Consider the following 72089-nt stretch of genomic DNA (forward strand, 5'->3'; position numbering starts at 1 on the left):
TACGAACGCCAGAATGCATAAAATTGACCTAAACGTCTCCTTTTCCTATTCTGAGTCGATTCTGCATGCTTTAAGTGTGTTTGGTGGCTCAGAACCATCAAAAAACGTTGAAATATAGTTCAAATTCAATAAAAATCGACAAAAATACAGTTTCTAGCTAAAATTTGATGGTTTCGTTGCACTTTCCGAGCCCGTAGGGTATCTGAGTGGCTTAAAAGTACAAGAAAACACTTCAAAAGTGACGTTTCTGAAGAATTTTAACAGTTTTCTTGTATCTACGAACGCCAGAATGCATAAAATTGACCTAAACGTCTCCTTTTCCTATTCTGAGTCGATTCTGCATGCTTTAAGTGTGTTTGGTGGCTCAGAACCATCAAAAAACGTTGAAATATAGTTCAAATTCAATAAAAATCGACAAAAATACAGTTTCTAGCTAAAATTTGATGGTTTCGTTGCACTTTCCGAGCCCGTAGGGTATCTGAGTGGCTTAAAAGTACAAGAAAACACTTCAAAAGTGACGTTTCTGAAGAATTTTAACAGTTTTCTTGTATCTACGAACGCCAGAATGCATAAAATTGACTTAAACGTCTCCTTTTCCTATTCTGAGTCGATTCTGCATGCTTTAAGTGTGTTTGGTGGCTCAGAACCATCAAAAAACGTTGAAATATAGTTCAAATTCAATAAAAATCGACAAAAATACAGTTTCTAGCTAAAATTTGATGGTTTCGTTGCACTTTCCGAGCCCGTTGGGTATCTGAGTGGCTTAAAAGTACAAGAAAACACTTCAAAAGTGACGTTTCTGAAGAATTTTAACAGTTTTCTTGTATCTACGAACGCCAGAATCCATAAAATTGACCTAAACGTCTCCTTTTCCTATTCTGAGTCGATTCTGCATGCTTTAAGTGTGTTTGGTGGCTCAGAACCATCAAAAAACGTTGAAATATAGTTCAAATTCAATAAAAATCGACAAAAATACAGTTTCTAGCTAAAATTTGATGGTTTCGTTGCACTTTCCGAGCCCGTAGGGTATCTGAGTGGCTTAAAAGTACAAGAAAACACTTCAAAAGTGACTTTTCTGAAGAATTTTAACAGTTTTCTTGTATCTACGAACGCCAGAATGCATAAAATTGACCTAAACGTCTCCTTTTCCTATTCTGAGTCGATTCTGCATGCTTTAAGTGTGTTTGGTGGCTCAGAACCATCAAAAAACGTTGAAATATAGTTCAAATTCAATAAAAATCGACAAAAATACAGTTTCTAGCTAAAATTTGATGGTTTCGTTGCACTTTCCGAGCCCGGAGGGTATCTGAGTGGCTTAAAAGTACAAGAAAACACTTCAAAAGTGACGTTTCTGAAGAATTTTAACAGTTTTCTTGTATCTACGAACGCCAGAATGCATAAAATTGACCTAAACATCTCCTTTTCCTATTCTGAGTCGATTCTGCATGCTTTAAGTGTGTTTGGTGGCTCAGAACCATCAAAAAACGTTGAAATATAGTTCAAATTCAATAAAAATCGACAAAAATACAGTTTCTAGATAAAATTTGATGGTTTCGTTGCACTTTCCGAGCCCGTTGGGTATCTGAGTGGCTTAAAAGTACAAGAAAACACTTCAAAAGTGACGTTTCTGAAGAATTTTAACAGTTTTCTTGTATCTACGAACGCCAGAATGCATAAAATTGACCTAAACGTCTCCTTTTCCTATTCTGAGTCGATTCTGCATGCTTTAAGTGTGTTTGGTGGCTCAGAACCATCAAAAAACGTTGAAATATAGTTCAAATTCAATAAAAATCGACAAAAATACAGTTTCTAGCTAAAATTTGATGGTTTCGTTGCACTTTCCGAGCCCGTAGGGTATCTGAGTGGCTTAAAAGTACAAGAAAACACTTCAAAAGTGACGTTTCTGAAGAATTTTAACAGTTTTCTTGTATTTACGAACGCCAGAATGCTTAAAATTGACTTAAACGTCTCCTTTTCCTATTCTGAGTCGATTCTGCATGCTTTAAGTGTGTTTGGTGGCTCAGAACCATCAAAAAACGTTGAAATATAGTTCAAATTCAATAAATATCGACAAAAATACAGTTTCTAGCTAAAATTTGATGGTTTCGTTGCACTTTCCGAGCCCGTTGGGTATCTGAGTGGCTTAAAAGTACAAGAAAACACTTCAAAAGTGACGTTTCTGAAGAATTTTAACAGTTTTCTTGTATCTACGAACGCCAGAATGCATAAAATTGACCTAAACGTCTCCTTTTCCTATTCTGTGTCGATTCTGCATGCTTTAAGTGTGTTTGCTGGCTCAGAACCATCAAAAAACGTTGAAATATAGTTCAAATTCAATAAAAATCGACAAAAATACAGTTTCTAGCTAAAATTTGATGGTTTCGTTGCACTTTCCGAGCCCGTAGGGTATCTGAGTGGCTTAAAAGTACAAGAAAACACTTCAAAAGTGACTTTTCTGAAGAATTTTAACAGTTTTCTTGTATCTACGAACGCCAGAATGCATAAAATTGACCTAAACGTCTCCTTTTCCTATTCTGAGTCGATTCCGCATGCTTTAAGTGTGTTTGGTGGCTCAGAACCATCAAAAAACGTTGAAATATAGTTCAAATTCAATAAAAATCGACAAAAATACAGTTTCTAGCTAAAATTTGATGGTTTCGTTGCACTTTCCGAGCCCGTAGGGTATCTGAGTGGCTTAAAAGTACAAGAAAACACTTCAAAAGTGACGTTTCTGAAGAATTTTAACAGTTTTCTTGTATCTACGAACGCCAGAATGCATAAAATTGACCTAAACGTCTCCTTTTCCTATTCTGAGTCGATTCTGCATGCTTTAAGTGTGTTTGGTGGCTCAGAACCATCAAAAAACGCTGAAATATAGTTCAAATTCAATAAAAATCGACAAAAATACAGTTTCTAGCTAAAATTTGATGGTTTCGTTGCACTTTCCGAGCCCGTAGGGTATCTGAGTGGCTTAAAAGTACAAGAAAACACTTCAAAAGAGACGTTTCTGAAGAATTTTAACAGTTTTCTTGTATCTACGAACGCCAGAATGCATAAAATTGACCTAAACGTCTCCTTTTCCTATTCTGAGTCGATTCTGCATGCTTTAAGTGTGTTTGGTGGCTCAGAACCATCAAAAAACGTTGAAATTTAGTTCAAATTCAATAAAAATCGACAAAAATACAGTTTCTAGCTAAAATTTGATGGTTTCGTTGCACTTTCCGAGCCCGTAGGGTATCTGAGTGACTTAAAAGTACAAGAAAACACTCCAAAAGTGACGTTTCTGAAGAATTTTAACAGTTTTCTTGTATCTACGAACGCCAGAATGCATAAAATTGACCTAAACGTCTCCTTTTCCTATTCTGAGTCGATTCTGCATGCTTTAAGTGTGTTTGGTGGCTCAGAACCATCAAAAAACGTTGAAATATAGTTCAAATTCAATAAAAATCGACAAAAATACAGTTTCTAGCTAAAATTTGATGGTTTCGCTGCACTTTCCGAGCCCGTAGGGTATCTGAGTGGCTTAAAAGTACAAGAAAACACTTCAAAAGTGACGTTTCTGAAGAATTTTAACAGTTTTCTTGTATCTACGAACGCCAGAATGCATAAAATTGACCTAAACGTCTCCTTTTCCTATTCTGAGTCGATTCTGCATGCTTAAAGTGTGTTTGGTGGCTCAGAACCATCAAAAAACGTTGAAATATAGTTCAAATTCAATAAAAATCGACAAAAATACAGTTTCTAGCTAAAATTTGATGGTTTCGTTGCACTTTCCGAGCCCGTAGGGTATCTGAGTGGCTTAAAAGTACAAGAAAACACTTCAAAAGTGACGTTTCTGAAGAATTTTAACAGTTTTCTTGTATCTACGAACGCCAGAATGCATAAAATTGACCTAAACTTCTCCTTTTCCTATTCTGAGTCGATTCTGCATGCTTTAAGTGTGTTTGGTGGCTCAGAACCATCAAAAAACGTTGAAATATAGTTCAAATTCAATAAAAATCGACAAAAATACAGTTTCTAGCTAAAATTTGATGGTTTCGTTGCACTTTCCGAGCCCGTAGGGTATCTGAGTGGCTTAAAAGTACAAGAAAACACTTCAAAAGTGACGTTTCTGAAGAATTTTAACAGTTTTCTTGTATCTACGAACGCCAGAATGCATAAAATTGACCTAAACGTCTCCTTTTCCTATTCTGAGTCGATTCTGCATGCTTTAAATGTGTTTGGTGGCTCAGAACCATCAAAAAACGTTGAAATATAGTTCAAATTCAATAAAAATCGACAAAAATACAGTTTCTAGCTAAAATTTGATGGTTTCGTTGCACTTTCCGAGCCCGTAGGGTATCTGAGTGGCTTAAAAGTACAAGAAAACACTTCAAAAGTGACGTTTCTGAAGAATTTTAAGAGTTTTCTTGTATCTACGAACGCCAGAATGCATAAAATTGACCTAAACGTCTCCTTTTCCTATTCTGAGTCAATTCTGCATGCTTTAAGTGTGTTTGGTGGCTCAGAACCATCAAAAAACGTTGAAATATAGTTCAAATTCAATAAAAATCGACAAAAATACAGTTTCTAGCTAAAATTTGATGGTTTCGTTGCACTTTCCGAGCCCGTAGGGTATCTGAGTGGCTTAAAAGTACAAGAAAACACTTCAAAAGTGACGTTTCTGAAGAATTTTAACAGTTTTCTTGTATCTACGAACGCCAGAATGCATAAAATTGACCTAAACTTCTCCTTTTCCTATTCTGAGTCGATTCTGCATGCTTAAAGTGTGTTTGGTGGCTCAGAACCATCAAAAAACGTTGAAATATAGTTCAAATTCAATAAAAATCGACAAAAATACAGTTTCTAGCTAAAATTTGATGGTTTCGTTGCACTTTCCGAGCCCGTAGGGTATCTGAGTGGCTTAAAAGTACAAGAAAACACTTCAAAAGTAACGTTTCTGAAGAATTTTAACAGTTTTCTTGTATCTACGAACGCCAGAATGCATAAAATTGACCTAAACGTCTCCTTTTCCTATTCTGACTCGATTCTGCATGCTTTAAGTGTGTTTGGTGGCTCAGAACCATCAAAAAACGTTGAAATCTAGTACAAATTCAGTAGTTATATAGTGGGGGTTCTAGACCAGGTCAAATGAGGTCAAACTGGTCCAGCTCCCCCATTACTTTTCATCGAGCGGTCATTGACCTTTCATTTGTTGTCGACCTTGTCGTTGCACGTGGCTGTCCTTGCCAGCTGGTCCAGCTCCCCCATTACTTTTCATCGGGCGATCATTGACCTAGTCGTTGCACGACCTTGGTCGTTTATTGCCCTCGTTCGTCTCGAGATCTATCCCCTCTTTTCGTTTAGGTCGGGGAGGGATCTCGGACGCAATCTCGCATCCCCACTTCCGTTTTATACTTGTATAAAAGTCGATGGATTCGTCTGTAGGAATTAATTAGTTTTTTGAATTCAATTATTTAACACTTTGTAAAGTTGAAATGTCATCTTTCATTTCTACCTTGAATAAAGAGTCTCACTTGCAAGCTTTTGTGAGTGCGAAAACTTTAGAAGAAAATAAAAAATTTTTAACAAAAAATTTTAGTAAACTGTCTACAAAGTACGGTGACAAGATATTTGTGGAACTTGAAGAGTCTAGAACGATACTTCCACAGAGATTTACCGAAAAATTCACCGACTCAGTGATCAGCGATCTGAACCAGAAGATCGTGAACGGCTTGAAATTGTACTTGGTAAATAGAGGTCCGATCGGTCGAACCATCAATATCGAATTTATCGAAGAATGAAGAAGGCATTGGTTCATGTGGAAAACAAATCAAGTGCAGTTAGACTGCTTCATCGTAGATTAGAATTACACTTAAAACGAATTAGTTATTTAAAAGAAGCAATTAAAATGTATGAAATAAGGACTAAATTGAACAATCTTAAGCTGTAATAGAAATTATAATAAATATTATTTAATTCGTTCGGTGTATTATTTTCCCCAGTCTCATGTAAAAAATATTTGATTGCAAACCGTCATGAATAACAGACGTGTTTGTTTCGACAAAGTTCCGGTTATTTTCTTAATAAATGATAAAGAAAGCCGAATTAATACTTGGTTATACGATGTTAAAAGATTTCAAATGAATGTGGAACGTTTCGAATTGCAAATAAAGCCCTTAATCGAAAAAATGATGGAGAAGAAACGAAAATTTAGAGAAACAATCGAAAAATTGGATTCAGAATTGAAAATTATTCAGCAAAGAAAATCAGTTAAATAACTGTGCACATTGCGGTTAAACCACTGCGTCCTAAATTAGATTTAAATTTAAAACTTATTAGTTGCTTAAAATGTATAAAGTACGAACTTGTTTGTGTAATCTTAAGTTGTAATTGAAATTATAATAAATATTGTTTATTTCGTTTGGTGTATTATTTTCCCCAGTCTCATATAAAATTATTTAATTGCGAATAACCGCAACGAATAAAAGCCGTGTTTGTTCCGATAAAATTCCTGTTATTTTCTTAATAAATAAATGTTCATCAGCAACTTTCCGCCGATTTAAGTTTCTTTGCACTCGAAATCTCGTACGTTACAATCAGTTCAACGTAAAAATAATTATGCAAAACACGTCCGTTATTATTAGAATAAAATATCAAATGTGTGTTGTTTAAAATTAAAAAATGTTTGCTTACGACATTGAAAACAGGCAATTAAATTATCCGTTGTCCCTCGAAAACATTCATATACACGCACACATCACAGAAGCCACTATTTAGTGCAACAAAACCACCTTTTTCCCAAATCTTTCACGGTAAAATTCATAAACCGAAACACGCCGCCCGTCATTATTACAACACAGAATTAAATAACGCGATGCTGTTTCAGCAAATTCTTACGGAACTGGACGCTCTTATCTTCAATAGACAGGGACGTATTCGGAAATATTAAAAAAAAGAATTATCGCTTGAGGGTGCCAAAGGGCAGAAAGTTTGTTAAAAAAATAAAAATGCATCCCTATAAACTAATGACACATTTGTGTAAAAATAAATGTGGGTTAGAGGTTCAATAATTGTTTAAATATAAAAAAAAAATGTTTTACTCGAAGACGGTAAGAGATATGAGGTTCGTGCAAAGGACAAAAAAGTTCCTAAAATACGAAACACATGCACCTGTGTCGACGGTTTTTAGTTTGAGTTTAGCATTTCGGAGAAAAGGGCAAAAGTTTGTGGTGACCAAACGGAATTAGTTAAAAATTTGTTTTTTGTGTCAAAATATTTTCGGATGAATAGTCAATAGGTCCATGTAATTAAATATGTGAAAATTTGAGTTTGGGATCAAAAAATGTTCGTCAAAAAAGGTTGTCAGAATTAGAAAAAAAGATTTCCTTGAGCAGTAGGGAAGCAAATTAGAAGTTTTGATGAAAAAAAAAGTTAAAAAAACCCAAAGGATATAAAGAAAAATTGAAAATAAAAAATCTCCAAAAAAATTTATCGAAATTTTGAAAAGTTTGTTTTTCCATAAAAAAATGCATCCTCATGAACTACTAGCTTACCGTAACCAAAAATAAATATGAGTCATAGGTGTGTTTACCGTTCAAATAGAAAAAAACTTTGTTACTCGAAAACGGTAAGAGATAGAAGGTTCGTGTATAGGACAAAAAAGATCCAAAAATACGTGTCGTATACATCCCCTTCGACGTTTTTCAGCTAACTTGCAACATGGCGGTGAAAAGGGCAAAAGTTTGTAGCGTCGAAACGGCAAAACTTAAAAAAAATATTTTTGCATCAAAATATTTCTGAGTGAACAGTCTATAGGTCCACTTAGCAAAATAAATATTTTTCGCTACCGTTTAGTAGTAATAACGAAAAAACGTCATAGTTCGTAAGCGGTAAGAGGTAGCATGTCGGCACAGGGGAACGGGGAAAAGCTAAAAAAATTAAGGCATATGTTGAAGAAAAAAAATTTTGAAAAAAGTTGAAAACAAGGGAGAAAAGGGCAAAAGTTTCTAGTGTCCAAATGGTAAGAGATAGAATATCGGTTGTATACATCAAAACCTTCTTCTGGAACGAACGCATAAGTTTGCTCAAAAAAATCGATTCTGTCCACATCGACCTAGATACAGGAGCCATTTTTAGTTTTTTCAAGGTCGCTACGTAAAAATTTTTTCAGGTCGAAAAAAAGACCATCGAAAAAGGATTCGAATAAGCCCAACATGCAACACTTAAAAAAAAAAAAAAAAAAAAAAAAGCGAAATAAGATACTCGTGTAATTTATTCAGGTATAACCACTACTACTACAACTACTAACCCTTCTAACACTACAATACTTACAAAAAATATTATATGTATATATGTACATTATTAATTTATTAATTAATGCTTATCCTATAATTACCCCTACGACGATTCCCTACCACTACCACCACTACTACAAAAACTACTACTACAACTACTATTATAAATTTAAATACACTTCATTTTTGAGTACAGGTCCCTAACATTTACACTGTTCTCCCCCAGTTTCTTAATTTCCTTTTCAACGTCACTGCACCCCCTTTGCTCCTCCACTAGCTGTCTTTGTAATCGTGCAATATCCTTCGTTAACTGTTTAATGGTTTTCACATGCTTTTTCCTCCTGGTTATGAGCTCCTTCTGCCGCACCACACTTTGTCTTTCGACCTCCCTTAATTGGGCCCTAAACCCGGCCAAAAGTGCACCAGCACTTTTGACACCCTCAAACTCATCTGCTGAGTCGTCATCGGTCACTGATGACCCAGCAGGGGAGGAGGATGTCGCAGCATGATGGGCAGCAGGGGAGGAGGATGTCACAGCACGAAGGACAGCACCAGAGGCAGCAGGGGAGGAGTATGTCGTAGCACGACGGGCAGCACCAGCAGCAGCAGGGGAGGATGATGTCGCAGCACGAGGGGCAGCACCACCAGCAGCAGCAGGGGAGGAGGGTATCGCAGCCGGAGAGCTGGACCTTTCCTGTTCTGGAGTCCTTTCCTGTTCTGGAGTAGCTTCAGCGGGCGCCTCCGTTACCTGTTGCTCCTCCGACTCCATCTCTTCGCATATACTTCTCAATAAGTCCATGCATTTTCCTGGTCGCTCAATATCGAAAATACCTGGACTAAGATGGAGGGGCAGCGGAGACAGTTGCCGTTCTTCTTGGCTGGAGGTTGAGGCTGATGCTTCAGGCGAACGTAGTTTTCGGAGCTTTTTGAGGTCCTCCTCCGACAGATCATCTATCAACCTCAACGGTGGTGGTGATGGTTGTGGTGCTGGTGGTGGTGCTGGTGCTGCTGCAGCGAGCAAGGGGGGCTACAAAATAAATAAACATTCCTTAATTATTGTTTAAAAAAGAAAAAAACATTGCAATAATATTGAAAATATATATATGAAAAACAGATGAAAATAAAAAGACCTACCTGAATTACGATATCTTGCAAAATGTTAATTTTGGGCTTCTTTAAACTTAGTGAGTATTTCATCTTGATCGCTTTTAGTCACTGCTTTTAGTCACTGAACACACAAGAACTAATAATGACGCTTATGAGTCCCAATAGAAAATATATAGGAAAAATAATGCAGAATAAGGAAAAAATAAATTAGGTAGTAGGGTGAAATGCCAGATCAGCAATTTATTATGTCCATATATGGACATTTAGAAGATTGATATATTTCAAGGTCATGAAAAAACTATTTCCGTGAGAAATGCAATTCGGCACTTTTCGTGAAACATACAAATCAGCAATTTGTTGCATTTTCTTGAAGACGTGCTCTTCTCGGAAATTAAGTCTTCAAGGTTATGAAAAAACCTATTTCCGTGAGAAATGCAATTCAGCAATTCTGTAAACACGTGCTCTCCTCGGAAATTAAGAGTTCAAGGTCATCAAAAAACTATTTCCGTGAGAAATGCAATTCAGCAATTTTATGCGCTTCGAGGTTTGTCTCCATCGATGCTCTCGAAAGAAACACAAATCAGCATTTTTTTTTTTGTTTTTTGTGTCTATAAGAAGGTGCGTTTCTATAAAAGTAGGTCCCAATGTCCTACTATTACAATCATTATCATGAATATGACAAAAATTGAAGCAAACCATACACGATCGTTTCTTAAACAAAAATCAATGACTTCCTTTGAACTGCGACTGCTCTTAGTATTTTCTATTATTAACCAATTGGAAAATTGGTAATTTTCTTCTTCGGTTTTTATCTTGTACGTCAAATGATTCTGCATTGTTATATTTTTCGCATAGAAAAGATGATGATAACTGGCTTCGATTAGATTGATCGGTGTCATTTTTTCCCAACATTCTTTTTCGTACGTCTGAATATACAGCAGACTTATATTTGAAGTGTTGTAGAGATACAAATTGTTTTCAACAAGCACACTTAATAGTATTATCACACTTTGCTAGGTAGAAACATCTTAGACTTATCTTCTTGTACACGTTGATACTCGTAGGGAAGAAGTTTTTAGAGGTGGTAAATGATGGTGGTAGGGTAATAGCGATAGAAATAACAAATTATTGTTTTCTTATTTATTTGTTAAATGTCGCATGGTAGGCGTTTAAGGCTGTTCTGTCTAAAAACAGGGACCTATCTAACTTTGGGACATAGGTCCCTGAGAATTCGTTGTCCCAGTTTTCCACTTGCGGTGGTGTTGTCGGTGGTTCGTTGAACCACTTTGATGGTGGTAGGGGTGGTGTAGATGGTCTGGGAAGTGCAGTCTCCCAGAGTTTTCGCTCCCTTTCCCAGGCATCTCGGTGGCATTTGAAAATATGCTTCCTCAACCTATTCTCTAAAAGCCTGTGGCTGGCATCATAAGGGCAGATAACAAATTTCTCTATGCAGAAAAACAAATTTTTTTAGAACTTTAAATACTACAAAAAAAAAATATATATAAGCTTACCCATTTCTGTCGTTAATTAATTATTATGTTATGTACTTGCAGGATACTTATTAATCTCTTCTTGTGTGTGATCTTTAATTTATACACTATATTAATCCCCACCCCTACATTTTCCCCCCATTTTTATTACAGTATAGATTTTCTTGAGAACTCTAAAGTTGATGATTCAGTTGCTTTCCTCATGTTTCATTTTTCGCTGACTTGAATTTATTTTTTACGATCACGTTTTCAACTAAAAGTTGCAAGTTTTAACTTGCAAATTAATTCACATATAAACAAGAAACTAGTCAACGAGAAATAGTAGTGTTTTTGTTTTCTGCTGTGGTGAGCAAGTTTCACGACAAAAAAATGAAATCACAAGAATCAGTGACGGCTATATGTAAAAACTCTCTTAAGCTAATTCATGAATACATAAGTAAAATCAAAACAATCGAAGAAACTAAACATTTTTTAGTTTATATCAATACCAGTATTAGAATAATTAGAAAAGCACTCAAATGTAAAATCCATCGAGAAAATATATTGGAAAACGCGAATTCCTTAGAAACAAGTTTGGCATATTTGAAATTTTATCGCCTAAAGCTTTTAAATAAGAAAAAACAATTATCTATAAAAACTGGTGAAGGCTATATTAAACAGGTGGCTAATGTAACATGGCAGGATGTCGAATCCTGTTTTCAACAACGAATTCGTACAGGATTTATAAGTAACCACCACATTAAAGATCCTGTTCAGTTTTTTCGACAATCTTTTAAATGCTTTATGTTTAGAATTAAAAAAGAACGGAAAAACTCAATGCTTAAGGTAAATGTAATTTTTTCGGCAAATTTTATTCAACCGCACTCTGGTGAAACAGACATTAAAACATTTTCAACAAAAAATCAACACATTGATCAATACACAAATTTAAAGGAATGGTACGAAGAAAACGTCATTGATAAAATCATGAAAAAATTGGAGGAATTTGCAGAAAAGGATTCCGGTTGGGCGTTGTATGAAATTTTGGGATTGAAAATTAACATAAATAAATACGACCCAATTAAATTCGGCTATTCAACTTTTGTATCCACGCCAGATTTTATAAAAAAAAAACATGCAATAATTAATGTACAAAATAATGATGAATATTGTTTTCTTTGGGCCATAGTTTCGGCTTTATTCCCTACCGATAAACATTCAGACCGAAAATCATCGTATCCTCATTTCAAAAATGTGTTGAAATATGATAATTTAGACTTCCCAATCACAATTAAAGACATTCAAAAATTTGAGGAACTCAACAATCTTGCCATTAATTTATACTGCATCGAGAAGAAAAAAATTTTACCTTGTCGTTTAAGCACTAGATTTTCAAATTCTTATAAAACAATTAATTTGCTTATGCTACCCGCTGAAAGACAAATACAAAATACTAATAACAGTAATGATAACTTTGAAGATCAACAATTGCTCTATCATTTCGTATGGATAAAAAATTTGTCAGCTCTTTTAGCTACGCAACTTTCCCTCCATAAATGTAAATTTCATATATGCGAAAGATGCTTAAACTATTTCACCACCGAGGAATTGCTCCAAAAACATAAAACTTCATGCCAGAGTATTAATAAATATTCCATAAGACTGCCAACAGAAAACGAAAATTACTTGTATTTTCAAAATTATAGACATCAAGAAAAAGTACCTTTTACTATTTATGCAGATCTCGAGAGTATTCTTCTTGATTGTACCAAACCGCATATGTCCACCACGAATAAGACCGAAACTTATCAAAAACATATTGCGCACAGCATTGCTTACTATTTTCACTGCTCATATGATAATTCATTTTCTAAATTTCGTTTGTATCGAGGTAAAAATTGCATTCAATGGTTCGTTCAGGAGTTACATCGAATGGCTCATTTTTGCAACGATAAATTTCAGAACGTTATTTCCATGGAAACATTAACTACGGAAGAACGTGAGCAGTTTGAATCCTCCCAAATATGTCATATATGTAAAAAAGGATTTTCGGAAAATAACATAAAAGTACGCGATCATAGTCATTTAACTGGAATGTATAGAGGCGCTGCCCATCAAAGTTGTAATTTAAATTATAAAGATATTTGTGTTATACCTGTGGTCTTTCATAATATGAGTGGATATGATGCCCATTTTTTTATTAAAGAACTTTCAAATTCAATAAAAGGTGATATTAAGTTACTTCCCATTAACAAAGAAAGATATATCTCGTTTACTAAATTTGTCGAAGACACGAAAGTTAGTTTACGGTTTATTGATTCTTTCAGATTTATGCCACATAGTTTAGACAAACTTTCCTCCAATTTAGATAATTCTCAGAAAATTATTACGTTGGCAAATTGTAATAATATGAAAGAATTTGATTTGTTAAACAGAAAGGGAGTGTTTCCTTACGATTATATAAACTCCTGGGAGAAACTACTTGAAACAAAATTGCCCGATAAGGAGGATTTCTATAGTCGCTTATACGATGAAAATATTAAATATGAAGATTATTCCCATGCTACCAATGTATGGAATACTTTTAATATTCATACATTAGGAGAATATTCTGATTTATATTTAAAAACTGATGTGCTTCTTCTAGCCGATGTATTTGAAGCTTTTCGAACTACTTGTTTAAATACTTATCAACTTGATCCGTTGCATTATTATACTGCTCCGGGCCTAACATTTGATGCTATGTTAAAAACAACAGAAATTAAACTAGAACTTTTAACGGATATAGATAAAGTTCTTTTTGTAGAAAGAGGTATTAGAGGTGGAGTTTCGCAGTGTTCCAATAGATACGGTAAAGCCAATAACAAATACATGTCAAAAGAAGAATATGATCCTTCGAAAGATAGTACCTATTTAATGTATTTTGATGTTAACAACCTTTACGGAGCGGCAATGTCTCAATATTTACCGTATGGAGAATTTGAGTTTGTAGAAAATTTCAATATAGCTGATATCTTAGATACCCCAGAAAATTCAGCAATCGGTTATATTATTGAATGCGATTTAGATTATCCAATAGATTTACATGAAATACATAGTGATTTACCATTAGCTCCAGAGCATATGATACCGCCCATTTCAAGATCTAAACTTAAGAAGTTATTGTTGACTTTATATCCCAAGAAAAATTATATTATTCATTATCGGAATTTAAAAATGTATACAAAATTTGGTATGAAAATAAAATGTGTACATCGTGTTATGAAATTCAAACAATCTGCGTGGTTAAAGGAATATATAGATTTAAATACAAAACTTAGGCAGCAAGCAAAGAACGATTTTGAAAAAGATTTTTTTAAATTAATGATTAATGCTATTTATGGTAAATGCATGGAAAATGTAAGAAAACATCGCGATATTCGATTGGTTAGTAAATGGGAGGGAAGATGGGGAGTTCGTTCTCTTATATCTAAACCAAATTTTCACAGTTCTGTTGTATTTGATGATGATTCAGCAATAATCGAAATGAGTAAACTAGAAATATTTTTGAATAAACCAATTTATGTTGGTTTTTGCATTTTAGATATTTCTAAAACTTTTCTCTATGAATTTCATTATGACTATATTAAGGAAACATTTAAAAATAATGCTAAGTTACTTTACACCGACACTGACAGCCTAATTTATGAATTTCACGTAGACGATATATACAAATATATTAAGAAAGATTCACATCGATTTGATACTTCTGACTATGATTTATATAATATTTATGGTATAGAACTCAAAAATAAGAAAGTGCCAGGTTTAATGAAAGATGAAAATAACGGTAAGATTATGCTAGAATTTGTGGGTCTCAGATCTAAAATGTACGCATATAGAATTGCAAGTGACGATTTCAATAAAAAATTAGTTAAAAAATCCAAAGGTAGTACAAAAGCATCACTTAAAACAATAACGTTTGAAAATTACAAAGAATGTTTATTTAATAATCGAAGTTACGAAAAATCACAAAGACTCATCAAGTCCAAACATCATACTGTTTACACAGTAAAACAAGAAAAAGTAGTTCTCAGCCCCAATGATGATAAAAGGATTGTCACAAGATTTGCAACGGATACGAAACCTTGGGGATATCATATTTCGCACGTAAGTTAAAAAAAGTGGGGATTGTCATATATAAGCAATTAAATTTCACAGATGATTTATTCGATGTTGGCTATTTCATTATTACAACAATGTCTGACTTGAGACAATTTGTTGATTTACAAGCATTTTGTGCATCCGAAAGTGTGTACAAAACATATCTTAAAGCCGCTGCGAGTGATCGAACGAAATTAAATTTATTCCTTCATCTCATCGATAAAAAAGATTTTATTGTACCGGACGAAGTGTTTAAATGGATTGCCGAAAGTGAAAGTGATTTTTATACACTTGACATTTGTATTCTGCTACAAAGAAAGCAATGTGTCGATGGTTACATTGATGCATTCCTACATGTATGCGAAAGAGACCAAATTGAAAATTTAAATTATGCTGCTTTGGAGTTTTTGATGACCACCAACTATTTGGACAATACTCTAACGTATAAATGTTTTATTTATAAATTATTGAGTGATAATCGCTGGCAGAATCTTGGAGATATATTCTATCCTGTTGAGAATATCCGGAAAAATTATCGAAGGATCGACCAGTGCGTGGATGAATTTATGTGTCGGGCTGCGTATTTGGCAAACCATAAAGCGCTCAGTACTTTCTATGAGTCTTTAGCAATAATAAATTACGATTCTTTCGCATTTCAACCTTCTCAAAATCAGGAGCATCGAAGAATTTTCAACTGGATCAAAAAGAACATTGTCAAAGGAGAAGCCAATCCTGAAATATCATTAGGATGGACTGAGGGACCTGATTCAACAAAATGGCCCTCGATTAAGTTAGATGATTATAAGAAAACTTTACATGTAATTTCTGGTAACCATGAATAAAACACACACACACAGAAATGGGTTATATGTAGTTTTATTTACCCTCAAACATAATAATACAATAACAGATGAAATTATTTACAACACTCTGACGACATCTTGTGCAGGGATGTATTTTACCATTCGGTCGTGAAGAATAAGACAGTAGGCTGTAGTATCTGCAGGAATACCAGATATCGTCTCAAACCACATAAAAGTGATTGTAACGGGGCCTCTCTTCAAAAAGCAAGGGTGGGGATTAATATGGTGTATAAATTAACGATCACACACACACACACACACACACACACACACACAAACGAATTGATAAGTATCTTGCAAGTACATAAGATAATACTTAACAGCAGAAATGGGTAAGGTTATATATTTTTGTTGTAGTATGTGAAGTTCTAAAAACTTTTTTTTTCTGTATAGAAAAATTTATCATTTGTCCTTATAATGCCAGCCACAGGCTGTTAGAGAAGAGGCTGAGAAAACATATTTTCAACTGTCATCGGGATGTCTGGGAGAGGGAGAGAAAACTCTGGGAGGCTGAACTTCCCCTATGGATATTTACTTCGATAGGAGCACTTATTTTTGTAATCGTATTTTGTGTGTTACTTTATTTAGTATTAATTTGTTTCAGTTATTTTAGCAAACAGAATACTCAAACAAATGTATAATTCAATAAAACAATTAGCTAGTTTTGATTGTTTTATTTAATATCCTTCAACATGTTAATCTAAGAGCATCAACGCTACAATTCAATACAATAATAATGAGTTATTTCATATGTTTCAAAGTATTTGTCCAGCAGCACGATATGAGTCATCATGATCCACCACCACAGTATAGGCTGACATAGCCAAACTGTTTGGCTCGAATTGTAACTTCTTTTCCTTTAGTCTTTCCTTATATTTGGTGATGCGATCTTTTTTTTCTACCTTGTTAAAATTCACGTCTGTTAATTTCCATTCTACCAGAACAGGACTTCCTCTTCTTGGAAAGTGTATTGCCACTTTACAAACGTTTAAGTCAAACGATTTAAGGATACTTAAGATTCTGGCTTCCAATGATAATTGAGGACGAGATTCAATAAAAATTATATTAAATATAAATGATTCAAAATCCAAATAACAGCAGGGCCATTTGGATTGATAGAGATAGCTTGAGATGCGACTGCCGGCGCAATTATCTCTCATCCACTCTTGTATATTTTCATTAATTTCGACGTAAATATCAATGTCTGTATAAGAAGACGTCCGGTCCAAGAGGAATGCGCCACATCCACCAGCCATGAAAGTTCTGCACGATGAAAATTTTTGACGTAACAAACATTCGACTCCGTGGATGATACTGCGTTTTTCTTTATTCAATGAATTTATATCAAGATGTCGAGAAATAAAACTTTTGTTTTTTAATGAGAACATGTCTAATGTGTAAACTCAAGTCACATCCTTATAGAAACGCACCTTCTTATATACACGAAAAAAAAAAAATGCAACTTTTAGTTGAAAACGTGATCGTAAAAAATAAATTCAAGTCAGCGAAAAATGAAACATGAGGAAAGCAACTGAATCATCAACTTTAGAGTTCTCAAGAAAATCTATACTGTAATAAAAATGGGGGGAAAATGTAGGGGTGGGGATTAATATAGTGTATAAATTAAAGATCACACACAAGAAGAGATTAATAAGTATCCTGCAAGTACATAACATAATAATTAATTAACGACAGAAATGGGTAAGCTTATATATATATTTTTTTTTGTAGTATTTAAAGTTCTAAAAAAATTTGTTTTTCTGCATAGAGAAATTTGTTATCTGCCCTTATGATGCCAGCCACAGGCTTTTAGAGAATAGGTTGAGGAAGCATATTTTCAAATGCCACCGAGATGCCTGGGAAAGGGAGCGAAAACTCTGGGAGACTGCACTTCCCAGACCATCTACACCACCCCTACCACCATCAAAGTGGTTCAACGAACCACCGACAACACCACCGCAAGTGGAAAACTGGGACAACGAATTCTCAGGGACCTATGTCCCAAAGTTAGATAGGTCCCTGTTTTTAGACAGAACAGCCTTAAACGCCTACCATGCGACATTTAACAAATAAATAAGAAAACAATAATTTGTTATTTCTATCGCTATTACCCTACCACCATCATTTACCACCTCTAAAAACTTCTTCCCTACGAGTATCAACGTGTACAAGAAGATAAGTCTAAGATGTTTCTACCTAGCAAAGTGTGATAATACTATTAAGTGTGCTTGTTGAAAACAATTTGTATCTCTACAACACTTCAAATATAAGTCTGCTGTATATTCAGACGTACGAAAAAGAATGTTGGGAAAAAATGACACCGATCAATCTAATCGAAGCCAGTTATCATCATCTTTTCTATGCGAAAAATATAACAATGCAGAATCATTTGACGTACAAGATAAAAACCGAAGAAGAAAATTACCAATTTTCCAATTGGTTAATAATAGAAAATACTAAGAGCAGTCGCAGTTCAAAGGAAGTCATTGATTTTTGTTTAAGAAACGATCGTGTATGGTTTGCTTCAATTTTTGTCATATTCATGATAATGATTGTAATAGTAGGACATTGGGACCTACTTTTATAGAAACGCACCTTCTTATAGACACAAAAAACAAAAAAAAAAAAATGCTGATTTGTGTTTCTTTCGAGAGCATCGATGGAGACAAACCTCGAAGCGCATAAAATTGCTGAATTGCATTTCTCACGGAAATAGTTTTTTGATGACCTTGAACTCTTAATTTCCGAGGAGAGCACGTGTTTACAGAATTGCTGAATTGCATTTCTCACGGAAATAGGTTTTTTCATAACCTTGAAGACTTAATTTCCGAGAAGAGCACGTCTTCAAGAAAATGCAACAAATTGCTGATTTGTATGTTTCACGAAAAGTGCCGAATTGCATTTCTCACGGAAATAGTTTTTTCATGACCTTGAAATATATCAATCTTCTAAATGTCCATATATGGACATAATAAATTGCTGATCTGGCATTTCACCCTACTACCTAATTTATTTTTTCCTTATTCTGCATTATTTTTCCTATATATTTTCTATTGGGACTCATAAGCGTCATTATTAGTTCTTGTGTGTTCAGTGACTAAAAGCAGTGACTAAAAGCGATCAAGATGAAATACTCACTAAGTTTAAAGAAGCCCAAAATTAACATTTTGCAAGATATCGTAATTCAGGTAGGTCTTTTTATTTTCATCTGTTTTTCATATATATATTTTCAATATTATTGCAATGTTTTTTTCTTTTTTAAACAATAATTAAGGAATGTTTATTTATTTTGTAGCCCCCCTTGCTCGCTGCAGCAGCACCAGCACCACCACCAGCACCACAACCATCACCACCACCGTTGAGGTTGATAGATGATCTGTCGGAGGAGGACCTCAAAAAGCTCCGAAAACTACGTTCGCCTGAAGCATCAGCCTCAACCTCCAGCCAAGAAGAACGGCAACTGTCTCCGCTGCCCCTCCATCTTAGTCCAGGTATTTTCGATATTGAGCGACCAGGAAAATGCATGGACTTATTGAGAAGTATATGCGAAGAGATGGAGTCGGAGGAGCAACAGGTAACGGAGGCGCCCGCTGAAGCTACTCCAGAACAGGAAAGGACTCCAGAACAGGAAAGGTCCAGCTCTCCGGCTGCGATACCCTCCTCCCCTGCTGCTGCTGGTGGTGCTGCCCCTCGTGCTGCGACATCATCCTCCCCTGCTGCTGCTGGTGCTGCCCGTCGTGCTACGACATACTCCTCCCCTGCTGCCTCTGGTGCTGTCCTTCGTGCTGTGACATCCTCCTCCCCTGCTGCCCATCATGCTGCGACATCCTCCTCCCCTGCTGGGTCATCAGTGACCGATGACGACTCAGCAGATGAGTTTGAGGGTGTCAAAAGTGCTGGTGCACTTTTGGCCGGGTTTAGGGCCCAATTAAGGGAGGTCGAAAGACAAAGTGTGGTGCGGCAGAAGGAGCTCATAACCAGGAGGAAAAAGCATGTGAAAACCATTAAACAGTTAACGAAGGATATTGCACGATTACAAAGACAGCTAGTGGAGGAGCAAAGGGGGTGCAGTGACGTTGAAAAGGAAATTAAGAAACTGGGGGAGAACAGTGTAAATGTTAGGGACCTGTACTCAAAAATGAAGTGTATTTAAATTTATAATAGTAGTTGTAGTAGTAGTTTTTGTAGTAGTGGTGGTAGTGGTAGGGAATCGTCGTAGGGGTAATTATAGGATAAGCATTAATTAATAAATTAATAATGTACATATATACATATAATATTTTTTGTAAGTATTGTAGTGTTAGAAGGGTTAGTAGTTGTAGTAGTAGTGGTTATACCTGAATAAATTACACGAGTATCTTATTTCGCTTTTTTTTTTTTTTTTTTTTTTTTAAGTGTTGCATGTTGGGCTTATTCGAATCCTTTTTCGATGGTCTTTTTTTCGACCTGAAAAAATTTTTACGTAGCGACCTTGAAAAAACTAAAAATGGCTCCTGTATCTAGGTCGATGTGGACAGAATCGATTTTTTTGAGCAAACTTATGCGTTCGTTCCAGAAGAAGGTTTTGATGTATACAACCGATATTCTATCTCTTACCATTTGGACACTAGAAACTTTTGCCCTTTTCTCCCTTGTTTTCAACTTTTTTCAAAATTTTTTTTCTTCAACATATGCCTTAATTTTTTTAGCTTTTCCCCGTTCCCCTGTGCCGACATGCTACCTCTTACCGCTTACGAACTATGACGTTTTTTCGTTATTACTACTAAACGGTAGCGAAAAATATTTATTTTGCTAAGTGGACCTATAGACTGTTCACTCAGAAATATTTTGATGCAAAAATATTTTTTTTAAGTTTTGCCGTTTCGACGCTACAAACTTTTGCCCTTTTCACCGCCATGTTGCAAGTTAGCTGAAAAACGTCGAAGGGGATGTATACGACACGTATTTTTGGATCTTTTTTGTCCTATACACGAACCTTCTATCTCTTACCGTTTTCGAGTAACAAAGTTTTTTTCTATTTGAACGGTAAACACACCTATGACTCATATTTATTTTTGGTTACGGTAAGCTAGTAGTTCATGAGGATGCATTTTTTTATGGAAAAACAAACTTTTCAAAATTTCGATAAATTTTTTTGGAGATTTTTTATTTTCAATTTTTCTTTATATCCTTTGGGTTTTTTTAACTTTTTTTTTCATCAAAACTTCTAATTTGCTTCCCTACTGCTCAAGGAAATCTTTTTTTCTAATTCTGACAACCTTTTTTGACGAACATTTTTTGATCCCAAACTCAAATTTTCACATATTTAATTACATGGACCTATTGACTATTCATCCGAAAATATTTTGACACAAAAAACAAATTTTTAACTAATTCCGTTTGGTCACCACAAACTTTTGCCCTTTTCTCCGAAATGCTAAACTCAAACTAAAAACCGTCGACACAGGTGCATGTGTTTCGTATTTTAGGAACTTTTTTGTCCTTTGCACGAACCTCATATCTCTTACCGTCTTCGAGTAAAACATTTTTTTTTTATATTTAAACAATTATTGAACCTCTAACCCACATTTATTTTTACACAAATGTGTCATTAGTTTATAGGGATGCATTTTTATTTTTTTAACAAACTTTCTGCCCTTTGGCACCCTCAAGCGATAATTCTTTTTTTTAATATTTCCGAATACGTCCCTGTCTATTGAAGATAAGAGCGTCCAGTTCCGTAAGAATTTGCTGAAACAGCATCGCGTTATTTAATTCTGTGTTGTAATAATGACGGGCGGCGTGTTTCGGTTTATGAATTTTACCGTGAAAGATTTGGGAAAAAGGTGGTTTTGTTGCACTAAATAGTGGCTTCTGTGATGTGTGCGTGTATATGAATGTTTTCGAGGGACAACGGATAATTTAATTGCCTGTTTTCAATGTCGTAAGCAAACATTTTTTAATTTTAAACAACACACATTTGATATTTTATTCTAATAATAACGGACGTGTTTTGCATAATTATTTTTACGTTGAACTGATTGTAACGTACGAGATTTCGAGTGCAAAGAAACTTAAATCGGCGGAAAGTTGCTGATGAACATTTATTTATTAAGAAAATAACAGGAATTTTATCGGAACAAACACGGCTTTTATTCGTTGCGGTTATTCGCAATTAAATAATTTTATATGAGACTGGGGAAAATAATACACCAAACGAAATAAACAATATTTATTATAATTTCAATTACAACTTAAGATTACACAAACAAGTTCGTACTTTATACATTTTAAGCAACTAATAAGTTTTAAATTTAAATCTAATTTAGGACGCAGTGGTTTAACCGCAATGTGCACAGTTATTTAACTGATTTTCTTTGCTGAATAATTTTCAATTCTGAATCCAATTTTTCGATTGTTTCTCTAAATTTTCGTTTCTTCTCCATCATTTTTTCGATTAAGGGCTTTATTTGCAATTCGAAACGTTCCACATTCATTTGAAATCTTTTAACATCGTATAACCAAGTATTAATTCGGCTTTCTTTATCATTTATTAAGAAAATAACCGGAACTTTGTCGAAACAAACACGTCTGTTATTCATGACGGTTTGCAATCAAATATTTTTTACATGAGACTGGGGAAAATAATACACCGAACGAATTAAATAATATTTATTATAATTTCTATTACAGCTTAAGATTGTTCAATTTAGTCCTTATTTCATACATTTTAATTGCTTCTTTTAAATAACTAATTCGTTTTAAGTGTAATTCTAATCTACGATGAAGCAGTCTAACTGCACTTGATTTGTTTTCCACATGAACCAATGCCTTCTTCATTCTTCGATAAATTCGATATTGATGGTTCGACCGATCGGACCTCTATTTACCAAGTACAATTTCAAGCCGTTCACGATCTTCTGGTTCAGATCGCTGATCACTGAGTCGGTGAATTTTTCGGTAAATCTCTGTGGAAGTATCGTTCTAGACTCTTCAAGTTCCACAAATATCTTGTCACCGTACTTTGTAGACAGTTTACTAAAATTTTTTGTTAAAAATTTTTTATTTTCTTCTAAAGTTTTCGCACTCACAAAAGCTTGCAAGTGAGACTCTTTATTCAAGGTAGAAATGAAAGATGACATTTCAACTTTACAAAGTGTTAAATAATTGAATTCAAAAAACTAATTAATTCCTACAGACGAATCCATCGACTTTTATACAAGTATAAAACGGAAGTGGGGATGCGAGATTGCGTCCGAGATCCCTCCCCGACCTAAACGAAAAGAGGGGATAGATCTCGAGACGAACGAGGGCAATAAACGACCAAGGTCGTGCAACGACTAGGTCAATGATCGCCCGATGAAAAGTAATGGGGGAGCTGGACCAGCTGGCAAGGACAGCCACGTGCAACGACAAGGTCGACAACAAATGAAAGGTCAATGACCGCTCGATGAAAAGTAATGGGGGAGCTGGACCAGTTTGACCTCATTTGACCTGGTCTAGAACCCCCACTATATAACTACTAAATTCAATAAAAATCGACAAAAATACAGTTTCTAGCTAAAATTTGATGGTTTCGTTGCACTTTCCGAGCCCGTTGGGTATCTGAGTGGCTTAAAAGTACAAGAAAACACTTCAAAAGTGACGTTTCTGAAGAATTTTAACAGTTTTCTTGTATCTACGAACGCCAGAATGCATAAAATTGACCTAAACGTCTCCTTTTCCTATTCTGAGTCGATTCTGCATGCTTTAAGTGTGTTTGGTGGCTCAGAACCATTAAAAAACGTTGAAATATAGTTCAAATTCAATAAAAATCGACAAAAATACAGTTTCTAGCTAAAATTTGATGGTTTCGTTGCACTTTTCGAGCCCGTTGGGTATCTGAGTGGCTTAAAAGTACAAGAAAACACTTCAAAAGTGACGTTTCTGAAGAATTTTAACAGTTTTCTTGTATCTACGAACGCCAGAATGCATAAAATTGACCTAAACGTCTCCTTTTCCTATTCTGAGTCGATTCTGCATGCTTTAAGTGTGTTTGGTGGCTCAGAACCATCAAAAAACGTTGAAATATAGTTCAAATTCAATAAAAATCGACAAAAATACAGTTTCTAGCTAAAATTTGATGGTTTCGTTGCACTTTCCGAGCCCGTAGGGTATCTGAGTGGCTTAAAAGTACAAGAAAACACTTCAAAAGTGACGTTTCTGAAGAATTTTAACAGTTTTCTTGTATCTACGAACGCCAGAATGCATAAAATTGACCTAAACGTCTCCTTTTCCTATTCTGAGTCGATTCTGCATGCTTTAAGTGTGTTTGGTGGCTCAGAACCATCAAAAAACGTTGAAATATAGTTCAAATTTAATAAAAATCGACAAAAATACAGTTTCTAGCTAAAATTTGATGGTTTCGTTGCACTTTCCGAGCCCGTAGGGTATCTGAGTGGCTTAAAAGTACAAGAAAACACTTCAAAAGTGACGTTTCTGAAGAATTTTAACAGTTTTCTTGTATCTACGAACGCCAGAATGCATAAAATTTACCTAAACGTCTCCTTTTCCTATTCTGAGTCGATTCTGCATGCTTTAAGTGTGTTTGGTGGCTCAGAACCATCAAAAAACGTTGAAATATAGTTCAAATTCAATAAAAATCGACAAAAATACAGTTTCTAGCTAAAATTTGATGGTTTCGTTGCACTTTCCGAGCCCGTAGGGAAGTGGCTTAAAAGTACAAGAAAACACTTCAAAAGTGACGTTTCTGAAGAATTTTAACAGTTTTCTTGTATCTACGAACGCCAGAATGCATAAAATTGACCTAAACGTCTCCTTTTTTTATTCTGAGTCGATTCTGCATGCTTTAAGTGTGTTTGGTGGCTCAGAACCATCAAAAAACGTTGAAATATAGTTCAAATTCAATAAAAATCGACAAAAATACAGTTTCTAGCTAAAATTTGATGGTTTCGTTGCACTTTCCGAGCCCGTAGGGTATCTGAGTGGCTTAAAAGTACAAGAAAACACTTCAAAAGTGACGTTTCTGAAGAATTTTAACAGTTTTCTTGTATCTACGAACGCCAGAATGCATAAAATTGACCTAAACGTCTCCTTTTCCTATTCTGAGTCGATTCTGCATGCTTTAAGTGTGTTTGGTGGCTCAGAACCATCAAAAAACTTTGAAATATAGTTCAAATTCAATAAAAATCGACAAAAATACAGTTTCTAGCTAAAATTTGATGGTTTCGTTGCACTTTCCGAGCCCGTAGGGTATCTGAGTGGCTTAAAAGTACAAGAAAACACTTCAAAAGTGACGTTTCTGAAGAATTTTAACAGTTTTCTTGTATCTACGAACGCCAGAATGCATAAAATTGACCTAAACGTCTCCTTTTCCTATTCTGAGTCGATTCTGCATGCTTTAAGTGTGTTTGGTGGCTCAGAACCATCAAAAAACGTTGAAATATAGTTCAAATTCAATAAAAATCGACAAAAATACAGTTTCTAGCTAAAATTTGATGGTTTCGTTGCACTTTCCGAGCCCGTAGGGTATCTGAGTGGCTTAAAAGTACAAGAAAACACTTCAAAAGTGACGTTTCTGAAGAATTTTAACAGTTTTCTTGTATCTACGAACGCCAGAATGCATAAAATTGACCTAAACGTCTCCTTTTCCTATTCTGAGTCGATTCTGCATGCTTTAAGTGTGTTTGGTGGCTCAGAACCATCAAAAAACGTTGAAATATAGTTCAAATTCAATAAAAATCGACAAGAATACAGTTTCTAGCTAAAATTTGATGGTTTCGTTGCACTTTCCGAGCCCGTAGGGTATCTGAGTGGCTTAAAAGTACAAGAAAACACTTCAAAAGTGACGTTTCTGAGGAATTTTAACAGTTTTCTTGTATCTACGAACGCCAGAATGCATAAAATTGACCTAAACGTCTCCTTTTCCTATTCTGAGTCGATTCTGCATGCTTTAAGTGTGTTTGGTGGCTCAGAACCATCAAAAAACTTTGAAATATAGTTCAAATTCAATAAAAATCGACAAAAATACAGTTTCTAGCTAAAATTTGATGGTTTCGTTGCACTTTCCGAGCCCGTTGGGTATCTGAGTGGCTTAAAAGTACAAGAAAACACTTCAAAAATGACGTTTCTGAAGAATTTTAACAGTTTTCTTGTATCTACGAACGCCAGAATGCATAAAATTGACCTAAACGTCTCCTTTTCCTATTCTGAGTCGATTCTGCATGCTTTAAGTGTGTTTGGTGGCTCAGAACCATCAAAAAACGTTGAAATATAGTTCAAATTCAATAAAAATCGACAAAAATACAGTTTCTAGCTAAAATTTGATGGTTTCGTTGCACTTTCCGAGCCCGTAGGGTATCTGAGTGGCTTAAAAGTACAAGAAAACACTTCAAAAGTGACGTTTCTGAAGAATTTTAACAGTTTTCTTGTATCTACGAACGCCAGAATGCATAAAATTGACCTAAACGTCTCCTTTTCCTATTCTGAGTCGATTCTGCATGCTTTAAGTGTGTTTGGTGGCTCAGAACCATCAAAAAACTTTGAAATATAGTTCAAATTCAATAAAAATCGACAAAAATACAGTTTCTAGCTAAAATTTGATGGTTTCGTTGCACTTTCCGAGCCCTTAGGGTATCTGAGTGGCTTAAAAGTACAAGAAAACACTTCAAAAGTGACGTTTCTGAAGAATTTTAACAGTTTTCTTGTATCTACGAACGCCAGAATGCATAAAATTGACCTAAACGTCTCCTTTTCCTATTCTGAGTCGATTCTGCATGCTTTAAGTGTGTTTGGTGGCTCAGAACCATCAAAAAACGTTGAAATATAGTTCAAATTCAATAAAAATCGACAAAAATACAGTTTCTAGCTAAAATTTGATGGTTTCGTTGCACTTTCCGAGCCCGTAGGGTATCTGAGTGGCTTAAAAGTACAAGAAAACACTTCAAAAGTGACGTTTCTGAAGAATTTTAACAGTTTTCTTGTATCTACGAACGCCAGAATGCATAAAATTGACCTAAACGTCTCCTTTTCCTATTCTGAGTCGATTCTGCATGCTTTAAGTGTGTTTGGTGGCTCAGAACCATCAAAAAACGTTGAAATATAGTTCAAATTCAATAAAAATCGACAAGAATACAGTTTCTAGCTAAAATTTGATGGTTTCGTTGCACTTTCCGAGCCCGTAGGGTATCTGAGTGGCTTAAAAGTACAAGAAAACACTTCAAAAGTGACGTTTCTGAGGAATTTTAACAGTTTTCTTGTATCTACGAACGCCAGAATGCATAAAATTGACCTAAACGTCTCCTTTTCCTATTCTGAGTCGATTCTGCATGCTTTAAGTGTGTTTGGTGGCTCAGAACCATCAAAAAACTTTGAAATATAGTTCAAATTCAATAAAAATCGACAAAAATACAGTTTCTAGCTAAAATTTGATGGTTTCGTTGCACTTTCCGAGCCCGTTGGGTATCTGAGTGGCTTAAAAGTACAAGAAAACACTTCAAAAATGACGTTTCTGAAGAATTTTAACAGTTTTCTTGTATCTACGAACGCCAGAATGCATAAAATTGACCTAAACGTCTCCTTTTCCTATTCTGAGTCGATTCTGCATGCTTTAAGTGTGTTTGGTGGCTCAGAACCATCAAAAAACGTTGAAATATAGTTCAAATTCAATAAAAATCGACAAAAATACAGTTTCTAGCTAAAATTTGATGGTTTCGTTGCACTTTCCGAGCCCGTAGGGTATCTGAGTGGCTTAAAAGTACAAGAAAACACTTCAAAAGTGACGTTTCTGAAGAATTTTAACAGTTTTCTTGTATCTACGAACGCCAGGATGCATAAAATTGACCTAAACGTCTCCTTTTCCTATTCTGAGTCGATTCTGCATGCTTTAAGTGTGTTTGGAGGCTCAGAACCATCAAAAAACGTTGAAATATAGTTCAAATTCAATAAAAATCGACAAAAATACAGTTTCTAGCTAAAATTTGATGGTTTCGTTGCACTTTCCGAGCCCGTAGGGTATCTGAGTGGCTTAAAAGTACAAGAAAACACTTCAAAAGTGACGTTTCTGAAGAATTTTAACAGTTTTCTTGTATCTACGAACGCCAGAATGCATAAAATTGACCTAAACGTCTCCTTTTCCTATTCTGAGTCGATTCTGCATGCTTTAAGTGTGTTTGGTGGCTCAGAACCATTAAAAAACGTTGAAATATAGTTGAAATTCAATAAAAATCGACAAAAATACAGTTTCTAGCTAAAATTTGATGGTTTCGTTGCACTTTCCGAGCCCGTAGGGTATCTGAGTGGCTTAAAAGTACAAGAAAACACTTCAAAAGTGACGTTTCTGAAGAATTTTAACAGTTTTCTTGTATCTACGAACGCCAGAATGCATAAAATTGACCTAAACGTCTCCTTTTCCTATTCTGAGTCGATTCTGCATGCTTTAAGTGTGTTTGGTGGCTCAGAACCATCAAAAAACGTTGAAATATAGTTCAAATTCAATAAAAATCGACAAAAATACAGTTTCTAGCTAAACTTTGATGGTTTCGTTGCACTTTCCGAGCCCGTAGGGTATCTGAGTGGCTTAAAAGTACAAGAAAACGCTTCAAAAGTGACGTTTCTGAAGAATTTTAACAGTTTTCTTGTATCTACGAACGCCAGAATGCATAAAATTGACCTAAACGTCTCCTTTTCCTATTCTGAGTCGATTCTGCATGCTTTAAGTGTGTTTGGTGGCTCAGAACCATCAAAAAACGTTGAAATATAGTTCAAATTCAATAAAAATCGACAAGAATACAGTTTCTAGCTAAAATTTGATGGTTTCGTTGCACTTTCCGAGCCCGTAGGGTATCTGAGTGGCTTAAAAGTACAAGAAAACACTTCAAAAGTGACGTTTCTGAAGAATTTTAACAGTTTTCTTGTATCTACGAACGCCAGAATGCATAAAATTGACCTAAACGTCTCCTTTTCCTATTCTGAGTCGATTCTGCATGCTTTAAGTGTGTTTGGTGGCTCAGAACCATCAAAAAACGTTGAAATATAGTTCAAATTCAATAAAAATCGACAAAAATACAGTTTCTAGCTAAAATTTGATGGTTTCGTTGCACTTTCCGAGCCCGTAGGGTATCTGAGTGGCTTAAAAGTACAAGAAAACACTTCAAAAGTGACGTTTCTGAAGAGTTTTAACAGTTTTCTTGTATCTACGAACGCCAGAATGCATAAAATTGACCTAAACATCTCCTTTTCCTATTCTGAGTCGATTCTGCATGCTTTAAGTGTGTTTGGTGGCTCAGAACCATCAAAAAACGTTGAAATATAGTTCAAATTCAATAAAAATCGACAAAAATACAGTTTCTAGCTAAAATTTGATGGTTTCGTTGCACTTTCCGAGCCCGTTGGGTATCTGAGTGGCTTAAAAGTACAAGAAAACACTTCAAAAGTGACATTTCTGAAGAATTTTAACAGTTTTCTTGTATCTACGAACGCCAGAATGCATAAAATTGACCTAAACGTCTCCTTTTCCTATTCTGAGTCGATTCTGCATGCTTAAAGTGTGTTTGGTGGCTCAGAACCATCAAAAAACGTTGAAATATAGTTCAAATTCAATAAAAATCGACAAAAATACAGTTTCGAGCTAAAATTTGATGGTTTCGTTGCACTTTCCGATCCCGTAGGGTATCTGAGTGGCTTAAAAGTACAAGAAAACACTTCAAAAGTGAAGTTTCTGAAGAATTTTAACAGTTTTCTTGTATCTACGAACGCCAGAATGCATAAAATTGACCTAAACGTCTCCTTTTCAAATTCTGAGTCGATTCTGCATGCTTTAAGTGTGTTTGGTGGCTCAGAACCATCAAAAAACGTTGAAATATAGTTCAAATTCAATAAAAATCGACAAAAATACAGTTTCTAGCTAAAATTTGATGGTTTCGTTGCACTTTCCGAGCCCGTAGGGTATCTGAGTGGCTTAAAAGTACAAGAAAACACTTCAAAAGTGACGTTTCTGAAGAATTTTAACAGTTTTCTTGTATCGACGAACGCCAGAATGCATAAAATTGACCTAAACGTCTCCTTTTCCCATTCTGAGTCGATTCTGCATGCTTTAAGTGTGTTTGGTGGCTCAGAACCATCAAAAAACGTTGAAATATATTATTATTATTATTATTATTATTATTAGGAAACCTCCGACAGGCATTTAGCCCAATTATGGAGTTTTTTTAACACACTAATATAACCTTAACTAGACTAAACTAAACTAACTAACTAACAAAAATTACCATTACGGTAAAAGGAAAGAAGAAGAAAAGTTCAAGAACCTTGACCTAATCAGTCGTTATTACCTAAAGATCAGTCACTCTCAAATTGCCTGATTCAATATTTTTTATTATTAAATTTTTTATCTTAGTACTGGTATCTGTATGAATGTCAAATTCTATCTCTCTAAGCAATTTGTTACAACATTTTTGCATCCTGTAGATGGGAGACATTTTCAGCATGTTAGTTTTTGCTTGATTCGTGTAAAATAAACTTTTGTCTCGTAAATTCCCGCGCTTAATCCAATAGCTGACTTTTTCTAGTAGAGCAGGGGCATCAATTTTATCATTTAATAATGAATGTAAAAACATAATAAGACCTATAATTCTCCGCAAATTTAGATGAAGTAAATTAAATCTCCTAAGTAATTGTTCTTGTGGAGCGTGTCTTACAGGATATACGCCATCTTCTCGATATGCCAGGTATTTTACAAAACGCCTCTGTACTTTTTCCAGAGAATCGATCTGATATTTTGCAATAGGGTTCCACACAATATTGGCGTATTCCATTTTCGATCTTACAAGTGCAAAATAAAGATTTATTATAGTTTGAGGTCCTTTAAATCCCTTGGAGGCTCTTATTATGAATCCCAAGCATTTATAAGCCGCAGACACAATCAATTCTATATGTTTAGCGAAGGAAAGTTGCGAGTCCAATGTTAATCCTAGATCCTTGAAAAGCTGAGTTCGTTGAATTGTAGTATTCCCAATGCTATAGTCGAATAGTATAGGATTATGAGTTCTAGAGAAAGTAATTGCCTTACATTTCGAGGCATTTATAGACAATCGATTAAATTGAAAATAATGAAATATTCGATCTAAATTTGCTTGTAAATTTTGGCAATCTACATTACTTCCTACTCTGCAAAATACCTTTAGGTCGTCAGCAAACATTAGGCAATTAACGTCGGTGACATCAAAAATGTCATTAATAAAGGCAACAAACAACAACGGTGCCAGCACAGACCCTTGGGGTACCCCCGAGTTCTGGCCAAATTCTACAGACTTGTAACCCATACATTCAACAAACTTTTATCTACCTTTCAAATATTCTGTAAAAAATTTTATGGCTTTCAGAGAAAATCCATACAAGTGTTTAAGCTTATGAATTAACAATTTATGATCCAACTGGTCAAAAGCCTTTGTGATATCCATATATACGACGTCCATCTGCCCTCGATTATCTAATTCCTCACGAATATTATGCGTTAAAGTTACTAAATTGGTAACTGTAGACCGCCCCTTCACAAAACCATGCTGATTTAATGACAATTTATTCTTCAAATGATTGTTCAACCGATTGTAGATAATGATTTCTAGGCCTTTCGAAAAGTTGTTAATAAGAGATATAGGCCTATAGTTGCTTATATCAGATCTATTGCCACTCTTAAACACAGGCACCACCTTTGATACTTTCCAGCATTCAGGGACAGATCCAGAAGTTAAAATCATATTGTATAGTACACTTAAAGGTCGGGACAACACAGGTGCACAATCTCGGACGAAAAATGACGGAATTTCATCTGGACCTGATGTAAATTTCGACTTCATCTTTTTCAATGCAGCGTGCACTTCATCTTCCGAGATATCAATTAAATCAAACATCATGGAATTGATTGGTACTTCATCAACATTGTATACAGGAGCATTGTTATGATTAGCGAAGGTTCATGCAAAGTATTGCGAGAAACTGTGAACAATATCCTTGGGACTTTCTAGTTGCATACCACCATAAGTCATTAATCGAGGAAGCCTGCCCTCATTCTTTAAATTTTTTACAAAACTCCAAAATTTATTGGGATTGTTTTTCAGTTCCCTTTCAGAGGTTTCCAGATATGAACTGTAATCTTTTTTTTGTTTAAACTTTATCATAGCTCGCAACCTTTTATATTCTGTTAGATCTGATATTTGGCTTTTCTTGGTGTACCTTTTCCAGTAGACAGATTTACGTTCGATAAGTGTTTTGATTTCTTTACTAAACCAAACTGGATATTTCCGCCTCCTTCTCCGTTTCCTTGGTACATATATCTCCAATAAATTGTAAATCACACAATAAAAATATTGCACTGCATCCTCCACCCTATTGAAAGTAGACAGAGTTGACCATTCAAAGTTCGTTAAATCCCTATATAAAGATCTGAAATCAGCATTTCTGAAATCATAGTACAAAACATTGTTAGGTGATACGGTATTAATTTTTGTAGGAAGTGAATATTTAATAGACAAAGTAGGATGATATTGATCTTCTGGTAATAAGATTGGTTCTATCCGTTGAACTAAACAACTATCTGTACATAGAACAAGATCCAACAAACGATTATTGCAGTTTAGTATATTATTAAATTGGTTGCAATTAAGCAAATTCAATAGATTGATCAGTTGTTGAGACTCTGGCCCAGTCACACCTGTTGACATAGAATTAAAATAATCTGGAACATTAAAATCCCCAATTATCAGGACGTTGTTGTCAATTAACTCCGTACAAGAAAGAAGTAATTCACAGAAGAGATCTTTTTCAGATTGTTTAGTTTTAGGAGGAATATAAACACAACCCACTGTTAAACTTTTATGCTGTAATTTCAACTTAACCAGAACTATGTCAATGTTAACTATATCAGATACATCCAACTTAATAGGCCATGCTTGAATGCTAGCATTTAATGCAATCAAAACTCCTCCTCCCTTCTTTTTATTAGTCTGACGTCGTCGGTCAGATCGGAAAACATTATATAATGAGCTATCAAATATTTCATTATTATGTACCGAATCATCTAAATAAGTTTCAGACAAAGCAATAATAACATTTGGCTCTGAAAGAGCTACAGAAGATTTTAATAATTCCACAGTTTTTGTTTTCACCCCTCTAACATTCTGATAAAAAATATACACGTCATTATAAGAGGATGTATGTTTACCATCTGTAACATCAAGATTCTGAGAATTACCCGTAGATGTAGATGTAGGTGTTATTGCATTATTTGTGTTTGCTCCCAGATGTTGTACGTTCACATCGGTACTATCACGAAATAAAGGAGCTAAAGGAAGAGTCTCATACGTATAGCCAACACTATTTTCAAGGACAGAGGCTGCAGACTTGATAACAGGGATGGAGTTTGAACATGTAAAGGAAGAGCAATTAGTTAGTTTTTTGAACTTTTGAAGTATGAAGATTTAAATTTCGCAACAGCTAACTTATACGATTCGCACTTGGCATACTCCCACGCTGCATGATTGATATCAACATTTCTAAAGTCTGAAATAGATTCCAGAGAATTTTTTAGCGACAAGCAATTATTACAACGCCTTTCAATTGTTTCATCTTCCTTAATAGAACACTTATTTACGGGATGTGCACCAGCACAGAGTGGACACGAAATAACTCCTTTACACTGCTTTGCATTATGGAAAAAGCCATTGCACTTATAACATCTTGGAACTGAGACCATATCAAAAATTTTGCAGCCACTAACCCCAACAATGACATGACCAGATTCTATTAGCTTCTCATACACACAAGTATCAATTTCAATATCTGCCTGAAAAACAGATTTATCTTTAAAAGTGCTCCAGTAACGCAGTACCCTACACCAGGAAGAAGAAGAAAAAATTCCAGGATTTTGTTTCAATAAGTAATTGGGAAGAGATTCTTTGGTAACATCCTTTGACATTCCTACAATTCGCACAGAAGGTCTAAATGTCCTGACAAGTTTTACCTCATATGTATTACTTAAACTAGCGCTAGCTAGCTGTTTTAATTTATCACCGCATGACTGATTACTACATTCCACGAGAATGCCACCACTAGATACAGGCTTCACAGTATTAATTATAATGTTTTCATCCACCAGATTGACATTTTTTACAACATCAGATTTTGTTTGGGACAGAGATTGATCAGGCTTTTTTGGTCTAATTATTACCTTGCTTGGTTGAGAAGAGACTTTATTTGCATAAGTGGGGATATGATTACTATCCTTACAACGATCAGTATTACTTTCTGAAGTTTTAACAGTTTGGCAAGATTTAACAAGGTCAAGGTTACGCTCCTTCAGATCATTGACCTCAGCCCGAAGTAATTGAATTTCAGAAAGTAATTGTTGCATTCCTTGATCTTCAGCAACTCCAATTTTAGAAGAAACATTTGGTAGAGTATTTAATTTTTCTTTTATGGGATTAATCTCAGCAATTAGCATTTTACGCACATACTTCAAAAAGATATTGTTTTCCACGGCTGCATCATTAAATGTACATACGGTGGGCGAAAAAGGAGGCGACTGAAAAATATCAATGCAGTGAACACATAATATTTTTAAATGTGGAGAACGACGATGCATAATTCTGAGTGTAGCTGCTTCATCAGATGAAATACTGACACAAGATAAGTGAAGACCACGACCACAGAGATCACAAGACACAGAGACACTTAAGTCAACAGAACTGTTGCAACTTGGACAAATTAAATCCAGATTACTCATTCCGAAAATATTTAAATATTTCAGCTATTTACTAAAGTATTTTGCAATGTTAACAAAAGGCGACAGCCATTTTGATTACAGAATGCAATTCTGCCGCCTCGCAGAGGCGAGTAGCTCCGCCCTGCGACAGCCAAGCGCGGCCACAGAACGAACTAATCAATGTAAACAAGGGGAATTATTGCATCCAAAATATTATTAAAACAGCTAAAACTACTGCTTTGCTATTAAAAGCGTAATGACGATGCGTTTAAGTAAATAAAAGCTCTTACCCTATATTCAGTATGATAATTTAACTGGAAAAATGCACATACAAATGACAGAAAACGACGGATCAAACAACACACGTCACCCCATTCATATATAGTTCAAATTCAATAAAAATCGACAAAAATACAGTTTCTAGCTAAAATTTGATGGTTTCGTTGCACTTTCCGAGCCCGTAGGGTATCTGAGTGGCTTAAAAGTACAAGAAAACACTTCAAAAGTGACGTTTCTGAAGAATTTTAACAGTTTTCTTGTATCTACGAACGCCAGAATGCATAAAATTGACCTAAACGTCTCCTTTTCCTATTCTGAGTCGATTCTGCATGCTTTAAGTGTGTTTGGTGGCTCAGAACCATCAAAAAACGTTGAAATATAGTTCAAATTCAATAAAAATCGACAAAAATACAGTTTCTAGCTAAAATTTGATGGTTTCGTTGCACTTTCCGAGCCCGTTGGGTATCTGAGTGGCTTAAAAGTACAAAAAAACACTTCAAAAGTGACGTTTCTGAAGAATTTTAACAGTTTTCTTGTATCTACGAACGCCAGAATGCATAAAATTGACCGAAACGTCTCCTTTTCCTATTCTGAGTCGATTCTGCATGCTTTAAGTGTGTTTGGTGGCTCAGAACCATCAAAAAACGTTGAAATATCGTTCAAATTCAATAAAAATCGACAAAAATTCAGTTTCTAGCTAAAATTTGATGGTTTCGTTGCACTTTCCGAGCCCGTTGGGTATCTGAGTGGCTTAAAAGTACAAGAAAACACTTCAAAAGTGACGTTTCTGAAGAATTTTAACAGTTTTCTTGTATCTACGAACGCCAGAATGCATAAAATTGACCTAAACGTCTCCTTTTCCTATTCTGAGTCGATTCTGCATGCTTTAAGTGTGTTTGGTGGCTCAGAACCATCAAAAAACGTTGAAATATAGTTCAAATTCAATAAAAATCGACAAAAATACAGTTTCTAGCTAAAATTTGATGGTTTCGTTGCACTTTCCGAGCCCGTTGGGTATCTGAGTGGCTTAAAAGTACAAGAAAACACTTCAAAAGTGACGTTTCTGAAGAATTTTAACAGTTTTCTTGTATCTACGAACGCCAGAATGCATAAAATTGACCTAAACATCTCCTTTTCCTATTCTGAGTCGATTCTGCATGCTTTAAGTGTGTTTGGTGGCTCAGAACCATCAAAAAACGTTGAAATATAGTTCAAATTCAATAAAAATCGACAAAAATACAGTTTCTAGCTAAAATTTGATGGTTTCGTTGCACTTTCCGAGCCCGTTGGGTATCTGAGTGGCTTAAAAGTACAAGAAAACACTTCAAAAGTGACGTTTCCGAAGAATTTTAACAGTTGTCTTGTATCTACGAACGCCAGAATGCATAAAATTGACCTAAACGTCTCCTTTTCCTATTCTGAGTCGATTCTGCATGCTTTAAGTGTGTTTGGTGGCTCAGAACCATCAAAAAACGTTGAAATATAGTTCAAATTCAATAAAAATCGACAAAAATACAGTTTCTAGCTAAAATTTGATGGTTTCGTTGCACTTTCCGAGCCCGTAGGGTATCTGAGTGGCTTAAAAGTACAAGAAAACACTTCAAAAGTGACGTTTCTGAAGAATTTTAACAGTTTTCTTGTATCTACGAACGCCAGAATGCATAAAATTGACCTAAACGTCTCCTTTTCCTATTCTGAGTCGATTCTGCATGCTTTAAGTGTGTTTGGTGGCTCAGAACCATCAAAAAACTTTGAAATATAGTTCAAATTCAATAAAAATCGACAAAAATACAGTTTCTAGCTAAAATTTGATGGTTTCGTTGCACTTTCCGAGCCCTTAGGGTATCTGAGTGGCTTAAAAGTACAAGAAAACACTTCAAAAGTGACGTTTCTGAAGAATTTTAACAGTTTTCTTGTATCTACGAACGCCAGAATGCATAAAATTGACCTAAACGTCTCCTTTTCCTATTCTGAGTCGATTCTGCATGCTTTAAGTGTGTTTGGTGGCTCAGAACCATCAAAAAACGTTGAAATATAGTTCAAATTCAATAAAAATCGACAAAAATACAGTTTCTAGCTAAAATTTGATGGTTTCGTTGCACTTTCCGAGCCCGTTGGGTATCTGAGTGGCTTAAAAGTACAAGAAAACACTTCAAAAGTGACGTTTCTGAAGAATTTTAACAGTTTTCTTGTATCTACGAACGCCAGAATGCATAAAATTGACCTAAACGTCTCCTTTTCCTATTCTGAGTCGATTCTGCATGCTTTAAGTGTGTTTGGTGGCTCAGAACCATCAAAAAACGTTGAAATATAGTTCAAATTCAATAAAAATCGACAAAAATACAGTTTCTAGCTAAAATTTGATGGTTTCGTTGCACTTTCCGAGCCCGTTGGGTATCTGAGTGGCTTAAAAGTACAAGAAAACACTTCAAAAGTGACGTTTCTGAAGAATTTTAACAGTTTTCTTGTATCTACGAACGCCAGAATGCATAAAATTGACCTAAACGTCTCCTTTTCCTATTCTGAGTCGATTCTGCATGCTTTAAGTGTGTTTGGTGGCTCAGAACCATCAAAAAACGTTGAAATATAGTTCAAATTCAATAAAAATCGACAAAAATACAGTTTCTAGCTAAAATTTGATGGTTTCGTTGCACTTTCCGAGCCCGTAGGGTATCTGAGTGGCTTAAAAGTACAAGAAAACACTTCAAAAGTGACGTTTCTGAAGAATTTTAACAGTTTTCTTGTATCTGTATTGATTCTTTTTTCGAACTCTCTCTCGGCAATGACAGTTGTCATTTACTTGTATGTTATTTCATTATTCATAGTGTTAAGGTACGTTATTAATTGGTAAGTTTGTGTTCCTGGCATGATAAACGTCGCCTTCAAAGGCTAATCAGTCACTTGAGCTGTTTATGGTTCTTGAGACGTTTATTTTTAGTCTTATAGTTTAATATTAATTTTTGTTTACATTGATAGTTTGTCATTTGATCGTATTTTGGCGAGGCGCTGTTTTATCTAGCGGCTGGTGGTCACTTTGTTGACATGTGTGGATTTGTTTACACTGCATTTTCAGGTTAGCTTTAATTATTATTGAATTTAATCCCATTTTCTTTTTCTTTTCCACTTACATATTTCACTGGTGGGCACAGGGGCCATTACGCTTGTGATAGAATTATTAAATTTTAAACACGTTAATATATTTTTATACAATACTGAGTTAAGTTAGTTTGTTGTCTGTTCTGGAATTTTTCTTTTCTTTTCGCCATTAGATCCATCAATTCTTTAAACATATTCTGTAAATTTAGCTGACATCATGTCGAACTTTAATTGTTGTCATTGCTTCCGCGAAATCAAATCATCGAGTTTTGCTAAGTGTGCCAATTGTAGACTACATTTGCATTTTGCCTGTATAGGCTTATCTGATGATCAAGCTACGTTTATGTTGAACTTAAATTCCACCAATATTAAAATCCTCTGTAACCGTTGTGAGGCTGAATCTGTATCCTTAAATAAGATTGTGAGCAGCATTGAAGCTGTTCGCACATCTTTAGAAGAACGATTAAACAACATTGAGGCACTAATTAATACGTCCAACGTAACGCCTATTGTCAGGGAGGAGATCATCTGTGAGTCAGTTGAGCGATCTTTGCGGTCGAAAAACGTCATTCTGGCCAATGTTTCAGAAAATTCTGGTAAATCTGATGTTGAGTTGGCAAATGATATTCTTGAGATTATTGATGAGGCTGCAACTGTTTCACCTGATGAAGTTATTCGTTTGGGTAAAAATAATGGTGGTCGGCCGCGCTTATTAAAGTTGCATTTCAAAAGCGTGGAAACAGCGCGCCTTGTTTTGAAAAAACGTAATGTGTTAAAATCAAATGCCCAATTTGCGAAAATTATTGTTCGTGATGACAAGAGCCCTCAGCAGCTTGCCTACCTGAAACAGCTGAATTCGGAACTTCAAGAACGTCGTCGAAATGGTATAAAAAATCTCACGATAAAATACGTAAATAATATTCCAAAAATTGTTGAGATACCTCGCGAATTGAATCACCCGGACAGTTCTAATTTAAACTAAGTGTGCCCAACAGTGTAAGTAATTTGTATGTCTATTACCAAAATGTGAGAAGTATAAAATCTAAAGTTAATGAGATTTACGTTAATTTGACTGATGCCGAATTTGACTTAATAGCAATTACTGAATCGTGGTTAGACTCTTCTGTTGCTGATAGTGAATTTGCTCCAGTAAATTATCAAGTTTTTCGTTCAGACAGGGATTTTATTAGATCTGGACGCCAAACTGGCGGTGGTGTCATTCTAGCAATTAATGGAAAACATAAGGTTAAAAATTTAGATTTATCAATGTTCAAAATGTTTCCGTTAATTGATATTACTGGATGTAAATTAATTTATCCTCAGAATAATATATATGTTTTTGTTGTATATATACCTCCTGATATTTCAATTACTGATTTTGACTCCTTTATTGATTGTTTTGGAAATTTTGCACTAGAATTTCAGAATATACTTTTATTCGGTGACTTTAATGTAGCGGCCTTTTTAAATAATACTAATTCTAAATCTAACTTGCTTCATCGATTGATGTCACTTTTAAACTTATCGCAATATAACTCGGTTTATAATTCTGATGGAAACCTACTTGATTTAGTTTTTAGTAGCTTTAAAAAGTGTGTTGTTACTCATGATCCGTGTCCTTTAGTAAAAGAGGACGTATACCATCCTGCACTGAATATTAACTTTTTGGTTAAACAGATGTCATATGCTAGTTTTCCTGTATGTAGAACTGAAAAACTGTACAATTTTAGAAAATCCAACTTCCCATCGTTATATCAGGATATCTTAGACATTGATTGGAAATTTTTGTATGAGCTAACTGATGTTGAGGAAGCTTGTGAGCATTTTTATAAACGCTTGTATGTAACATTTGATAAAAACGTGCCTCTTTTTAAATGTAGTAAATATAAGTATCCCAGTTGGTACTCTAAAGAACTTAGAGATATGTTAAAAAATAAATTTAAACTTTTTAAGCGGTGGAAGTTTGAAGGTTCAAATCAGGCTTACAATGAATTTTCCTTAATACGATGTTCAGTGAAGAAATTAATTCGTAGAGACTTTAATGCTCATATTAATAAAACTCAGGATTCACTTCTAAAGGATTCTAAATATTTTTGGAAGTTTACCAAAGAAAAGCAAGGTCGTTCATCAGTTCCAAATGAAGTACACTTAGATGATAAAACATGTAGTGATCCTAGTGAAATAGTTAACACCTTCGCTCACTACTTTCATTCCACTTTTAATTCATCTACAAAGAATTTAACACCAAAAATAACCAATTCAAATAGTTCTAGTAAATGCATTAACGTTAAAATTGCAGAGGATGACATTAAAAAAGCTATTAGTAAATTGAAAAACAATTGTGTTGCGGGCATGGATCAAATACCTAGTTTCTTAATTAAAGATTGTTCTGTTGCACTGCTAGCTCCACTACGTCACTTATTTACCTTAAGTGTTGATAACCATCATTACCCCAGATTGTGGAAGATCGCTAGAGTAACGCCAGTGTTCAAAACAGGAGATTTTTCTGATGTGAAAAATTATCGCCCAATTTCCATTTTGTCTAATTTTTCAAAGGTCCTGGAACGTATCTTATACAATCAGATTTACTTTGAAATTAAAAGTACTATTTCTGCAAGTCAACACGGTTTCGTAGCTGGTAGATCCACTTTAACAAATTTGACATGCATGTCTCAAATAACAACTACAACATTAGAAAATAAAGGACAGCTTGATGCAATTTACATTGATCTTTCAAAGGCGTTTGATAAAATAGATCACCTGATACTACTAGAGAAATTGTCAGATTTTGGGTTTTCTTATTTATTAGTGCAATTCATGTCGTCCTATTTGTTATCCCGTGAAAACGTTGTTTTATATAATGGATATAAATCGAAATATTATGTTGCGACTTCTGGAGTTCTACAAGGGTCCATACTTGGACCCTTGCTGTTCTTAATTTATATTAATGATGCTATAGAAGTCATAACAAACTCGCAAGTACTTATGTTTGCGGATGATATAAAAATTTTTAGGGAAATTGCTAATGTTAACGACTCTGTACTACTTCAAAATGATGTGAATAAATTTAGAAGCTGGTGTACATCTAATTGCTTATCAATTAATACGGATAAGTGTAAAATCATGACATTTTCATTGTGTAAAAATATATTTCTATATGACTATAATTTTCAAGGCATGGTTATTGAAAGGGTCACATCAATTAAAGATCTTGGAATTTGTTATGATTCTGAAATGAACTTTAAGCAACATGTATGTAACATTGTAAATAAAGCGAGTAAAATGTGGGGATTCGTAGTTAGAAATTGTAAAGTATTTAGTAATATCCAGGTCTTCGTCAACTTATATAACGCACTCATCAGACCCATCCTCGAATATAACTCCTTGGCTTGGTTCCCATACTATTCTTATCAAATTCAAATGCTTGAAGGTGTCCAACGAAAGTTTTTAAAATACTTACATTTTAAGACTGAAAAGGTGTGGCCTGAGAGAAATTATCCGCATCAAGTTTTATTGCAAAACTTTAATTTCAAATCCCTACACAGTCGAAGAATTGCTGCCGCCCTAATTTTTTTGTATAAGACAGTTAACAGTAAAATTACTTGTGAGCGAATCCTTAAAGAACTTAATTTTCTGGTTCCTAGGTTAAATAGTAGGTTTTCAACCACACTTTATTGTAAAGCTCCTCGTACCAACATAGGAAGAAAAGCCCCTTTGTATGTAATAAGCTTTTATCTTAGTAAATTTGAAAGAGAAACCGATTGTGACATATTTTATTGCAAACTGCATGAGTTGAAAAGATGTATTCTAGAAATTTTCAATTAGTAAAATTTAGTTTTAGTTTTCATATTAATATTATTTATTTCAATTGCAGGATTTGAATTTTTGTATTAGAATAAGTTATTATTATACTTTAAAATACTCTTTTGATGAATAATTTTAGAATATTTTAGAATAAGTTATTGTCATAGAGTAGAATTCTTTATTGTTGAATGTTTTGTCCTATTATTGGAAAATATTTTCTGTTGGGCAAATAAACCATATTATTATTATTATTATTATTATTATCTACGAACGCCAGAATGCATAAAATTGACCTAAACGTCTCCTTTTCCTATTCTGAGTCGATTCTGCATGCTTTAAGTGTGTTTGGTGGCTCAGAACCATAAAAAAACGTTGAAATATAGTTCAAATTCAATAAAAATCGACAAAAATACAGTTTCTAGCTAAAATTTGATGGTTTCGTTGCACTTTCCGAGCCCGTAGGGTATCTGAGTGGCTTAAAAGTACAAGAAAACACTTCAAAAGTGACGTTTCTGAAGAATTTTAACAGTTTTCTTGTATCTACGAACGCCAGAATGCACAAAATTGACCTAAACGTCTCCTTTTCCTATTCTGAGTCGATTCTGCATGCTTTAAGTGTGTTTGGTGGCTCAGAACCATCAAAAAACGTTGAAATATAGTTCAAATTCAATAAAAATCGACAAAAATACAGTTTCTAGCTAAAATTTGATGGTTTCGTTGCACTTTCCGAGCCCGTAGGGTATCTGAGTGGCTTAAAAGTACAAGAAAACACTTCAAAAGTGACGTTTCTGAAGAATTTTAACAGTTTTCTTGTATCTACGAACGCCAGAATGCATAAAATTGACCTAAACGTCTCCTTTTCCTATTCTGAGTCGATTCTGCATGCTTTAAGTGTGTTTGGTGGCTCAGAACCATCAAAAAACGTTGAAATATAGTTCAAATTCAATAAAAATCGACAAAAATACAGTTTCTAGCTAAAATTTGATGGTTTCGTTGCACTTTCCGAGCCCGTTGGGTATCTGAGTGGCTTAAAAGTACAAGAAAACACTTCAAAAGTGACGTTTCTGAAGAATTTTAACAGTTTTCTTGTATCTACGAACGCCAGAATGCATAAAATTGACCTAAACGTCTCCTTTTCCTATTCTGAGTCGATTCTGCATGCTTTAAGTGTGTTTGGTGGCTCAGAACCATCAAAAAACGTTGAAATATAGTTCAAATTCAATAAAAATCGACAAAAATACAGTTTCTAGCTAAAATTTGATGGTTTCGTTGCACTTTCCGAGCCCGTAGGGTATCTGAGTGGCTTAAAAGTACAAGAAAACACTTCAAAAGTGACGTTTCTGAAGAATTTTAACAGTTTTCTTGTATCTACGAACGCCAGAATGCATAAAATTGACCTAAACGTCTCCTTTTCCTATTCTGAGTCGATTCTGCATGCTTTAAGTGTGTTTGGTGGCTCAGAACCATCAAAAAACGTTGAAATATAGTTCAAATTCAATAAAAATCGACAAAAATACAGTTTCTAGCTAAAATTTGATGGTTTCGTTGCACTTTCCGAGCCCGTAGGGTATCTGAGTGGCTTAAAAGTACAAGAAAACACTTCAAAAGTGACGTTTCTGAAGAATTTTAACAGTTTTCTTGTATCTACGAACGCCAGAATGCATAAAATTGACCTAAACGTCTCCTTTTCCTATTCTGAGTCGATTCTGCATGCTTTAAGTGTGTTTGGTGGCTCAGAACCATCAAAAAACGTTGAAATATAGTTCAAATTCAATAAAAATCGACAAAAATACAGTTTCTAGCTAAAATTTGATGGTTTCGTTGCACTTTCCGAGCCCGTTGGGTATCTGAGTGGCTTAAAAGTACAAGAAAACACTTCAAAAGTGACGTTTCTGAAGAATTTTAACAGTTTTCTTGTATCTACGAACGCCAGAATACATAAAATTGACCTAAACATCTCCTTTTCCTATTCTGAGTCGATTCTGCATGCTTTAAGTGTGTTTGGTGGCTCAGAACCATCAAAAAACGTTGAAATATAGTTCAAATTCAATAAAAATCGACAAAAATACAGTTTCTAGCTAAAATTTGATGGTTTCGTTGCACTTTCCGAGCCCGTAGGGTATCTGAGTGGCTTAAAAGTACAAGAAAACACTTCAAAAGTGACGTTTCCGAAGAATTTTAACAGTTTTCTTGTATCTACGAACGCCAGAATGCATAAAATTGACCTAAACGTCTCCTTTTCCTATTCTGAGTCGATTCTGCATGCTTTAAGTGTGTTTGGTGGCTCAGAACCATCAAAAAACGTTGAAATATAGTTCAAATTCAATAAAAATCGACAAAAATACAGTTTCTAGCTAAAATTTGATGGTTTCGTTGCACTTTCCGAGCCCGTAGGGTATCTGAGTGGCTTAAAAGTACAAGAAAACACTTCAAAAGTGACGTTTCTGAAGAATTTTAACAGTTTTCTTGTATCTACGAACGCCAGAATGCATAAAATTGACCTAAACGTCTCCTTTTCCTATTCTGAGTCGATTCTGCATGCTTTAAGTGTGTTTGGTGGCTCAGAACCATCAAAAAACGTTGAAATATAGTTCAAATTCAATAAAAATCGACAAAAATACGGTTTCTAGCTAAAATTTGATGGTTTCGTTGCACTTTCCGAGCCCGTAGGGTATCTGAGTGGCTTAAAAGTACAAGAAAACACTTCAAAAGTGACGTTTCTGAAGAATTTTAACAGTTTTCTTGTATCTACGAACGCCAGAATGCATAAAATTGACCTAAACGTCTCCTTTTCCTATTCTGAGTCGATTCTGCATGCTTTAAGTGTGTTTGGTGGCTCAGAACCATAAAAAAACGTTGAAATATAGTTCAAATTCAATAAAAATCGACAAAAATACAGTTTCTAGCTAAAATTTGATGGTTTCGTTGCACTTTCCGAGCCCGTAGGGTATCTGAGTGGCTTAAAAGTACAAGAAAACACTTCAAAAGTGACGTTTCTGAAGAATTTTAACAGTTTTCTTGTATCTACGAACGCCAGAATGCATAAAATTGACCTAAACGTCTCCTTTTCCTATTCTGAGTCGATTCTACATGCTTTAAGTGTGTTTGGTGGCTCAGAACCATCAAAAAACGTTGAAATATAGTTCAAATTCAATAAAAATCGACAAAAATACAGTTTCTAGCTAAAATTTTATGGTTTCGTTGCACTTTCCGAGCCCGTAGGGTATCTGAGTGGCTTAAAAGTACAAGAAAACACTTCAAAAGTGACGTTTCTGAAGAATTTTAACAGTTTTCTTGTATCTACGAACGCCAGAATGCATAAAATTGACCTAAACGTCTCCTTTTCCTATTCTGAGTCGATTCTGCATGCTTTAAGTGTGTTTGGTGGCTCAGAACCATCAAAAAACGTTGAAATATAGTTCAAATTCAATGAAAATCGACAAAAATACAGTTTCTAGCTAAAATTTGATGGTTTCGTTGCACTTTCCGAGCCCGTAGGGTATCTGAGTGGCTTAAAAGTACAAGAAAACACTTCAAAAGTGACGTTTCTGAAGAATTTTAACAGTTTTCTTGTATCTACGAACGCCAGAATGCATAAAATTGACCTAAACGTCTCCTTTTCCTATTCTGAGTCGATTCTGCATGCTTTAATAATAATAATAATAATAATAGGTATATATTTGCCAAACAGCATAAGCCACAAGTAGGCAAAAAAAAAAAACAGGAAATTACAATTACAATTACAATTAAGTTACAACACATAGGGATGCAATTTTCCAGACAAAATCTTAACAATAAAGTGCAAAGAATCGCTGAATCACAGTCACGACAAATTATATTGAAATAACAATGCATTAAATAGACTGGACTTTTGCGAAGTACATTTGTTCTTGCATTAAGATTATAAAAACTTAAGTATAGACGGACTCCTGCTCTTGGAACTAAAAAATTTATGGAGCCTAATAGGTCAGTGCAATCTATTTTAACCCAAACTAAGTTATACAAAAATTTAACAGCTGCAGTTATGCGACGGAATTCGAGTGATTCACAGTTAAACATCTGCAGAAGCTCACCATGGTCGATTCCTCTAGGCGGGTAGAAACCATGAGTTTTAAACATGAGATATTTCAAAAATCTCCTTTGAATTGACTCAATGTGGTGTTTATGGACTACATATATGGGATGCCAAACTAGACTACCATATTCAAGCTTAGGTCTAACTAAAGAATAGTACAAAACCTTCAGAACATGCAAACTTTTGAAATCCTTACAATTTCTATAGATGAAACCTAAGGTCTTATTGGCTGATTTAACCATTTCATTTATATGTGTAGTGAAATTTAATTCACAATCAAATATTACACCAAGATCACGAGATTCCTTAAGTCTATTCAGTGTGTAATTATTAATATAATAGTCATATTGAAGGATATGTATTTTCTTTTTTGTAAACGTCATAACATAACATTTAGCTACATTGAGATGCAGTTTATTGTTGACACACCAAAGATATAGGTTATCCAGATCTTGTTGTAATTGATGACAATCACTTATAGACGCTACAGAGTTAAAAATTTTTAAATCATCGGCAAACATCAACTTATTACATCTAATAATTTCCGGCAGATCGTTAATAAATATAAGGAACAATAGTGGTCCCAAATTTGAGCCCTGAGGGACACCCGATGTAGCCATGAATGGATGTGACTGATGCCCCATATATTCTACATATAGAACCCGATCAAATAAGTAAGATGATAGAAGATGTAATATATGATCATTAAATCCAAGTAAATTCATCTTGTCAAGTAAGATGAATATATCTATTTGATCAAAGGCCTTACAAAAATCTGTGTAAATCACGTCAACTTGACCCCCTGCATCTACACAGTTGGCAGTGAACTGCGTGAAGGTAGCTAAGTTGGTGACTGTACTTCTTTTTTCAACAAACCCATGCTGTAAGGGTGAGATAAAGGATTTAATGCTATTGTAAATGTGTTTATATAGAATCATTTCAAAGATTTTTGCAAAGTTATTAATAATGGCGATTGGCCTGTAATTGCTAATCTGTGCAGGATTGCCCTTTTTAAGAATTGGGCAAATTCTGGCCTGTTTCCAAATAGAAGGGAAGGTAGCACATTTAAGTATTTGATTATATATATGCAGTAACGGTACTGCTAGTACACACGCACAATCTTTAATAACAAAGTTCGGAATAAGGTCAGGTCCTGCAGTAAATTTACTTTTAGTATTCTTGATTGCTATAAGAATATCGTTTTCACTTATCGACGGGGTATCAATGTTCTGGAAATAGTTCGGCGAAGACGACGGATTACCGGGATTAGAAGGCTGATAAACACTTGCAAAGTAGCGCGCAAAGGCATTTACTATAGTGTCTGGAGTGTCATAACATACATCGTCGGCGTCCCTGATAACATTTGGGATTCTAGTTTGATTTTTTTTATTTTGAACAAATGACCATAATTTCGTTGGATCAGTTGAGAGGTTATTTTCCGCGTCAATTATGAATTTCTTGTAAGCTGTATCGATTAGATATTTAGACAATGATCTCAACCGTTTAAATTTATTAAAAAAGAACAACGTACCATACCTTTTATATAATCTATGGGCTTTGGTTTTACGTTTTAAAACCCTTATTATTTGTGGAGAATACCAAGAAGGATAACGATTTTTACTTTGAGCTTTACTAACATGACGCAATGGTACAGTAATATCGAATATTTCATAGACAGTTTTGTAGAAAAGTTCACATGCCTCAGTAGGATTAGTAGATTCTAAAATGGGGCTCCAGTCAGCGTATAGGAATAGGTTGTACATGCGTGCATAATCAGCCTTTTTAAAATTATATGAAGGATGGCTGTTACTAATTGCAAATTTAGCCTGAGAATGGAATACTTTAAAAAGAAACTGAAGAGCAGGATGATAGGGATCTTCCTTTACAGCAGGATCAGCGCGTAGTACTGAAAAACAATCTATATTGGAGAATACTAGGTCCAAAGAGACATTCAAACAATTGAGTATGTTGTTGTGTTGCGTTAGATTTAAAAAATTTGCATAGTTGTCTAGCGATAAGCATTTAGTGATGTTGGAATCATTACTACCATATTTGGCAACGTTAAAGTCACCCATGATTAAAGTATTCTTATTACACATACAATCTAATACTGCAAGATCCTCCAGAAATTGATCCAGCTCATATGATGAAATATTGGGGGGTACATAAATTACAAAAACATACAAAACACCGCTAGAAAGCGATAATTGACAACCAACTATATCAATAGAGCTAAAAGAATTTCTTAAACCTATAAGATCGAGTGGTGTAGCACAAACACGGTTCGTAACTGCCAACAGAGCGCCACCACCCTTTGAAACACCTAACGCCTGTACATTGCGGTCGCATCTAAGTACAAGATAATTGTGATTAAATAGTTCAGAACTATTAACAGAAGGTTTTAACCATGTTTCTGTCAGTCCGATGAGGTCATAGTCAGTTGAAGTGGTAAAATTATAAAAATCAGTTATTTTCGTGTTTAAACCACGAATATTTTGGTAGAAACAACTTAAGTTCATATAATTTAAAGAAACATCACGGGAGTTATCGTGAGATATTGAGTCACTACGAGAATCCACACTTATGCACTCTTGGTTGGGTCTTCTAAAAAAGTTTTACTACTAAAATTAAAGCGTCTCACTATAATTCCCTCTGGCCAGAAGTCTTCCTTAAGTAAATTATCTTTATAGATAAATTTAACTCCTATTCTGAACGACTGAAATGTTCCTTTCGTTGGTAATTTATCAACTATCACATCTTCTGAGGAAAGTTTTTCACAAATATAAGTTTTTATTTCGTTAATGTTAGTGTCATTGTCCACCTTACCCACATAGTACCACGCCCTTTTTACGTACGAAGATTTAAAGCCTGTGTTTACATCGTTGGTTTTAGATATACCGATTATAGTTGGTTGTTTTTTGCTCCTAATTCGTCTTCGTGATTTTTGTTCAATCCAGGGATTCTCATGACTAGTATCTGTATGGTTCTCTTCATCAACCGTTAGAAACCACGGCTCCTTTGTTTGCTGTGTAATGTCAGTTGGTATTTGTTTATTTTTGTTTTTTGGATTTCTTACGGCGACCTTATCTTGACTTTTTATATCAAACCTCGATATTGGTTGCTTGGGTTCGTTTTTATGGGCAACACTCCCGTACGTATTCTCTGGATCCATGAGGTTCTTCTTAGGTAATGCTACAGCTTCCTCCTTCCGGTTGCTGACTTTTTTCTTGTCGTTTGTGAATAATCGAATTAGCTAAAATTTGATGGTTTCGTTGCACTTTCCGAGCCCGTAGGGTATCTGAGTGGCTTAAAAGTACAAGAAAACACTTCAAAAGTGACGTTTCTGAAGAATTTTAACAGTTTTCTTGTATCTACGAACGCCAGAATGCATAAAATTGACCTAAACGTCTCCTTTTCCTATTCTGAGTCGATTCTGCATGCTTTAAGTGTGTTTGGTGGCTCAGAACCATAAAAAAACGTTGAAATATAGTTCAAATTTAATAAAAATCGACAAAAATACAGTTTCTAGCTAAAATTTGATGGTTTCGTTGCACTTTCCGAGCCCGTAAGGGTATCTGAGTGGCTTAAAAGTACAAGAAAACACTTCAAAAGTGACGTTTCTGAAGAATTTTAACAGTTTTCTTGTATCTACGAACGCCAGAATGCATAAAATTGATCTAAACGTCTCCTTTTCCTATTCTGAGTCGATTCTGCATGCTTTAAGTGTGTTTGGTGGCTCAGAACCATCAAAAAACGTTGAAATATAGTTCAAATTCAATAAAAATCGACAAAAATACAGTTTCTAGCTAAAATTTGATGGTTTCGTTGCACTTTCCGAGCCCGTAGGGTATCTGAGTGGCTTAAAAGTACAAGAAAACACTTCAAAAGTGACGTTTCTGAAGAATTTTAACAGTTTTCTTGTATCTACGAACGCCAGAATGCATAAAATTGACCTAAACGTCTCCTTTTCCTATTCTGAGTCGATTCTGCATGCTTTAAGTGTGTTTGGTGGCTCAGAACCATCAAAAAACGTTGAAATATAGTTCAGATTCAATAAAAATCGACAAAAATACAGTTTCTAGCTAAAATTTGATGGTTTCGTTGCACTTTCCGAGCCCGTAGGGTATCTGAGTGGTTTAAAAGTACAAGAAAACACTCAAAAGTGACGTTTCTGAAGAATTTTAACAGTTTTCTTGTATCTACGAACGCCAGAATGCATAAAATTGACCTAAACGTCTCCTTTTCCTATTCTGAGTCGATTCTGCATGCTTTAGGTGTGTTTGGTGGCTCAGAACCATCAAAAAACGTTGAAATATAGTTCAAATTCAATAAAAATCGACAAAAATACAGTTTCTAGCTAAAATTTGATGGTTTCGTTGCACTTTCCGAGCCCATAGGGTATCTGAGTGGCTTAAAAGTACAAGAAAACACTTCAAAAGTGACGTTTCTGAAGAATTTTAACAGTTTTCTTGTATCTACGAACGCCAGAATGCATAAAATTGACCTAAACGTCTCCTTTTCCTATTCTGAGTCGATTCTGCATGCTTTAAGTGTGTTTGGTGGCTCAGAACCATCAAAAAACGTTGAAATATAGTTCAAATTCAATAAAAATCGACAAAAATACAGTTTCTAGCTAAAATTTGATGGTTTCGTTGCACTTTCCGAGCCCGTTGGGTATCTGAGTGGCTTAAAAGTACAAGAAAACACTTCAAAAGTGACGTTTCTGAAGAATTTTAACAGTTTTCTTGTATCTACGAACGCCAGAATGCATAAGATTCACCTAAACGTTTCCTTTTCCTATTCTGAGTCGATTCTGCATGCTTTAAGTGTGTTTGGTGGCTCAGAACCATCAAAAAACGTTGAAATATAGTTCAAATTCAATAAAAATCGACAAAAATACAGTTTCTAGCTAAAATTTGATGGTTTCGTTGCACTTTCCGAGCACGTAGGGTATCTGAGTGGCTTAAAAGTACAAGAAAACACTTCAAAAGTGACGTTTCTGAAGAATTTTAACAGTTTTCTTGTATCTACGAACGCCAGAATGCATAAAATTGACCTAAACGTCTCCTTTTCCTATTCTGAGTCGATTCTGCATGCTTTAAGTGTGTTTGGTGGCTCAGAACCATCAAAAAACGTTGAAATATAGTTCAAATTCAATAAAAATCGACAAAAATACAGTTTCTAGCTAAAATTTGATGGTTTCGTTGCACTTTCCGAGCCCGTAGGGTATCTGAGTGACTTAAAAGTACAAGAAAACACTTCAAAAGTGACGTTTCTGAAGAATTTTAACAGTTTTCTTGTATCTACGAACGCCAGAATGCATAAAATTGACCTAAACTTCTCCTTTTCCTATTCTGAGTCGATTCTGCATGCTTTAAGTGTGTTTGGTGGCTCAGAACCATCAAAAAACGTTGAAATATAGTTCAAATTCAATAAAAATCGACAAAAATACAGTTTCTAGCTAAAATTTGATGGTTTCGTTGCACTTTCCGAGCCCGTAGGGTATCTGAGTGGCTTAAAAGTACAAGAAAACACTTCAAAAGTGACGTTTCTGAAGAATTTTAACAGTTTTCTTGTATCTACGAACGCCAGAATGCATAAAATTGACCTAAACGTCTCCTTTTCCTATTCTGAGTCGATTCTGCATGCTTTAAGTGTGTTTGGTGGCTCAGAACCATCAAAAAACGTTGAAATATAGTTCAAATTCAATAAAAATCGACAAAAATACAGTTTCTAGCTAAAATTTGATGGTTTCGTTGCACTTTCCGAGCCCGTTGGGTATCTGAGTGGCTTAAAAGTACAAGAAAACACTTCAAAAGTGACGTTTCTGAAGAATTTTAACAGTTTTCTTGTATCTACGAACGCCAGAATGCATAAAATTGACCTAAACGTCTCCTTTTCCTATTCTGAGTCGATTCAGCATGCTTTAAGTGTGTTTGGTGGCTCAGAACCATCAAAAAACGTTGAAATATAGTTCAAATTCAATAAAAATCGACAAAAATACAGTTTCTAGCTAAAATTTGATGGTTTCGTTGCACTTTCCGAGCCCGTAGGGTATCTGAGTGGCTTAAAAGTACAAGAAAACACTTCAAAAGTGACGTTTCTGAAGAATTTTAACAGTTTTCTTGTATCTACGAACGCCAGAATGCATAAAATTGACCTAAACGTCTCCTTTTCCTATTCTGAGTCGATTCTGCATGCTTTAAGTGGGTTTGGTGGCTCAGAACCATCAAAAAACGTTGAAATATAGTTCAAATTCAATAAAAATCGACAAAAATACAGTTTCTAGCTAAAATTTGATGGTTTCGTTGCACTTTCCGAGCCCGTAGGGTATCTGAGTGGCTTAAAAGTACAAGAAAACACTTCAAAAGTGACGTTTCTGAAGAATTTTAACAGTTTTCTTGTATCTACGAACGCCAGAATGCATAAAATTGACCTAAACGTCTCCTTTTCCTATTCTGAGTCGATTCTGCATGCTTTAAATGTGTTTGGTGGCTCAGAACCATCAGAAAACGTTGAAATATAGTTCAAATTCAATAAAAATCGACAAAAATACAGTTTCTAGCTAAAATTTGATGGTTTCGTTGCACTTTCCGAGCCCGTAGGGTATCTGAGTGGCTTAAAAGTACAAGAAAACACTTCAAAAGTGCGTTTCTGAAGAATTTTAACAGTTTTCTTGTATCTACGAAAGCCAGAATGCATAAAATTGACCTAAACGTCTCCTTTTCCTATTCTGAGTCGATTCTGCATGCTTTAAGTGTGTTTGGTGGTTCAGAACCATCAAAAAACGTTGAAATATAGTTCAAATTCAATAAAAATCGACAAAAATACAGTTTCTAGCTCAAATTTTATGGTTTCGTTGCACTTTCCGAGCCCGTAGGGTATCTGAGTGGCTTAAAAGTACAAGAAAACACTTCAAAAGTGATGTTTCTGAAGAATTTTAACAGTTTTCTTGTATCTACGAACGCCAGAATGCATAAAATTGACCTAAACGTCTCCTTTTCCTATTCTGAGTCGATTATGCATGCTTTAAGTGTGTTTGGTTGCTCAGAACCATCAAAAAACGTTGAAATATAGTTCAAATTCAATAAAAATCGACAAAAATACAGTTTCTAGCTAAAATTTGATGGTTTCGTTGCACTTTCCGAGCACGTAGGGTATCTGAGTGGCTTAAAAGTACAAGAAAACACTTCAAAAGTGACGTTTCTGAAGAATTTTAACAGTTTTCTTGTATCTACGAACGCCAGAATGCATAAAATTGACCTAAACGTCTCCTTTTCCTATTCTGAGTCGATTCTGCATGCTTTAAGTGTGTTTGGTGGCTCAGAACCATCAAAAAACGTTGAAATATAGTTCAAATTCAATAAAAATCGACAAAAATACAGTTTCTAGCTAAAATTTGATGGTTTCGTTGCACTTTCCGAGCCCGTAGGGTATCTGAGTGACTTAAAAGTACAAGAAAACACTTCAAAAGTGACGTTTCTGAAGAATTTTAACAGTTTTCTTGTATCTACGAACGCCAGAATGCATAAAATTGACCTAAACTTCTCCTTTTCCTATTCTGAGTCGATTCTGCATGCTTTAAGTGTGTTTGGTGGCTCAGAACCATCAAAAAACGTTGAAATATAGTTCAAATTCAATAAAAATCGACAAAAATACAGTTTCTAGCTAAAATTTGATGGTTTCGTTGCACTTTCCGAGCCCGTAGGGTATCTGAGTGGCTTAAAAGTACAAGAAAACACTTCAAAAGTGACGTTTCTGAAGAATTTTAACAGTTTTCTTGTATCTACGAACGCCAGAATGCATAAAATTGACCTAAACGTCTCCTTTTCCTATTCTGAGTCGATTCTGCATGCTTTAAGTGTGTTTGGTGGCTCAGAACCATCAAAAAACGTTGAAATATAGTTCAAATTCAATAAAAATCGACAAAAATACAGTTTCTAGCTAAAATTTGATGGTTTCGTTGCACTTTCCGAGCCCGTTGGGTATCTGAGTGGCTTAAAAGTACAAGAAAACACTTCAAAAGTGACGTTTCTGAAGAATTTTAACAGTTTTCTTGTATCTACGAACGCCAGAATGCATAAAATTGACCTAAACGTCTCCTTTTCCTATTCTGAGTCGATTCAGCATGCTTTAAGTGTGTTTGGTGGCTCAGAACCATCAAAAAACGTTGAAATATAGTTCAAATTCAATAAAAATCGACAAAAATACAGTTTCTAGCTAAAATTTGATGGTTTCGTTGCACTTTCCGAGCCCGTAGGGTATCTGAGTGGCTTAAAAGTACAAGAAAACACTTCAAAAGTGACGTTTCTGAAGAATTTTAACAGTTTTCTTGTATCTACGAACGCCAGAATGCATAAAATTGACCTAAACGTCTCCTTTTCCTATTCTGAGTCGATTCTGCATGCTTTAAGTGGGTTTGGTGGCTCAGAACCATCAAAAAACGTTGAAATATAGTTCAAATTCAATAAAAATCGACAAAAATACAGTTTCTAGCTAAAATTTGATGGTTTCGTTGCACTTTCCGAGCCCGTAGGGTATCTGAGTGGCTTAAAAGTACAAGAAAACACTTCAAAAGTGACGTTTCTGAAGAATTTTAACAGTTTTCTTGTATCTACGAACGCCAGAATGCATAAAATTGACCTAAACGTCTCCTTTTCCTATTCTGAGTCGATTCTGCATGCTTTAAATGTGTTTGGTGGCTCAGAACCATCAGAAAACGTTGAAATATAGTTCAAATTCAATAAAAATCGACAAAAATACAGTTTCTAGCTAAAATTTGATGGTTTCGTTGCACTTTCCGAGCCCGTAGGGTATCTGAGTGGCTTAAAAGTACAAGAAAACACTTCAAAAGTGCGTTTCTGAAGAATTTTAACAGTTTTCTTGTATCTACGAAAGCCAGAATGCATAAAATTGACCTAAACGTCTCCTTTTCCTATTCTGAGTCGATTCTGCATGCTTTAAGTGTGTTTGGTGGTTCAGAACCATCAAAAAACGTTGAAATATAGTTCAAATTCAATAAAAATCGACAAAAATACAGTTTCTAGCTCAAATTTTATGGTTTCGTTGCACTTTCCGAGCCCGTAGGGTATCTGAGTGGCTTAAAAGTACAAGAAAACACTTCAAAAGTGATGTTTCTGAAGAATTTTAACAGTTTTCTTGTATCTACGAACGCCAGAATGCATAAAATTGACCTAAACGTCTCCTTTTCCTATTCTGAGTCGATTATGCATGCTTTAAGTGTGTTTGGTTGCTCAGAACCATCAAAAAACGTTGAAATATAGTTCAAATTCAATAAAAATCGACAAAAATACAGTTTCTAGCTAAAATTTTATGGTTTCGTTGCACTTTCCGAGCCCGTAGGGTATCTGAGTGGCTTAAAAGTACAAGAAAACAGTTCAAAAGTGACGTTTCTGAAGAATTTTAACAGTTTTCTTGTATCTACGAACGCCAGAATGCATAAAATTGACCTAAACGTCTCCTTTTCCTATTCTGAGTCGATTCTGCATGCTTTAAGTGTGTTTGGTTGCTCAGAACCATCAAAAAACGTTGAAATATAGTTCAAATTCAATAAAAATCGACAAAAATACAGTTTCTAGCTAAAATTTGATGGTTTCGTTGCACTTTCCGAGCCCGTAGGGTATCTGAGTGGCTTAAAAGTACAAGAAAACACTTCAAAAGTGACGTTTCTGAAGAATTTTAACAGTTTTCTTGTATCTACGAACGCCAGAATGCATAAAATTGACCTAAACGTCTCCTTTTCCTATTCTGAGTCGATTCTGCATGCTTTAAGTGTGTTTAATGGCTCAGAACCATCAAAAAACGTTGAAATATAGTTCAAATTCAATAAAAATCGACAAAAATACAGTTTCTAGCTAAAATTTGATGGTTTCGTTGCACTTTCCGAGCCCGTAGGGTATCTGAGTCGCTTAAAAGTACAAGAAAACACTTCAAAAGTGACGTTTCTGAAGAATTTTAACAGTTTTCTTGTATCTACGAACGCCAGAATGCATAAAATTGACCTAAACGTCTCCTTTTCCTATTCTGAGTCGATTCTGCATGCTTTAAGTGTGTTTGGTGGCTCAGAACCATCAAAAAACGTTGAAATATAGTTCAAATTCAATAAAAATCGACAAAAATACAGTTTCTAGCTAAAATTTGATGGTTTCGTTGCACTTTCCGAGCCCGTAGGGTATCTGAGTGGCTAAAAAGTACAAGAAAACACTTCAAAAGTGACGTTTCTGAAGAATTTTAACAGTTTTCTTGTATCTACGAACGCCAGAATGCATAAAATTGACCTAAACGTCTCCTTTTCCTATTCTGAGTCGATTCTGCATGCTTTAAATGTGTTTGGTGGCTCAGAACCATCAGAAAACATTGAAATATAGTTCAAATTCAATAAAAATCGACAAAAATACAGTTTCTAGCTAAAATTTGATGGTTTCTTTGCACTTTCCGAGCCCGTAGGGTATCTGAGTGGCTTAAAAGTACAAGAAAACACTTCAAAAGTGACGTTTCTGAAGAATTTTAACAGTTTTCTTGTATCTACGAACGCCAGGATGCATAAAATTGACCTAAACGTCTCCTTTTCCTATTCTGAGTCGATTCTGCATGCTTTAAGTGTGTTTGGTGGCTCAGAACCATCAAAAAACGTTGAAATATAGTTCAAATTCAATAAAAATCGACAAAAATACAGTTTCTAGCTAAAATTTGATGGTTTCGTTGCACTTTCCGAGCCCGTAGGGTATCTGAGTGGCTTAAAAGTACAAGAAAACACTTCAAAAGTGACGTTTCTGAAGAATTTTAACAGTTTTCTTGTATCTACGAACGCCAGAATGCATAAAATTGACCTAAACGTCTTCTTTTCCTATTCTGAGTCGATTCTGCATGCTTTAAGTGTGTTTGGTGGCTCAGAACCATCAAAAAACGTTGAAATATAGTTCAAATTCAATAAAAATCGACAAAAATACAGTTTCTAGCTAAAATTTGATGGTTTCGTTGCACTTTCCGAGCCCGTAGGGTTTCTGAGTGGCTTAAAAGTACAAGAAAACACTTCAAAAGTGACGTTTCTGAAGAATTTTAACAGTTTTCTTGTATCTACGAACGCCAGAATGCATAAAATTGACCTAAACGTCTCCTTTTCCTATTCTGAGTCGATTATGCATGCTTTAAGTGTGTTTGGTTGCTCAGAACCATCAAAAAACGTTGAAATATAGTTCAAATTCAATAAAAATCGACAAAAATACAGTTTCTAGCTAAAATTTGATGGTTTCGTTGCGCTTTCCGAGCCCGTTGGGTATCTGAGTGGCTTAAAAGTACAAGAAAACACTTCAAAAGTGACGTTTCTGAAGAATTTTAACAGTTTTCTTGTATCTACGAACGCCAGAATGCATAAAATTGACCTAAACGTCTCCTTTTCCTATTCTGAGTCGATTCTGCATGCTTTAAGTGTGTTTGGTGGCTCAGAACCATCAAAAAACGTTGAAATATAGTTCAAATTCAACAAAAATCGACAAAAATACAGTTTCTAGCTAAAATTTGATGGTTTCGTTGCACTTTCCGAGCCCGTAGGGTATCTGAGTGGCTTAAAAGTACAAGAAAACACTTCAAAAGTGACGTTTCTGAAGAATTTTAACAGTTTTCTTGTATCTACGAACGCCAGAATGCATAAAATTGACCTAAACGTCTCCTTTTCCTATTCTGAATCGATTCTGCATGCTTGAAGTGTGTTTGGTGGCTCAGAACCATCAAAAAACGTTGAAATATAGTTCAAATTCAATAAAAATCGACAAAAATACAGTTTCTAGCTAAAATTTAATGGTTTCGTTGCACTTTCCGAGCCCGTAGGGTATCTGAGTGGCTTAAAAGTACAAGAAAACACTTCAAAAGTGACGTTTCTGAAGAATTTTAACAGTTTTCTTGTATCTACGAACGCCAGAATGCACAAAATTGACCTAAACGTCTCCTTTTCCTATTCTGAGTCTTTTCTGCATGCTTTAAGTGTGTTTGGTCGCTCAGAACCATCAAAAAACGTTGAAATATAGTTCAAATTCAATAAAAATCGACAAAAATACAGTTTCTAGCTAAAATTTGATGGTTTTGTTGCACTTTCCGAGCCCGTAGGGTATCTGAGTGGCTTAAAAGTACAAGAAAACACTTCAAAAGTGACGTTTCTGAAGAATTTTAACAGTTTTCTTGTATCTACGAACGCCAGAATGCATAAAATTGACCTAAACGTCTCCTTTTCCTATTCTGAGTCGATTCTGCATGCTTTAAGTGTGTTTGGTGGCTCAGAACCATCAAAAAACGTTGAAATATAGTTCAAATTCAATAAAAATCGACAAAAATACACTTTCTAGCTAAAATTTGATGGTTTCGTTGCACTTTCCGAGCCCGTTGGGTATCTGAGTGGTTTAAAAGTACAAGAAAACACTTCAAAAGTGACGTTTCTGAAGAATTTTAACAGTTTTCTTGTATCTACGAACGCCAGAATGCATAAAATTGACCTAAACGTCTCCTTTTCCTATTCTGAGTCGATTCTGCATGCTTTAAGTGTGTTTGGTGGCTCAGAACCATCAAAAAACGTTGAAATATAGTTCAAATTCAATAAAAATCGACAAAAATATAGTTTCTAGCTAAAATTTGATGGTTTCGTTGCACTTTCCGAGCCCGTAGGGTATCTGAGTGGCTTAAAAGTACAAGAAAACACTTCAAAAGTGACGTTTCTGAAGAATTTTATCAGTTTTCTTGTATCTACGAACGCCAGAATGCATAAAATTGACCTAAACGTCTCCTTTTCCTATTCTGAGTCGATTCTGCATGCTTTAAGTGTGTTTGGTGGCTCAGAACCATCAAAAAACGTTGAAATATAGTTCAAATTCAATAAAAATCGACAAAAATACAGTTTCTAGCTAAAATTTGATGGTTTCGTTGCACTTTCCGAGCCCGTAGGGTATCTGAGTGGCTTAAAAGTACAAGAAAACACTTCAAAAGTGACGTTTCTGAAGAATTTTAACAGTTTTCTTGTATCTACGAACGCCAGAATGCATAAAATTGACCTAAACGTCTCCTTTTCCTATTCTGAGTCGATTCTGCATGCTTTAAGTGTGTTTGGTGGCTCAGAACCATCAAAAAACGTTGAAATATAGTTCAAATTCAATAAAAATCGACAAAAATACAGTTTCTAGCTAAAATTTGATGGTTTCGTTGCACTTTCCGAGCCCGTAGGGTATCTGAGTGGCTTAAAAGTACAAGTAAACACTTCAAAAGTGACGTTTCTGAAGAATTTTAACAGTTTTCTTGTATCTACGAACGCCAGAATGCATAAAATTGACCTAAACGTCTCCTTTTCCTATTCTGAGTCGATTCTGCATGCTTTAAGTGTGTTTGGTGGCTCAGAACCATCAAAAAACGTTGAAATATAGTTCAAATTCAATAAAAATCGACAAAAATACAGTTTCTAGCTAAAATTTGATGGTTTCGTTGCACTTTCCGAGCCCGTTGGGTATCTGAGTGGCTTAAAAGTACAAGAAAACACTTCAAAAGTGACGTTTCTGAAGAATTTTAACAGTTTTCTTGTATCTACGAACGCCAGAAAGCATAAAATTGACCTAAACGTCTCCTTTTCCTATTCTGAGTCGATTCTGCATGCTTTAAGTGTGTTTGGTGGCTCAGAACCATCAAAAAACGTTGAAATATAGTTCAAATTCAATAAAAATCGACAAAAATACAGTTTCTAGCTAAAATTTGATGGTTTCGTTGCACTTTCCGAGCCCGTATGGTATCTGAGTGGCTTAAAAGTATAAGAAAACACTTCAAAAGTGACGTTTCTGAAGAATTTTAACAGTTTTCTTGTATCTACGAACGCCAGAATGCATAAAATTGACCTAAACGTCTCCTTTTCCTATTCTGAGTCGATTCTGCATGCTTTAAGTGTGTTTGGTGGCTCAGAACCATCAAAAAACGTTGAAATATAGTTGAAATTCAATAAAAATCGACAAAAATACAGTTTCTAGCTAAAATTTGATGGTTTCGTTGCACTTTCCGAGCCCGTAGGGTATCTGAGTGGCTTAAAAGTACAAGAAAACACTTCAAAAGTGACGTTTCTGAAGAATTTTAACAGTTTCCTTGTATCTACGAACGCCAGAATGCATAAAATTGACCTAAACGTCTCCTTTTCCTATTCTGAGTCGATTCTGCATGCTTTAAGTGTGTTTGGTGGCTCAGAACCATCAAAAAACGTTGAAATATAGTTCAAATTCAATAAAAATCGACAAAAATACAGTTTCTAGCTAAAATTTGATAGTTTCGTTGCACTTTCCGAGCCCGTAGGGTATCAGAGTGGCTTAAAAGTACAAGAAAACACTTCAAAAGTGACGTTTCTGAAGAATTTTAACAGTTTTCTTGTATCTACGAACGCCAGAATGCATAAAATTGACCTAAACTTCTCCTTTTCCTATTCTGTGTCGATTCTGCATGCTTTAAGTGTGTTTGGTGGCTCAGAACCATCAAAAAACGTTGAAATATAGTTCAAATTCAATAAAAATCGACAAAAATACAGTTTCTAGCTAAAATTTGATGGTTTCGTTGCACTTTCCGAGCCCGTAGGGTATCTGAGTGGCTTAAAAGTACAAGAAAACACTTCAAAAGTGACGTTTCTGAAGAATTTTAACAGGTTTCTTGTATCTACGAACGCCAGAATGCATAAAATTCACCTAAACGTCTCCTTTTCCTATTCTGAGTCGATTCTGCATGCTTTAAGTGTGTTGGTGGCTCAGAACCATCAAAAAACGTTGAAATATGGTTCAAATTCAATAAAAATCGACAAAAATACAGTTTCTAGCTAAAATTTGATGGTTTCGTTGCACTTTCCGAGCCCATAGGGTATCTGAGTGGCTTAAAAGTACAAGAAAACACTTCAAAAGTGACGTTTCTGAAGAATTTTAACAGTTTTCTTGTATCTACGAACGCCAGAATGCATAAAATTGACCTAAACGTCTCCTTTTCCTATTCTGAGTCGATTCTGCATGCTTTAAGTGTGTTTGGTGGCTCAGAACCATCAAAAAACGTTGAAATATAGTTCAAATTCAATAAAAATCGACAAAAATACAGTTTCTAGCTAAAATTTGATGGTTTCGTTGCACTTTCCGAGTCCGTAGGGTATCTGAGTGGCTTAAAAGTACAAGAAAACACTTCAAAAGTGACGCTTCTGAAGAATTTTGACAGTTTTCTTGTATCTACGAACGCCAGAATGCATAAAATTGACCTAAACGTCTCCTTTTCCTATTCTGAGTCGATTCTGCATGCTTTAAGTGCGTTTGGTGGCTCAGAACCATCAAAAAACGTTGAAATATAGTTCAAATTCAATAAAAATCGACAAAAATACAGTTTCTAGCTAAAATTTGATGGTTTCGTTGCACTTTCCGAGCCCGTAGGGTATCTGAGTGGCTTAAAAGTACAAGAAAACACTTCAAAAGTGACGTTTCTGAAAAATTTTAACAGTTTTCTTGTATCTACGAACGCCAGAATGCATAAAATTGACCTAAACGTCTCCTTTTCCTATTCTGAGTCGATTCTGCATGCTTTAAGTGTGTTTGGTGGCTCAGAACCATCAAAAAACGTTGAAATATAGTTCAAATTCAATAAAAATCGACAAAAATACAGTTTCTAGCTAAAATTTGATGGTTTCGTTGCACTTTCTGAGCCCGTAGGGTATCTGAGTGGCTTAAAAGTACAAGAAAACACTTCAAAAGTGACGTTTCTGAAGAATTTTAACAGTTTTCTTGTATCTACGAACGCCAGAATGCATAAAATTGACCTAAACGTCTCCTTTTCCTATTCTGAGTCGATTCTGCATGCTTTAAGTGTGTTTGGTGGCTCAGAACCATCAAAAAACGTTGAAATATAGTTCAAATTCAATAAAAATCGACAAAAATACAGTTTCTAGCTAAAATTTGATGGTTTCGTTGCACTTTCCGAGCCCGTAGGGTATCTGAGTGGCTTAAAAGTACAAGAAAACACTTCAAAAGTGACGTTTCTGAAGAATTTTAACAGTTTTCTTGTATCTACGAACGCCAGAATGCATAAAATTGACCTAAACGTCTCCTTTTCCTATTCTGAGTCGATTCTGCATGCTTTAAGTGTGTTTGGTGGCTCAGAACCATCAAAAAACGTTGAAATATAGTTCAAATTCAATAAAAATCGACAAAAATACAGTTTCTAGCTAAAATTTGATGGTTTCGTTGCACTTTCCGAGCCCGTAGGGTATCTGAGTGGCTTAAAAGTACAAGAAAACACTTAAAAAGTGACGTTTCTGAAGCATTTTAACAGTTTTCTTGTATCTACGAACGCCAGAATGCATAAAATTGACCTAAACGTCTCCTTTTCCTATTCTGAGTCGATTCTGCATGCTTTAAGTGCGTTTGGTGGCTCAGAACCATCAAAAAACGTTGAAATATAGTTCAAATTCAATAAAAATCGACAAAAATACAGTTTCTAGCTAAAATTTGATGGTTTCGTTGCACTTTCCGAACCCGTAGGGTATCTGAGTGGCTTAAAAGTACAAGAAAACACTTCAAAAGTGACGTTTCTGAAAAATTTTAACAGTTTTCTTGTATCCACGAACGCCAGAATGCATAAAATTGACCTAAACGTCTCCTTTTCCTATTCTGAGTCGATTCTGCATGCTTTAAGTGTGTTTGGTGGCTCAGAACCATCAAAAAACGTTGAAATATAGTTCAAATTCAATAAAAATCGACAAAAATACAGTTTCTAGCTAAAATTTGATGGTTTCGTTGCACTTTCCGAGCCCGTAGGGTGTCTGAGTGGCTTAAAAGTACAAGAAAACACTTCAAAAGTGACGTTTCTGAAGAATTTTAACAGTTTTGTTGTATCTACAAACGCCAGAATGCATAAAATTGACCTAAACGTCCCCTTTTCCTATTCTGAGTCGATTCTGCATGCTTTAAGTGTGTTTGGTGGCTCAGAACCATCAAAAAACGTTGAAATATAGTTCAAATTCAATAAAAATCGACAAAAATACAGTTTCTAGCTAAAATTTGATGGTTTCGTTGCACTTTCCGAGCCCGTAGGGTATCTGAGTAGCTTAAAAGTACAAGAAAACACTTCAAAAGTGACGTTTCTGAAGAATTTTAACAGTTTTCTTGGATCTACGAACGCCAGAATGCATAAAATTGACTTAAACGTCTCCTTTTCCTATTCTGAGTCGATTCTGCATGCTTTAAGTGTGTTTGGTAGCTCAGAACCATCAAAAAACGTTGAAATATAGTTCAAATTCAATAAAAATCGACAAAAATACAGTTTCTAGCTAAAATTTGATGGTTTCGTTGCACTTTCCGAGCCCGTAGGGTATCTGAGTGGCTTAAAATTACAAGAAAACACTTCAAAAGTGACGTTTCTGAAGAATTTTAACAGTTTTCTTGTATCTACGAACGCCAGAATGCATAAAATTGACCTAAACGTCTCCTTTTCCTATTCTGAGTCGATTCTGCATGCTTTAAGTGTGTTTGGTGGCTCAGAACCATCAAAAAACGTTGAAATATAGTTCAAATTCAATAAAAATCGACAAAAATACAGTTTCTAGCTAAAATTTGATGGTTTCGTTGCACTTTCCGAGCCCGTAGGTTATCTGAGTGGCTTAAAAGTACAAGAAAACACTTCAAAAGTGACGTTTCTGAAGAATTTTAACAGTTTTCTTGTATCTACGAACGCCAGAATGCATAAAATTGACCTAAACGTCTCCTTTTCCTATTCTGAGTTGATTCTGCATGCTTTAAGTGTGTTTGGTGGCTCAGAACCATTAAAAAACGTTGAAATATAGTTCAAATTCAATAAAAATCGACAAAAATACAGTTTCTAGCTAAAATTTGATGGTTTCGTTGCACTTTCCGAGCCCGTAGGGTATCTGAGTGGCTTAAAAGTACAAGAAAACACTTCAAAAGTGACGTTTCTGAAGAATTTTAACAGTTTTCTTGTATCTACGAACGCCAGAATGCTTAAAATTGACCTAAACGTCTCCTTTTCCTATTCTGAGTCGATTCTGCACGCTTTAAGTGTGTTTGGTGGCTCAGAACCATCAAAAAACGTTGAAATATAGTTCAAATTCAATAAAAATCGACAAAAATACAGTTTCTAGCTAAAATTTGATGGTTTCGTTGCACTTTCCGAGCCCGTAGGGTATCTGAGTGGCTTAAAAGTACAAGAAAACACTTCAAAAGTGACGTTTCTGAAGAATTTTGACAGTTTTCTTGTATCTACGAACGCCAGAATGCATAAAATTGACCTAAACGGCTCCTTTTCCTATTCTGAGTCGATTCTGCATGCTTTAAGTGTGTTTGGTGGCTCAGAACCATCAAAAAACGTTGAAATATAGTTCAAATTCAATAAAAATCGACAAAAATACAGTTTCTAGCTAAAATTTGATAGTTTCGTTGCACTTTCCGAGCCCGTAGGGTATCTGAGTGGCTTAAAAGTACAAGAAAACACTTCAAAAGTGACGTTTCTGAAGAATTTTAACAGTTTTCTTGTATCTACGAACGCCAGAATGCATAAAATTGACCTAAACGTCTCCTTTTCCTATTCTGAGTCGATTCTGCATGCTTTAAGTGCGTTTGGTGGCTCAGAACCATCAAAAAACGTTGAAATATAGTTCAAATTCAATAAAAATCGACAAAAATACAGTTTCTAGCTAAAATTTGATGGTTTCGTTGCACTTTCAGAGCCCGTCGGGTATCTGAGTGACTTAAAAGTACAAGAAAACACTTCAAAAGTGACGTTTCTGAAGAATTTTAACAGTTTTCTTGTATCTACGAACGCCAGAATGCATAAAATTGACCTAAACGTCTCCTTTTGCTATTCTGAGTCGATTCTGCATGCTTTAAGTGTGTTTGGTGGCTCAGAACCATCAAAAAACGTTGAAATATAGTTCAAATTCAATAAAAATCGACAAAAATACAGTTTCTAGCTAAAATTTGATGGTTTCGTTGCACTTTCCGAGCCCGTAGGGTGTCTGAGTGGCTTAAAAGTACAAGAAAACACTTCAAAAGTGACGTTTCTGAAGAATTTTAACAGTTTTCTTGTATCTACGAACGCCAGAATGCATAAAATTGACCTAAACGTCTCCTTTTCCTATTCTGAGTCGATTCTGCATGCTTTAAGTGTGTTTGGTGGCTCAGAACCATCAAAAAACATTGAAATATAGTTCAAATTCAATAAAAATCGACAAAAATACAGTTTCTAGCTAAAATTTCATGGTTTCGTTGCACTTTCCGAGCCCGTAGGGTATCTGAGTGGCTTAAAAGTACAAGAAAACACTTCAAAAGTGACGTTTCTGAAGAATTTTGACAGTTTTCTTGTATCTACGAACGCCAGAATGCATAAAATTGACCTAAACGGCTCCTTTTCCTATTCTGAGTCGATTCTGCATGCTTTAAGTGTGTTTGGTGGCTCAGAACCATCAAAAAACGTTGAAATATAGTTCAAATTCAATAAAAATCGACAAAAATACAGTTTCTAGCTAAAATTTGATAGTTTCGTTGCACTTTCCGAGCCCGTAGGGTATCTGAGTGGCTTAAAAGTACAAGAAAACACTTCAAAAGTGACGTTTCTGAAGAATTTTAACAGTTTTCTTGTATCTACGAACGCCAGAATGCATAAAATTGACCTAAACGTCTCCTTTTCCTATTCTGAGTCGATTCTGCATGCTTTAAGTGTGTTTGGTGGCTCAGAACCATCAAAAAACGTTGAAATATAGTTCAAATTCAATAAAAATCGACAAAAATACAGTTTCTAGCTAAAATTTGATGGTTTCGTTGCACTTTCCGAGCCCGTAGGATATCTGAGTGGCTTAAAAGTACAAGAAAACAGTTCAAAAGTGACGTTTCTGAAGAATTTTAACAGTTTTCTTGTATCTACGAACGCCAGAATGCATAAAATTGACCTAAACGTCTCCTTTTCCTATTCTGAGTCGATTCATCATGCTTTAAGTGTGTTTGGTGGCTCAGAACCATCAAAAAACGTTGAAATATAGTTCAAATTCAATAAAAATCGACAAAAATACAGTTTCTAGCTAAAATTTGATGGTTTCGTTGCACTTTCCGAGCCCGTAGGGTATCTGAGTGGCTTAAAGGTACAAGAAAACACTTCAAAAGTGACGTTTCTGAAGAATTTTAACAGTTTTCTTGTATCTACGAACGCCAGAATGCATAAAATTGACCTAAACGTCTCCTTTTCCTATTCTGAGTCGATTCTGCATGCTTTAAGTGTGTTTGATGGCTCAGAACCATCAAAAAACTTTGAAATATAGTTCAAATTCAATAAAAATCGACAAAAATACAGTTTCTAGCTAAAATTTGATGGTTTCGTTGCACTTTCCGAGCCCGTAGGGTATCTGAGTGGCTTAAAAGTACAAGAAAACACTTCAAAAGTGACGTTTCTGAAGAATTTTAACAGTTTTCTTGTATCTACGAACGCCAGAATGCATAAAATTGACCTAAACGTCTCCTTTTCCTATTCTTAGTCGATTCTGCATGCTTTAAGTGTGTTTGGTGGCTCAGAACCATCAAAAAACGTTGAAATATAGTTCAAATTCAATAAAAATCGACAAAAATACAGTTTCAAGCTAAAATTTGATGGTTTCGTTGCACTTTCCGAGCCCGTAGGGTATCTGAGTGGCTTAAAAGTACAAGAAAACACTTCAAAAGTGACGTTTCTGAAGCATTTTAACAGTTTTCTTGTATCTACGAACGCCAGAATGCATAAAATTGACCTAAACGTCTCCTTTTCCTATTCTGAGTCGATTCTGCATGCTTTAAGTGCGTTTGGTGGCTCAGAACCATCAAAAAACGTTGAAATATAGTTCAAATTCAATAAAAATCGACAAAAATACAGTTTCTAGCTAAAATTTGATGGTTTCGTTGCACTTTCCGAGCCCGTAGGGTATCTGAGTGGCTTAAAAGTACAAGAAAACACTTCAAAAGTGACGTTTCTGAAAAATTTTAACAGTTTTCTTGTATCTACGAACGCCAGAATGCATAAAATTGACCTAAACGTCTCCTTTTCCTATTCTGAGTCGATTCTGCATGCTTTAAGTGTGTTTGGTGGCTCAGAACCATCAAAAAACGTTGAAATATAGTTCAAATTCAATAAAAATCGACAAAAATACAGTTTCTAGCTAAAATTTGATGGTTTCGTTGCACTTTCCGAGCCCGTTGGGTATCTGAGTGGCTTAAAAGTACAAGAAAACACTTCAAAAGTGACGTTTCTGAAGAATTTTAACAGTTTTCTTGTATCTGCGAACGCCAGAATGCATAAAATTGACCTAAACGTCTCCTTTTCCTATTCTGAGTCGATTCTGCATGCTTTAAGTGTGTTTCGTGGCTCAGAACCATCAAAAAACGTTGAAATATAGTTCAAATTCAATAAAAATCGACAAAAATACAGTTTCTAGCTAAAATTTGATGGTTTCGTTGCACTTTCCGAGCCCGTAGGGTATCTGAGTGGCTTAAAAGTACAAGAAAACACTTCAAAAGTGACGTTTCTGAAGAATTTTAACAGTTTTCTTGGTGGCTCAGAACCATCAAAAAACGTTGAAATATAGTTCAAATTCAATAAAAATCGACAAAAATACAGTTTCTAGCTAAAATTTGATGGTTTTGTTGCACTTTCCGAGCCCGTAGGGTATCTGAGTGGCTAAAAGTACAAGAAAACACTTCGAAAGTGACGTTTCTGAAGAATTTTAACAGTTTTCTTGTATCTACGAACGCCAGAATGCATAAAATTGACCTAAACGTCTCCTTTTCCTATTCTGAGTCGATTCTGCATGCTTTAAGTGTGTTTGGTGGCTCAGAACCATCAAAAAACGTTGAAATATAGTTCAAATTCAATAAAAATCGACAAAAATACAGTTTCTAGCTAAAATTTGATGGTTTCGTTGCACTTTCCGAGCCCGTAGGGTATCTGAGTGGCTTAAAAGTACAAGAAAACACTTCGAAAGTGACGTTTCTGAAGAATTTTAACAGTTTTCTTGTATCTACGAACGCCAGAATGCATAAAATTGACCTAAACGTCTCCTTTTCCTATTCTGAGTCGATTCTGCATGCTTTAAGTGTGTTTGGTGGCTCAGAACCATCAAAAAACGTTGAAATATAGTTCAAATTCAATAAAAATCGACAAAAATACAGTTTCTAGCTAAAATTTGATGGTTTCGTTGCACTTTCCGAGCCCGTTGGGTATCTGAGTGGCTTAAAAGTACAAGAAAACACTTCAAAAGTGATGTTTCTGAAGAATTTTAACAGTTTTCTTGTATCTACGAACGCCAGAATGCATAAAATTGACCTAAACGTCTCCTTTTCCTACTCTGAGTCGATTCTGCATGCTTTAAGTGTGTTTGGTGGCTCAGAACCATCAAAAAACGTTGAAATATAGTTCAAATTCAATAAAAATCGACAAAAATACAGTTTCTAGCTAAAATTTGATGGTTTCGTTGCACTTTCCGAGCCCGTAGAGTATCTGAGTGGCTTAAAAGTACAAGAAAACACTTCAAAAGTGACGTTTCTGAAGAATTTTAACAGTTTTCTTGTATCTACGAACGCCAGAATGCATAAAATTGACCTAAACGTCTCCTTTTCCTATTCTGAGTCGATTCTGCATGCTTTAAGTGTGTTTGGTGGCTCAGAACCATCAAAAAACGTTGAAATATAGTTCAAATTCAATAAAAATCGACAAAAATACAGTTTCTAGCTAAAATTTGATGGTTTCGTTGCACTTTCCGAACCCGTCGGGTATCTGAGTGACTTAAAAGTACAAGAAAACACTTCAAAAGTGACGTTTCTGAAGAATTTTAACAGTTTTCTTGTATCTACGAATGCCAGAATGCATAAAATTGACCTAAACGTCTCCTTTTCCTATTCTGAGTCGATTCTGCATGCTTTAAGTGTGTTTGGTGGCTCAGAACCATCAAAAAACGTTGAAATATAGTTCAAATTCAATAAAAATCGACAAAAATACAGTTTCTAGCTAAAATTTGATGGTTTCGTTGCACTTTCCGAGCCCGTAGGGTGTCTGAGTGGCTTAAAAGTACAAGAAAACACTTCAAAAGTGACGTTTATGAAGAATTTTAACAGTTTTCTTGTATCTACGAACGCCAGAATGCATAAAATTGACCTAAACGTCTCCTTTTGCTATTCTGAGTCGATTCTGCATGCTTTAAGTGTGTTTGGTGGCTCAGAACCATCAAAAAACGTTGAAATATAGTTCAAATTCAATAAAAATCGACAAAAATACAGTTTCTAGCTAAAATTTGATGGTTTCGTTGCATTTTCCGAGCCCGTAGGGTATCTGAGTGGCTTAAAAGTACAAGAAAACACTTCAAAAGTGACGTTTCTGAAGAATTTTAACAGTTTTCTTGTATCTACGAACGCCAGAATGCATAAAATTGACCTAAACGTCTCCTTTTGCTATTCTGAGTCGATTCTGCATGCTTTAAGTGTGTTTGGTGGCTCAGAACCATCAAAAAACGTTGAAATATAGTTCAAATTCAATAAAAATCGACAAAAATACAGTTTCTAGCTAAAATTTGATGGTTTCGTTGCACTTTCCGAACCCGTCGGGTATCTGAGTGACTTAAAAGTACAAGAAAACACTTCAAAAGTGATGTTTCTGAAGAATTTTAACAGTTTTCTTGTATCTACGAATGCCAGAATGCATAAAATTGACCTAAACGTCTCCTTTTCCTATTCTGAGTCGATTCTGCATGCTTTAAGTGTGTTTGGTGGCTCAGAACCATCAAAAAACGTTGAAATATAGTTCAAATTCAATAAAAATCGACAAAAATACAGTTTCTAGCTAAAATTTGATGGTTTCGTTGCACTTTCCGAGCCCGTAGGGTGTCTGAGTGGCTTAAAAGTACAAGAAAACACTTCAAAAGTGACGTTTATGAAGAATTTTAACAGTTTTCTTGTATCTACGAACGCCAGAATGCATAAAATTGACCTAAACGTCTCCTTTTGCTATTCTGAGTCGATTCTGCATGCTTTAAGTGTGTTTGGTGGCTCAGAACCATCAAAAAACGTTGAAATATAGTTCAAATTCAATAAAAATCGACAAAAATACAGTTTCTAGCTAAAATTTGATGGTTTCGTTGCATTTTCCGAGCCCGTAGGGTATCTGAGTGGCTTAAAAGTACAAGAAAACACTTCAAAAGTGACGTTTCTGAAGAATTTTAACAGTTTTCTTGTATCTACGAACGCCAGAATGCATAAAATTGACCTAAACGTCTCCTTTTCCTATTCTGAGTCGATTCTGCATGCTTTAAGTGTGTTTGGTGGCTCAGAACCATCAAAAAACGTTGAAATATAGTTCAAATTCAATAAAAATCGACAAAAATACAGTTTCTAGCTAAAATTTGATGGTTTCGTTGCACTTTCCGAGCCCGTAGGGTATCTGAGTGGCTTAAAAGTACAAGAAAACACTTCAAAAGTGACGTTTCTGAAGAATTTTAACAGTTTTCTTGTATCTGCGAACGCCAGAATGCATAAAATTGACCTAAACGTCTCCTTTTCCTATTCTGAGTCGATTCTGCATGCTTTAAGTGTGTTTCGTGGCTCAGAACCATCGAAAAATGTTGAAATTTAGTTCAAATTCAATAAAAATCGACAAAAATACAGTTTCTAGCTAAAATTTGATGGTTTCATTGCACTTTCCGAGCCCGTTGGGTATCTGAGTGGCTTAAAAGTACAAGAAAACACTTCAAAAGTGACGTTTCTGAAGAATTTTAACAGTTTTCTTGTATCTACGAACGCCAGAATGCATAAAATTGACCTAAACGTCTCCTTTTCCTATTCTGAGTCGATTCTGCATGCTTTAAGTGTGTTTGGTGGCTCAGAACCATCAAAAAACGTTGAAATATAGTTCAAATTCAATAAAAATCGACAAAAATACAGTTTCTAGCTACAATTTGATGGTTTCGTTGCACTTTCCGAGCCCGTAGGGTATCTGAGAGGCTTAAAAGTACAAGAAAACACTTCAAAAGTGACGTTTCTGAAGAATTTTAACAGTTTTCTTGTATCTACGAACGCCAGAATGCATAAAATTGACCTAAACCTCTCCTTTTCCTATTCTGAGTCGATTCTGCATGCTTTAAGTGTGTTTGGTGGCTCAGAACCATCAAAAAACGTTGAAATATAGTTCAAATTCAATAAAATCGACAAAAATACAGTTTCTAGCTAAAATTTGATGGTTTCGTTGCACTTTCCGAGCCCGTAGGGTATCTGAGTGGCTTAAAAGTACAAGAAAACACTTCAAAAGTGACGTTTCTGAAGAATTTTAACAGTTTTCTTGTATCTACGAACGCCAGAATGCATAAAATTGACCTAAACGTCTCCTTTTCCTATTCTGAGTCGATTCTGCATGCTTTAAGTGCGTTTGGTGGCTCAGAACCATCAAAAAACGTTGAAATATAGTTCAAATTCAATAAAAATCGACAAAAATACAGTTTCTAGCTAAAATTTGATGGTTTCGTTGCACTTTCCGAGCCCGTAGGGTATCTGAGTGGCTTAAAAGTACAAGAAAACACTTCAAAAGTGACGTTTCTGAAAAATTTTAACAGTTTTCTTGTATCTACGAACGCCAGAATGCATAAAATTGACCTAAACGTCTCCTTTTCCTATTCTGAGTCGATTCTGCATGCTTTAAGTGTGTTTGGTGGCTCAGAACCATCAAAAAACGTTGAAATATAGTTCAAATTCAATAAAAATCGACAAAAATACAGTTTCTAGCTAAAATTTGATGGTTTCGTTGCACTTTCCGAGCCCGTTGGGTATCTGAGTGGCTTAAAAGTACAAGAAAACACTTCAAAAGTGACGTTTCTGAAGAATTTTAACAGTTTTCTTGTATCTGCGAACGCCAGAATGCATAAAATTGACCTAAACGTCTCCTTTTCCTATTCTGAGTCGATTCTGCATGCTTTAAGTGTGTTTCGTGGCTCAGAACCATCAAAAAACGTTGAAATTTAGTTCAAATTCAATAAAAATCGACAAAAATACAGTTTCTAGCTAAAATTTGATGGTTTCATTGCACTTTCCGAGCCCGTAGGGTATCTGAGTGGCTTAAAAGTACAAGAAAACACTTCAAAAGTGACGTTTCTGAAGAATTTTAACAGTTTTCTTGTATCTACGAACGCCAGAATGCATAAAATTGACCTAAACGTCTCCTTTTCCTATTCTG

The 72089-nt window shown here is 35.1% G+C and overlaps 3 protein-coding genes across 3 annotated transcripts; 1 reads left to right on the top strand and 2 right to left on the bottom strand.

The window, feature by feature from the left end:
* Nucleotides 1-8445: 8445 nt before the first annotated feature.
* On the bottom strand, nucleotides 8446-9473 carry LOC135120359 (protein CIST1-like). The gene is made up of 2 exons (XM_064044662.1): nucleotides 9411-9473; nucleotides 8446-9303 (listed from the first exon to the last, which is right to left on the bottom strand). Exons 1-2 carry the CDS (start codon nucleotides 9471-9473, stop codon nucleotides 8446-8448), a joined length of 921 nt encoding a protein of 306 aa, XP_063900732.1.
* A 9510-nt stretch (nucleotides 9474-18983) lies between these two features.
* Nucleotides 18984-20011, top strand: LOC135120356 (protein CIST1-like). The gene is made up of 2 exons (XM_064044660.1): nucleotides 18984-19046; nucleotides 19154-20011. Exons 1-2 carry the CDS (start codon nucleotides 18984-18986, stop codon nucleotides 20009-20011), a joined length of 921 nt encoding a protein of 306 aa, XP_063900730.1.
* A 26308-nt stretch (nucleotides 20012-46319) lies between these two features.
* LOC135120358 (uncharacterized) lies at nucleotides 46320-49020 on the bottom strand. Its single transcript, XM_064044661.1, has 4 exons — nucleotides 48490-49020; nucleotides 47380-48178; nucleotides 46374-47313; nucleotides 46320-46332 (listed from the first exon to the last, which is right to left on the bottom strand). Exons 1-4 carry the CDS (start codon nucleotides 49018-49020, stop codon nucleotides 46320-46322), a joined length of 2283 nt encoding a protein of 760 aa, XP_063900731.1.
* Between the last annotated feature and the right edge of the window lie 23069 nt (nucleotides 49021-72089).

The sequence above is a fragment of the Zophobas morio genome, unplaced genomic scaffold, assembly GCF_036711695.1.
Source record: "Zophobas morio isolate AGI-343-1 ecotype UQ-CSIRO unplaced genomic scaffold, CSIRO_AGI_Zmor_V1 ptg000377l, whole genome shotgun sequence".
Lineage (NCBI taxonomy): Eukaryota > Metazoa > Arthropoda > Insecta > Coleoptera > Tenebrionidae > Zophobas > Zophobas morio.

What these genes read in the sequence shown, in the direction of transcription:
- LOC135120359 (XM_064044662.1), bottom strand. Translation starts at nt 9,473, where the DNA reads ATGAAATACTCACTAAGTTTAAAGAAGCCCAAAATTAACATTTTGCAA. An exon ending in TGCAAGATATCGTAATTCAG is followed by an intron (nt 9,304 to 9,410) that starts GTAGGTCTTTTT and finishes TTTATTTTGTAG; the next exon opens with CCCCCCTTGCTCGCTGCAGC.
- LOC135120356 (XM_064044660.1), top strand. Translation starts at nt 18,984, where the DNA reads ATGAAATACTCACTAAGTTTAAAGAAGCCCAAAATTAACATTTTGCAA. An exon ending in TGCAAGATATCGTAATTCAG is followed by an intron (nt 19,047 to 19,153) that starts GTAGGTCTTTTT and finishes TTTATTTTGTAG; the next exon opens with CCCCCCTTGCTCGCTGCAGC.
- LOC135120358 (XM_064044661.1), bottom strand. Translation starts at nt 49,020, where the DNA reads ATGGATCCAGAGAATACGTACGGGAGTGTTGCCCATAAAAACGAACCC. An exon ending in TCTGGCCAGAGGGAATTATA is followed by an intron (nt 48,179 to 48,489) that starts GTGAGACGCTTT and finishes CGCAATGTACAG; the next exon opens with GCGTTAGGTGTTTCAAAGGG. An exon ending in TAGATTATATAAAAGGTATG is followed by an intron (nt 47,314 to 47,379) that starts GTACGTTGTTCT and finishes TAATCGATACAG; the next exon opens with CTTACAAGAAATTCATAATT.